Source organism: Chroicocephalus ridibundus, chromosome 3, assembly GCF_963924245.1.
Source record: "Chroicocephalus ridibundus chromosome 3, bChrRid1.1, whole genome shotgun sequence".
NCBI lineage: Eukaryota > Metazoa > Chordata > Aves > Charadriiformes > Laridae > Chroicocephalus > Chroicocephalus ridibundus.
The window spans coordinates 12645729-12698803 of NC_086286.1; the positions used below are offsets into that span (position 1 = coordinate 12645729).

At 51.8% G+C, this 53075-nt stretch overlaps 1 long non-coding RNA gene across 1 annotated transcript; it reads right to left on the bottom strand.

Annotated features, from left to right (window-relative positions):
• Positions 1-8914: 8914 nt before the first annotated feature.
• On the bottom strand, positions 8915-47840 carry LOC134512584 (uncharacterized). Its single transcript, XR_010070169.1, has 7 exons — positions 47735-47840; positions 30966-31260; positions 29705-29860; positions 19291-19473; positions 12427-19183; positions 11255-11433; positions 8915-9912 (listed from the first exon to the last, which is right to left on the bottom strand). It is a non-coding gene; the product is annotated as an uncharacterized LOC134512584 (long non-coding RNA).
• Between the last annotated feature and the right edge of the window lie 5235 nt (positions 47841-53075).

A 53075-nucleotide genomic window follows, 5' to 3' on the forward strand; every position in this document is an offset into this window, starting at 1 on the left:
GGGAGGAGATGGGTGGGAAACCTGGGGAGACCCCTGCAAGGGGTGGGGGTGCTGCTTTACCGTGAGGGTGGCGAGGCACTGGGACATGTTGCCCAGGGAAGCTGTGGCTGCCCCATCCCTGGAAGTGTTCAAGGCCAGGCTGGATGGGGCTTTGAGCAGCCTGGTCTAGTGGGAGGTGTCCCTGCCCAGGGCAGGGGGGTTGGAACTAGAAGATCTTTAAGGTCCCTTCCAAGCCGAACCATTCTATGATTCCATGCTGGCTCACACGCTGGACCCTCCTCAAGGGGTGGGTGCGGGTGCCACAAAGCAGATTGCACCCTAAAGATGCCCGACCCTGGTGGGGACCTTTCTTCACGGGTTTGCAAACACTGCGTGCTTAGACCATGCTGGGTTTTGTCCATCAGCCACCAGCTTCCCCAGGACAGGGAAAAAACCATGCCCAGAGCTGGCCACGATGGCCAGTGCCACCCAGCGTGGTGGCTGTCCTCCAGGCACATGCCCTCTGTGTGCCTCCTGGCCTGGCCATGACCTCCTATGGTGGGACAGAAGAAATGGGTGGTGTATTATTCAAGGTGCCCGTTTGCACCGGAGGGGGTTAGCTACCTGGAAGTGATTTGGGTGCCCCAGTACCTTGAAATGAAAAGGGAGGGGTGGGAAGGGACTCCCTTCACATGGGAAGGGACCAGCTATTAGGCTGAACCGTCCAGCCCCCTGCCATCTCCTTGCAGCCTGTCGTAGATGCTCTGGGCACCTGTGTGATTGCATTTCCATGGCCAGACCTTCTCGTAGGGCATCAGTTGGGGCTGCTTTCAGCAGTGTCCCTTGGACACCACTACCATCAGCTGCCACCGCATCGTCACCCCTCGTGCAGAGAACAAGCCGTGCTATTGAGGCCGGGCTGGGGACAGGTCCTGCCCGCAGCCTGGTACATCTCGACACAACGGCAAGGAGAATAAGTGACTGTTTCATGCAGGCTGATGTGATGGAAGAAGAGAAAAAATATGCTAATGGAGAAACGTTTCGGTTCTAATTATGATAATACGGCTTCTGCAGAGGGACCTGAAATAGGCACAAGCGCTTCTATTCTCAGCGCTCATGAGAACTTGGAGACTTTTTTGGGTTGTCTACAGGCTGCAGGCAAACCGGGCAGGGCAGGGCTCCCCACCACATGGACTGGGAAGACCTGTGAACACAAAGGATGGCTGTAGGCAGAGAGCGGTCCAACATTCAGCCCTCCGGGTAAAGGTACAAAGGTTTGGGATCCAGCCCTGCCCCTCACCAAGAACCGTCTCAAACTGAAATGCTCCGAAGCAGGAATGCGGGGTCTGAACAGCACTGATGTCCCAAGCCCCGTGGGTTCCCATGATGTCCCCACGGTGGCAGCTGGTGACCCTGCCCGACCACCCTGCCCAGCTACCCTGCTTTGCTGTGAGCATCCCGGGGAGCCGGAGGAGTTCTCTCATGCCTGCCGCACGTGGGAGACGCAGGGCTGGGCTCTCCCGAGCTCTTTTAGTGAAGCACCGAGGACTTCATTATTTGCTGGGGCAGGGACTGGCACACACTGCCCCAGCCGCGCACCCCAGGGCACAGGGAGGTGGGCTCACTCTTACCATCTCCACCCAAATGAATAATTGAGTGTCTGCTTCAGCGCGGAACAATGAGGGCAGAGCGAGGGACGCGTGTGGGGAAACGCACGGCGTGGGGTGAAACCCCGTGCAGGCGGAGCTGGGACATGAACCTGGGTGTCCTCTGCCACCGCGGTGCAGATGTGCTTCGGGGATGGCTCCCTCTGCTCCTTCCCCAGCTGCGTTTCAGGTCTGCAGCCAGATGTCTGAAACCCTCGCTTCCCCTCTGCTCACCGACACCTAGGTGGCTCAAAGCTGGTTCACCCCCACAGCGCTCCTCCCAAGCATCCACGGTCTCCAGTTGGTCTATTCTTGGGTCTTTCTCCCTGCTTTTTGAGACATCACGCCTATACCTCCCACCATGGTGTTTCCTCCGGAGTCTTGCACTACGTCGCTGATCCAGGCCACTATATTAAAGTATAATTTGCTTTGACCCCATTATCAAAGGAGTTGTCCCTAACTACTAGTTCTCCCAACTCCTGCCCAGAAGCAGCATCCAGCTCAAATCCAGAGGTCTGTGTACCCTGTTGTTAAAACAACCAAAGTGTTGGCGATTATCCATGGTTGTCCTCACCGCTAGAAAGTTTTTCTTGGGTTCAATTTGAAAATCCCGTGCTCCAGCTCGTGTTTTTCAGTTCCTAGTTATTTTTGCATCCACAAGTCTTTGGCTGTTGGTGAAGAAGCTGTTGTTTAGCCCTGGAACAGCTCCAAATCTTTCCACTGGATGTATTAGTTATCCTAAATTCATAACCATCGCTGGGGTATTTTTAGCTCTCCACAGCAGTCGTCAAACAAACCCTGCCGCAAGGTCTGCAGGACTCCCTGCGGTGCCTCGCAGCCCTGCTCCTTCTGAAGCACCAGGCTCAGTTGTGGAGACATGACCACGAAATCCTACCTGGGAAGCCAGCTGGGACTGCGACCAAACGCCTCGTCCCATCCCCAGGCCGCCGCTGAGCACGCAGACAGGCATGGCTTTTGTTTCCTTACAGGAGAGCCCTCAGTTCTGCCCGGGCTCAGTGGTGCGTTTCGTTCCTGAGCGCCTGAGGAGGTGGGGAGGTGTTTGCCACCCTCGCTCCCACCACGGGACACTTACTGCTACAGAAATACACCGAAAAGCTGGTAGGAGTGAGAGCAGAAGAGTCCTTTGCTCCAGATTTGGCTGCTGCCTGCACTATGGACACGACGCTGCATTGTCTACCAGCCGGCCTGATCCTCTAAGCGGCCCCACATCCACACTCGATCCCTTCGGAGACTCTGGAAGCAGCCTCCCCTTTTTTATAAAAGCAGGAATCGGTCTGTCTGGCCTCCCCTTGGCTCCCTGGCGGTCCCTCCCGGCCTGTGCACCTTGCCAAGCACTCGCTGGTCTGGGTTTAATAAGCAGCAGCTCCGCTCCAGCCATGGAAACTGGAGGTGGATGCTGCAGCGGAGCACGGTGGGACGGCGGGGAGGTGACGGCGAGAGCTTCTGGGTCGTTCCTCTCCCTCCTCGCCCATGTTGCTGCGGCGGCATGGCTGAGGTTTGGATTAGAAACTGCACCATGCCACAGCTGTGCCTGCTTCTGGTGCAGGGTAAGCCCTTTTTCAAGCCAACTTTGGAAAATACCGCCTGAATGTGAAATATGAACCTGCAGGAGACCCTCAATCAGTGGGCTGGCAGCCAGACACCAGGAGGCCAGCCCAGTTCCCGGAGGGCACTAAACCCCTGTGTCTCAGCATCTGGGCCTTGCCCTGGGTGTTTGTGAAATAACACTTTTCCAGGAGCGCTCACAGTGTCCACCCCTTAGATCCCTATTCCACTGCTTCCCCATCCCCATGGCTCTGCTCCGTGAGATGCCCTGAGTGCTGGCAGGAGCAGTGCTAGCTGGGCAGTCGTGGGGTGGGAGGGAGGAGTGTCCCTCTGGAGGTTTGCAGAGCTCCCCAAAGCCTCTGTCATTCCCCAGTGAGATGTTCACCACCATCCTCACAGCCTCTAGGCAGCTGGTAGCCACTTAGCCAAGGAGGTGCACCCACCCAGCCTGCCTTTCTGGTGGAAAAAACGCAGTTGCATTGCTGCTGAAGATGAGGATTGTGTTTCTCTAGGAGAGAGACACCCCAGAGTCAAGGATGGGTTTTGGTGGAAGCCAGGATCCTCAGGTGGCTCCCAGTTTGGGGATCTCTCGTGAGCTAGACGAAAGTGCTGATACAGCACACGTGAACTTTGGAGGTGAGGCCACAATAGTCGGCAGTAGCATCCTGTGACTTGGAACCCGTGACATGAGACATGAACCCAAGATGTGAACCCAAGACATGAACCCAAGCCCCTTCCTTCCGAGACAGGAGTGACAGCTGCACAGGAGGAGAATTGCTGCTGGTCATCTGGGGTGTCATGCAGAACCTGGGGATGGCCATCTTTCTCCTAAGTCAGAGAAGGGGTGGATATCTCACAAGCAGAGCAGGCAGACCCTGAGGACAAGATGAAATTCAGTGGTCCCAAGGGCAAAATAGTGTACCTGGAGACACTGTGAAGCTCAGGAGAATTCCTGCACAGGAAGGGGCTGCATTTCCCACTGGCCTCATCAAGAACTTCATATTCTTGCAGCACCTTCTCCCCTCCTGGCCGTAACAGGGCTCCCACTGGGCAAGTCCCTCTGAAATCTGGTGGCAGGTTGCTCCAGGCTGTTTCAAAGCATGATGACACAAGCTTTGGAATGGGGCAAGGTCAAGTATCCATGTGGTTCATCAGTTCCTCCATCCCTCCTTGGGGATGTCTTAAGCAGAACTTAAATTTGTTCTGGCGGAGAATTTACTTGAAGAGACCTATCTCCGCAGAGGGAGAGTTGTGAAGTTACACCACCTCCCGTGGCTCAGCCGGCAGTTAATCAGTGTTAACCATCTGATTTCAGACCCCTGGACACATTCTCTGGGGACAAGGCTTCACACCAAAGAGACATGCCAACCAGTAACTTCAGCTTCTCAGTTGCATGAAGCCACGCTGTGAGCAGTTTCTGCTCTCCACGGCGTTCAGGAGTCCCTGATTAATCACTCTGTGTGTGTCTGTCTTGTTGGCGCTTGGAAAATATTTCACATTCTACTCTTAATTTTCTTCCAGAACTTTGCGTTGTTTCAGTTCAGAACGATGCTTGGCAGGAGGAAAGAAGAAACAGGTGACTGTCTGGCAGAGGGATGTGACAGACGGGCTGAGAACCATCTAGCCAGGATGGCTTGAGATACCAGAGCTGTGCACCTCAGCCTGTGCCAGAAGTTGACGTTCTCCCTGCCATGGCGGCAGGGAAGGAGATGCATCGTTGTCCCAGCTGCTCCTGGTCTCGGGTCAGCACATGCCATGGTCCCCCAAGGCTTGGGCTCTTTGAAAGTTTCCACCCAGCTTTACCGCCATTGGAGAGCTGCAGGGCTGTAGGACCAGCTCTCCGTAGTCTCGGCATCAGCCTGAGGTCACTCAGGAAGGGCAGCTGGTAGACTGAGCGTGGCTGCATCCATCTCAACCTAAGCTGCGGGCTGCGATGCTGCTGCTCCTGGAAAGCTGTGTCACTGCGCCAGAGCAGGCTTGCAACAGGAAAAGCCAGCCTAAGGGCAAAGCCGGGAACACAAGCTAATTTGGGAACACAATGGTTATGCTAATCAAAACACCTTCCAGAGGAGAAGGGAAGGAAATTACCTAATCCTTCGCCCTGCAATGTGGCCTCCCAGTGCCCAGTCCGCAGGAGCAGGGCTATATAACAGCTTGGAAGAAAGGGCACTCCCATCTGGGCAAGGAGAAAAGCATAGGGAGCTCTTTTCCTCTGGGCCCACTTCATCCATATTGGATGCAGGAGAGCCCCTCTCTTCCCATCCACGAGCTGGCTTTAGGTCCGGATAACTTTATGCCTCTCTCGAATGTCTGGCTGGTCACAAACTCATGTGACTCCAGGAGCTGGAGCTTAACAAGAAAATTCTTCAGGATTTACAAAATCGGATGAGATGGGTTGCAGTGATTCAGGGATGTGAAGCTTGTCTTGCTCCACCACCATCAGATTGCGATGGGGCGATCACTGGTGATATCAAGGGAACTCTTCTCACTCTCCATGTATAACCTTAGCAGGGTTCATGCTCGTTGCCTGACTCAATGTCTGGAAATTGTAATCCAACTGAAAACAGCCCAGGAAGGACCTCCTAACATGCCAGGAACAAACACAGCTCCCAGCTTTGAGAAATCCCAGGACATGACCCCAGATGGAGAATTTAAGGTATTCTGGGGATGCTAGCTCTACAGAGCATACGAGGACACGAATGCACTTGGAGGATTAAATAAAAAGCCACAAAGTGCCCCTGGCTTAAAAGAAACATACCTTTTCCGGGGACAGGCTTCTCTGGTTGAAGCTCTCCCATGCTCACGAGCCTCCTCTGCCTATTGCCACGACACCTCAGACGTGAAACTGCTGCAACCCCTTTCCTCCCCTGGTTGAAGCATCCTTTGAGGTACCTTTTGCCTGGTGCAACCTGAATAAAGCCCAGGGCTAGGTGGAGACAGCCCGTCTCTTTGGCTCTGCACATGAGATAGCGTGTCCCCACTGGTACTGCGTGCGGATGGCAACAGCAGTTGGGGACAGAGGCGGACGGGTGACTGTCCGGCTGGTGACACCAGGAAATCGCAGGCATGGCCTGGAGGCCAAAGGGAAGAGGGAGCTCAAAGCGTGGCAGCCATCACTCTGCCACACAAGCTCCTCGTCTCTCCGGGCTCATTTTGTCGGGAACCAATGGGGGAAACGTGTGAACCGTGTCCATGGTCAGAGGTTTAGATGCACCCGGAGGGACTGCAAAATCTTGGCACAAGAGCCAGGAAGGGAAGGCAAAGACCTGAAGGAGTTTCTTCTGCTCCACGGCACAATCAAAACTGCAGACGGAGATAAGACCTTCCGCCCAGACGCTCCCCTCCGGACAGGTAATTTGTTTTTACATATTTATTTATAACCGCCACGTCGCCCCAGCACACAGCAATTATCACGCATGAGTCTCGCTCACCTCAGGTTCTGCCCGGTGATGAGAAGCAGGAAAAGCAAAGGGCACCTTTCTAAAGCCATCCTCCTGGGCTGCTCGGTGGCACTGGAGTACAACCCCACAGCGAAAAAATCTCCCCCTGGCTTTGTGTCAGGTCTTTACGGACATGCTGCTAATGGCACCTTCCAGTGTACGATGCCAAGGTGCTACAAAGCACTTTGGATCCGAAGGCAGTACCATCAGCCCCACTTTTCAGGAGGAGAACCGCAAGCAGACGGAGGATGCAGCTGCTTCTATGTCTCTCCCGGGTCAGCGGTGGAGGCATCTCCCAGGTCTTAGACGAATGTGCTGACTCCCCAGCGAGTACAGCCTCATCCCACCATTCATGTCTGTCCATCCACAGTGGTTCCTCTCAAAAAAATCATGGCATATTTTTGTAGAGGAGAAAAATTCCTGTTTTCCCCCTCACACACACCCTCCAAATTTTAAGGGGCTTTCTATGGAAAAAAAAAAATTATCTTGCAATTTTTTCATCTCTGATTTTCTCCTGTTTGAATGTTTCTCCAGCCAACGGACACCAAAGGGACACTCGTGGCGTGTAGAACTGATATGTGAGTCAGCAGTGCGAGGGGAGATGGGAAGTCAGTGGATGCCCTTTTTGGAGGAAAGACCATGGGAGGCAGGTGTCCCAGGACCCTCTCCTCCAGCACAGGACACAAGTGCTCTATCAGCTCCCATGACGCAGAAAGGGCCGTGGCCGGACCCCTCTTGGCCCAGGGCAGCCTGGTCAGTACAGACAGGTGTGCAGGTGTGCTGTGGGTGCAGGATCCAGGTTGTACCTGAGGCTGGATGAGCCTGGGAGAGGTCCTCTGTGGCACCCAGCCACCCTTTCTGCCCCTGCCATCCCTCTCGTCTGCGTGAGGGGATAGAATTCTTCACCCTCCGAGCTCAACACCACCTGAGTTTACCTTCCACACCACTGCATATTCCTCTGCTCCTCTGCACTGGCAAAAAGCCGACAACCCCTCCACCTGCATTTTGCTAAATCTCTTTATTTCCATGTCACTTGAAGCCCCCTCCCTTCCACACGCTCCTTATGATGAATTTGGATTTAGGATGATGAGAGGGCTGGAGCACCTCTCCTGTGAAGACAGGCTGAGAGAGTTGTGGTTGTTCAGCCTGAAGAAGAGAAGGCTCTGGGGAGACCTTATAGCGGCCTTCCAGTACCTAAAGGGCGCCTACAAGAAAGCTGGAAAGGGACTTTTTACAGGGCATGTAGTGACAGGACGAGGGGTAATGGCTTCTAACTGAAAGAGGGGAGATTTAGATTGGATATCAGGATGAAATTCTTTACTGTGAGGGTGGTGAGGCACTGGAACAGGTTGCCCGGGGCAGTTGTGGCTGCCCCATCCCTGGAAGTGTTCAAGGCCAGGCTGGATGGGGCTTTGGGCAGCCTGGTCTAGTGGGAGGTGTCCCTGCCCAGGGCAGGGGGGTTGGAACTAGAGGATCTTTAAGGTCCCTTCCAACCCGAACCATTGTACTGGGCACCAGCATTCAACACCTAGACACTATTGCAAGGGGGACTTTGCAAAGGGCCGGCAGCACCTCTCTGTCTCTGCTGGGAAAACCTTGCTTTAGACGTCCTGGGATCTGCCACATCAGCACTGAAATGTGTCAGAAGGTCTCGACACCAGATACACCTGGGGGTGGTTATGCACCCAGAGGAGCTGAACCGGTGTAAAGGGAGGGCTCTGAATGTACTGACTCTGTAACGGGACCAGTGAACTACATCCTGAGTAGAAGAAGAAGACGAAGAAGAAGACGAAGAAGAAAGAAGAAGAAGATGAAGACGAAGAAGACGAAGACGACAACGAAGCAGATGAAGATGACGAAGATGATGGAGAAGGAGAAGAAGGAGAAGGAGAAGGAGAAGGAGAAGGAGAAGGAGAAGGAGAAGGAGAAGGAGAAGGAGAAGGAGAAGGAGAAGGAGAAAAGAAAATTTTAAAAAAGAGAAATAATTTTTTAATCAGCTTTCCCTGAAAAAAATATAGCAGGAAACCTCAGCCTTGGGGAGAGGTTAAATCTGTGGGTGAGGTGGCACTGGATAATGCCAAGGTAAATCCTAACTCTGAATTACTCTTCTTAGGGCAGAGCTGTGTACCTGCACGCCACCGTCCCAGAACACGCTGTGCTTGCTGCCTGCAAAATACACTTTGTACTCAGGAGCCTCTTAGCAAAGCAGCGATTTTTATATTAGCAAATCAAAAAAAAAAAAAAAAAAGACCTCTCTGAGTACGTATACAATTACACCCAGGTGCCAGGCTGACATTTCAGCCAGGTGAGGGGCTTGAACCAACATGTGGGTCAGCAATCCCGGACCTCGCTGCAGCAGCAGAGGCTTATGGCTGGTGCTTGGGTGTCAAAACATTGGGAGTTTGGGGCTTGGGGAAGTTTTCAGGTCCGCGGGGGGGAGCTGGGAGCTGTGGGAGAAATTCAAAGTCCTGTTTCAGGTTTGCCAGAGGTATCTCACTTGTCCTCACACCCCAAGACAACAGGCTGGTACTGAATTAACACGCCAGGGTGGCTGCTTGTGCCAGCCTCTGTGATAGCGGGGTTGAACTCTGGCAGGGGGAAGGCACCCCAAAATCCTAAAATGCCCCGCTGGGCTTTGCCCTGTGTCTCCAAGGGGACCTCTAAGGGCTGCTTGCAAAACACCTCTCCCCTCGGACGCACCATCGCTCATCCCCTGCTGTGTGCCTGGCTCGCCTCCTCACACTTTTAAGTTCCTCGGCTATTCCTGCAGCACCTGACACACCAGTGACTTCCACCTGGCCTGACATCTCAGTGCCATCGCCTTGTCCACCAGGGGTGCTGAGACGAAAACCCCTCTGGAGGAGGAGGCAGGTCCTCAGCTCTCCCGGCGCGGCCACCGGCGCTTGAGAGCCGTCGCCTGCAGTTTGCACTAAAAGAGGACTTTTGGCCAGCGATCGCCTTGGCAAAGGGCGGCGTTATCCGGTGTTTGACAAGGGCCTTAAAAATAAAACCATAGCGAGAAGGGGTTGAATAGGAGGGAGCTGGGGAATAAGGTCACCGCGACACCGGTCGGTTTGAAGCGCTCTGACACAGCGGAGCCGTCCCCTGGGCAATGAATGGCCTTTGGCGTGCCGGGGGGAGCCGACGGCTCACGGAGCCTGCAGCCGCAGCACGGATCCCACCCAGCCAGCAGAAGCGGGTCCCGTTTCCGCTGCCGGGGGCGGTGAGTCTCCTGAAGTTAATGAATCTCTTCATATGTCATCGTTAACCTGTGGGAATCGCTTAGAAAGAACAACACGTTGTAAACCCCCAGTGTTAAGATGTGACATAAACGCCAAGATGATCTTTTTTAAAAAAAAAAAGAACATGGAATCCCTTCAAATAATACGCTTTTGGGTCTTTCTGACTCAGCGGCACATGCTTAAAACTTAACGGAGGGCAGGGTGTCACCCTCTCCGGACCTTTTCCCGGCTGTCTGGGTTAGAAATGAACACACAGGCGTGTTCTGACAGCAGCTGTAATTCCACGTGTCCGGGTGCTGCTGGAAGGGCAGATTCAAGCAGAGCTTCCCAGCAGCAGCCGAACGGCAAGAGGTCCCAGCAGCACGGCAGAAGAGGACGGGGCGAACATTCGCTGCCAGAAAGCAGTGGTTTGTCCCCTGCTTTATATAGATATAGATATATATATATATATGTAGCAAGCTGTACTTTGACTCTGTGTACTCAAGGGAAACATTTGCCTCAGGAGTGGCAATGTAAAGCTCGTCTGCATCGCTACCTCTGCTCCTAATGGTGTACTAGCTCATCAACCTTTGAAATGCAAACCACCGCGCTCACACACGAACGCCTTCTCCAGAAAATAAATGTCATATGCCAAAGGGCTGTCCCTCACGCAGGAGTCGAAGCCGGCTTGGAGGGCTCAGAAGGGCTCAAGGAGGAGCAGGGGGCTGGTTTAAAAGCTGCGCTTTTCTTCCATCCGGTTCCCACAATTGAAGGACTAGCTTGACTCCTGGATGAGCGGCATTTTCCTAAAAGAGTCCGATTTCCATCCAGACATAAAAAACTGCTAAGAGATACCTGTCAACCGGCCCTAGTTCAAGTGGAAGACCAAGGTACGCAAGTCTGTAGATATTACTTGTTCCACCTTGTTCCAAAGGGCAGACCAAAAGCTTTGGGATTAAATGCCCTTTGGTAGCAATTCAGGCAGGATCGTCAAAGCCTTGCTCAACCACCAGCACCTGCTCCCCTGGGTGAGAGGATGGAGATGACACAACCACCCGCCTCCTGGGAGATGCAGTGGGATGGACTGTCTCCACTGATGGCTCTCCATCGTCTGCTGGGGCTCCAAGGAGGAGGACCCACGGGCAACGCAGCGGCTCAGCCCTGCTCCTCCCCGGCCTCTGCTCTCCAAACCACCCCCGCACTTTGGGTTCCTCTATTCTTAAATGTCAGGCCACGTTGTTCTTCAGAAGGTGCTAAACACTTACAACCAGGGCTTTTACTAGAAAATTTTCTGCATTTATTAGTGTTATGGTAGTACAAGAAAAAGGAGGGAAGGGCTTGTAGTACACAGACTGTGCAAACTCAGATCCTTGTTGCTCATCAAACGGCTTTTCACCCTTACCTGATCAAAAAGCTGTCAGTCCAAGCAGGTAACAGACAGGTCTCCAAGCCCGCACAGCCGCTGCAAACCACCGTACCAAGCTGTACACAAGGTCACAGGAGGGGCCCAACATGAATTCCCCACCTCCCAGCCCAAAGGGCAGGTGTGTGACCGCAAGGCTGCGCTTCCTCCCCAGTCACCTAGAAAAAACACACTGTCACCCCAAAATTTATCTGCATCACCCTGCGGTAATTCAAATAAATCCTAGCCGAGCCAACCAGAACGTTTGATGTATCCACGCCCGTCTATTAATTGAGTGGATTGATGAAGCTGCCTTCATTAATCCAGTTAATTAAATGTTCTGCCCTACTCATGCCGCTGCTTGGGAACAAGGAGTTTTGTGCTCCGGCGTTCCCGTCTTCCCGGGAGAAAGGCTGCCCGTTATGCGGGGAGGGGCAAGGCTCACGTGGAGATCAAGGGGCAATTACAGGCACAGGCAGCGCCGGGGAGGCTCCGGCTGGTACCGAGCCTGACTGCTACCGAGCCATAAACAGGTAATAAACTCAGAACAACCGTGTCTTCTGGGGAGCCCGTGCCTTCGCGGAAGAGCGTCTGAGGCTCAAAAGTAATAATAAAATAAATAAATAATAATAATAATGACGTCTGACACTCCTGAATCTTCTCTAGCTGCTCCAAATGGTTTGCAAGAGGCAAGCTCATAGTGAATCTTGCGATGTTTTAAGAGTCACATGGCGACAGGCGGAGAAGGGGACACCCAGGGACGCGCACGGTCAATTTTGAGAAGGCAACGCCGCTGCTGTAACCAGCAACTGCCGGGAACTTTTTGCAATCAAACGGCGGGAGTTAAAGAAAAAAGCAGCCTGGCAGTAAATATACTTAGCAAATTCAAACAGTGAACGAGTTCCAGGAAATTGAGATAACCCCGTAGGCACAAAGATCCCGATCCAAAGCCCACGGAAGTCAGTGGAAAAGAAAATCACGTTAGCTTTTAGAAGGCTTTGGATGAAGCCCAAGGAAAGTCAAATAAGCGATCCTGTCTCAGTGACTCCGTAATTCTTCCCAATTAAATAGCCACCCAAATCTCACACACCTTCCCTGGCAGCTCCTCAGCTTGGCCCCCACACTGGGAGGTTCCACCGAGGGTTACCTACGCATACATTTTTTTTACTCACTATCAGCTACTGCTCTCCTGGCAGCTCTCCGGTGCGTCTGCGGCTTTGTCATGAGACGGAGCATTTGGCGTTTCTCCTCGAGCCTCCTGTAGTTACAAGGATATTTGAAGATTTCAAAAGGCAGCAAACTGAAACTGAGCAGCACCGAAAGCGACAAATTTCCACGTCACCTCACAGCGCTCAAACCCAGGGTGTGGGATCCACAGGTCACCCAGCGGGGACCGGCATCCCACGGCATGAAGAGTGCACAGGACAGGAGCAGCCAGTCACTTGCCAGGCTGAAGAAGACCCATCAACCTGCACATGGAGTGGAAGCCGCCAGCCTCCCGCAAAGCAAAGATGGGCCCAGAGGCATCTGGGAGAGGCAGCAAAAGCCAGCTCTTCGTAGACCCAACTGAGCCCCGGTTACACGCTCTGCCAACCGGCTTTGCCTCGTGCTTGCTGGGAAGAGCATCGCATGCAAGCTGGCCACCATCCAGAGGTCCACAATCCAGCAGGCAAAGGAGAAGACCCAACATCTCCCCTCTTCCAAAAACATTTAACCCATCCGCCACTTTTTAAGCCCGCTGGCCCTGACTCAACCCCGTCGAATGCCAGCGGTTGATGATGGTGAATCATTTCACATCATCCACCCTCCAAGACAACAACGTGGCCGTTGAGTCAGATCCTGAGCTGAGGTGGAAGCCCGGTGCCCCATCCACGTCTGCAGAGCTGCACCCCTCACTGCGCTGGATCCGGCCCTCTCTGTCAGGGGCAGAGAGCTTCAGCCCATCCCAAAATGCTGCATCTCTCGTCTCGCCTTGCCTGTTGCTAGCAGGCAGATATCAGCTCCTCCAAATACGAGCTGTTCATCTTTCGGGGGGATCTTATTGTCAGATTTTCCCCAGACGCGTGGCGAATGAGGTTCAGCTGAGGGCTCAGCCACCCCCTCTAATCAACCTGCAAAGCAGGAATTCGGGTCTGTCGGCGGAAACTCTCCTTTTGCCAGTTTCGCTGATCCAACCCTACATCGCCGGCAATTTGCTCCGCTGAACCTGGTCTCTGGGTGGCACGCACCAGCCGGCGTGCGCTGTGCACGGTGCAGAAACACCTCCGCTGGAGCAACTGCCTCTAGCAAAATTGAAATGATCTGAAAAAGTAGGAATAACTCACAACCCCCTCCTCCTCCCAGAATACTCCCAGTTGATAAACACAGGAATTTCTGTGACCCCCTGCCCTGTCTCGGAGGTGCAATCTCAGCTCCTGCTCACCGGTACGGACAGTGTGGGTTGTGCCGTGCTCTCCTTCCACGGGCTCAGGCAATGCTGGCATGGCCAGACCTTAGGGAGGTTCACCATCAGCTGGATGTACCACAGATTCCCGAGATGCTCACCATAAGGTCATTGGGTTTTTCTTTTTTTCTCCCTTCTCCTCACAAAGCCCTTCATTTGTTTCAAATGCAAAATCCAAAGAGAGAGAAAGTAAAATCTCTCTCTTAAAGAGGACAGCCTCAATTTTTCCCAGGAGTGAGCAATCCAGTACCTCTCACTGCTTTTGGGGGGTCTGGTGCAATACCCTGGTTTAAGCAGGATCCTTGTTTTGGCTGTGGGGTTTTCGTTTTGTTTTGTTTTTTGTTTTTTTTTTCTTTGCTCCCTTTAACTGCGATTGTCTGGATATAAAAAACCAGCAGCTACACCGCGCCTGCTCCAGCGACCACTGACATCAACGGCGAATCGCTCCTGCCTTCAGTGGGCTTTGAATCAGATCCTAAAAATGCAGCCCAGCCCATCCACATCAGCAATACCGCAGGCAGAAATGAGTTCAAGCATCCTAGAAATCCTGAGAGACGGCGGTGGTGGTGGTGGTGGGGGAAACCCCAAGGTGACATCTAGGAAAAGAAATGTGCCGCAAGCCAGCAGCTGTGTTAGAGCCTGGGAGGGGATCATGGGGAGCGGCTGCCGGCGGGGGGGGTCGCTTGGAACCGCCACCGTGGAGTTAGAGGGACAATCGCCCTGTTAGCAGGAGCGTTATCCCACTCCAGCCGGGCCACTCAGTTTCTCACTCGTGCTGACAAGTTTTACTGTCCCGGGGCTGTCAGCGCAAAAGCCAAGCAACCGTTTTCCAACAGAAAGACCCTTGTTAAAGAGGAAAGCGTCTTCCTCAGAACGGGGTATGTTTATACGAGAAAATACAGAGATTTTGTTTCTAAGCGCTCCCTTCCCACCCCCCACCCCCCGGCCCCGAATTTACACCATTAAAACGAATTGGAGAAAAAAATAAGACTGCTGGGTTTTTTTAATTACGATATTTATCAAAGAGCGGCTTTCATAATGCTGGAAAGGAAATCAAGTTGAAACTTTGGAAAACTTTTCCTGGAAACAACTCCCTTTTTTCTAGCATGGCTTCAGTATGGTTTCTTAAGGCCATAAAACTTAAGCACGAGTTGCATACGCTCATCATTCTCCCCTCTTTTAACATTTTAACCCACTGAGCCCTTCCAAACAGATTTGATAGAGGGTGAGAGCTTCTAAAGATAGTAAGTTCCCATGAATTTTCTGAGGACAGGAGAGAGCTGGAGAAGAAGCTCCTACGAAGCCCTCCCTCCCCAGCGGAGAGGCTGGAGCACAAGCTGAACCATCATTAGACACCAGAGAAGCCATCACAAGGCGCAGAACCATAGACCATCGGACTGGCATGACCGTTTGGGATGGGTCCTTGTTGCAAGGGAACTGAGCCTGGAGGGGTTCCGTGGATTATTTGCTGGAAGCAACCGGGAGGCAGCTCGGCTGAAAGGGCACCCAGTCTGGGGTTGCGCTGCCTTGCCACCCATGAGACCCGTGGCCGGCATCTGCCTGTGGGCAAGGGAAAAAGTTATGGCTGGATGACACAGACTGCTCCAAGGCAGAGATGTTTCAGGTTTTCCATGCCTACCATCCGCTCTCCAGAGGTCACATCCTTGGTGAATGAGGCAGGCAGTGGGTTGTGACCCGCGTGCTTCCCACCCACCATGCTGGCAACAGTGTGGCCCCAGAGCCGACACCAAAAATCAGCCCTGTTCAGGATTACTGTCGGTAGTGCGATGCACCCCACTGCTGTGGCATGACCTCTGTGGACATCTGACAAGGGACGGATCGAGTCCTGTTCTCTGCCCCCTGGAAGGGTCTGGGCTTAGGCCAGGTCTTTGTGTGACAGCATGAAGGTCTAGGCTGGGTTGTGCTGATGATGCAGACTCGGCCCTTGACTCTAGAGGAACATCCCTTCATCACGGTCCTCCCCAGGTGGCACACAGGAAAACCACAGAGCGGGTCAGAAGCACACGCTTGCACCTCACAGCAGAGCCGGTCTCTTCCTGCTTGCCCGCATTTGCCCATCCTGGAAACTATCACTTGGCAGGGAAAGCCCTGGCAGATGCACTGCCCCGGGTGGGGGCAGCCACTCTTGACTGTTTAATGTGGAAAGGATGTGGGTTACAGCTGTTTCAAGGGGACAATCCCTGCTGCAAATGCACATGCCTCTTTCCCCAGTATCTTTCCCCCACTACGGTTTACTTCTCACCAAATCAAAGACAGCAGATCAGATCTTCCTTAGTCTGGCCAGGTCCGCTTTGCAGAAGATGGTGGTTACGTGAAACTCCTCTGTGCCATCCTTCACCCCAGCACTCCGAGGGTAAGCCTGAAGGGCACAGCGCTGGCTTTCTTCTCATTTGAGCGCCTCTGGGGTGGTTTCTTTCTTCTTCCTTTACTGAGGTGCAGTATGATCTGGCATTCATCAACGCTGATCTTCCTATTGACTTCTCCATTCACAAGTGGAATTTGTGACTCTGCCAGGGAGGGTCGGGATACGCATGTCCGAGGGCCATCAGCGTTACGGGGGCATCTCCCATCCTGCCCAGTCCCAGAGTTAGAGATGCCCAGCTTTTGCTAGAGGAAGGGCTGGAAGGATTCATTTCCCAAGCTCTCCCTTGGGGTTTTTGTCCAAGGATTAGAGGCACGCTGGTCAAGGCACAGAGCTAGCCTAATACTCTGGCCAAAGCAAAGCGACTTCTCCTGATGTTTGATAGAAGCAAATTAAGTCCCAGCTACATTGATGCAGACAGAACCAAGCAGAGAAACGCAAGACACCCACCTAGAACTAAAGAAACTGTCCCAGAAGAAAGAGAGGACAGATGGACACCTGGTCAGAGCAGCCACTCCCAGGCTTGGGTCAGTATTGCCTAGTCAAAGACAACTCTCCATCGACGTAGACGGGTGTCAGAAAGGCTGCTGTGAGCCTCCCATCTCAGCAGTGGCACAGATCAGGTGCATGCCAGAACTTAACTTCTCTGGAGGCCAAGACCAAAGGACCCCATCCCCTTTTCCCCTGAAGAAGTTTACTACAACTGCTTGCCAGAAGAGCTGAGCATGGCATCTCCTCCAGCTTTTTGGGCTCATATTTGCTATTGTAACCAGCAGCTCAGATTTACAGGTTTTCAGCTTTGACTCTCCCTGTATCGGCATGGAAGAGTCTTGGGCTCCATCTGTGTGAAGATGGGGACCTGTGCAGCGCGCTTCTCATTGAGTGAAAGCTTCAGTACTCTGCAGCACATGATCCCAGTGAGTGCAAATGTCCTGCAGAGAAGGGAATGCTGTCACCTACAGTCTCAAAAGCATTTAAAAAGAAAAGCAAAAGAAGCCATCCCCTCACCAAAGCAACCTGACCCCAGAAGGTTAAAGCAACCCATACCTTGGGAAGTGAGTGGCCAGGATTCAAGTCTCAAGCCTGGCTCCATCAGGCCAGGCTTTTGAGCTCTTGCATTTATAAGCAAGAGCTGTAATCACCACTCTCTCAGCTCTCTCTGGTCAGAAATCCCATCCTTCATCAAATCAGACCCTGCATTCCCAGGAGAAGTTTGGCAACCAGCTAAAGCATCCACACACAAGAGTAAGGTTTTCCTGCAAAGCCTCTACATGTCTCCCCTTCCAGTGAGGGCCGGACGGCAAGTCTAACGGGAGAGGGAAGGAAGTATACCGTGCAGTTTCCAAGGCTGGCTTTCTGAGCACATTCCTGCTTGAGGAAAAAGCTCCTTGCAGCGTTTCAGGGAGCCACACCAGTAGCTGTGGAAAGGCCTTGGGCCCAACCACCTGCAGCTACCTCTCTGCCTCTCTGTAAGCTGACCTGCTTTTGCTCATCCGCCAGATCACCAGAGGAAGGCCTGGTCTGGTCTATTTTCTTATCACAGAATCGTAGGCTTGGAGGGGACCTCTGGAGATCATCTAGTCCAACCCCCTGCCAGAGCAGGGTCACCCAGAGCAGGTGGCACAGGAACGCGTCCAGGTGGGTTCTGAATGTCTCCAGAGAAGGAGACTCCACCACCTCTCTGGGCAGCCTGTGCCAGGGCTCTGCCACCCTTACAGCTTTTCTCATGTTGAGATGGAATTTCCCGTGTTCCAGTTTGTGCCCGTTGCCCCTTGTCCTGGCGCTGGGCACCACTGAGAAGAGTTTGACCCATCCTCTTGACATCCGCCCTTTAGATATTGATAAGCATTGATGAGATCCCCCTCCCAGTCTTCTCTTCACCAGGCCAAACAGACCCAGGTCTCTCTATAGTCATTTCTTCTTTCCCACAGCGTGTTGAAGTGTCAGGAGGTTTCTCCTATATACAAAATAATGCTTTTCCCCCTATCCTTGGGCAGCTCAACACCTAAGAATAATCCTTTTATAGAAGCCCAGCGGTTTAAATTACGTCATGTCTGTTCTGATTGTCATTAATAATATTGGATTAGCTGCTCTGCAGCCAGACATGTAACAAGGGAGAGGTCCCATTGTGCCCGCTGCTGTCCAGGTGCGCGGGCCTTCACATTTTTCTCCTTGGGAAGCTGACCTGAACCAAGGACCTGTCCCACAGCAGCTGAAAACTGCTGTTAGTAACCTGGGAAGCAGCAGAGGTCGCGTCCCCTCCAGCCCTGGCCAGGGAGGTTTGCTTCCTCCGGCAGCTGAGTTGTTATGGCTGAAGCTGCCGATCTTCAGACCAAGCACAGGCTTCCTTCACACCCCTGCTCCTTCCGGCGGTGTCGGGAGAGAATTGAGTAAATAGCACAAGATACGTCCCAGTGTGATCATCCTGGGAGAAGGGCAGTGTAGGAGCGCGCTGGAGACTGAATCACCACAGGAAGGTAGGCTCGTTTATTTTTCCGGCACAGACCACGCGATCTCGACATCTCCTGGGGCTTTCCCGGCCAGCCTGGAAGGTCTCCATGCTGACGTGTGTTAGCCAGCACACGCTCTCGGGTTCAACGCAGGGCAGCGTCTCATTGGGGTGTATTAACACGCGCCTGTCCCTCGGACGCTGCAGGCTCGTCTGGCTCCCACAGACATCAGGGTACCCAACAGCAGCCGTGCCGGCTCCGGGAGCCTCCGCTGCTTGGGCAGCATCAGTCAGTGTTTTTGGTGATGATTTTCCCAAGAGATTTTAGAGGTTCATGCTAGGGGTGAAAAACACCACCTCCTTCCCGCACGGACAGCTTGGGCCGGCTCCTGCTGCCTCCGCCGTGACAGCCAGAGCGGGACGGCTGTAACCGGGGCGGCCTCGGGATGCAGGAGGGGGCGCAATGACTCGTGGGGCCCAAATCTCATCCACCTTTTCCAGCCACAATTTGCCTCTCCCTGCCCGACTCCGGCAGTGCTTTTGGTAGTGAATTTACCGAGCCATCCCGTGCTGCCTGGTTTCCTGCAGCCATAGGCAGCACATCCCCGGCCACCCGCCACCTCTCACCCAGTCCCTGACTGGGAACGGATCCAGCTTAAAGAAAATAGTCAATGCTTGGGAGAGGGAAGGAGCAGGGATTACTTTTGGAGGCAGGACCTGCCCCAGGTCATGGGACTGCAGTGGCATTACTCCCAACCCACCTGCAGCGACGGGAGAGACGGTCTGGGTCGAGGGGAGGGGAAGGGATGTGGTGATGCCAAGTGCGTGGTGAGTACGTGCGTGTCCTGCCGTGGCCTCCAGCTTCGCACCCCGCCGCCAGCCACAGGCTGCTCCAGAGATTCCTCTTCCCCAGGGCTCTGCTTAACTCATGCGCTCACAATTTCCTATTGGGAAAAAAAAAAAAAAAAGAAGAGAGAGAGAGAGGGAGATGTAAAGTAGGTCTGAGGGAAACATCCTCTCCTCCTCGCTGACTAGCCAAGAAGAGCTGGCAATAAAAGGCCCGTCCTGCCTGCTCCCCGGTGCTCCGAATATTTGCCTTTCCTACACGTGGAGACTTTTGGCTGGCAGGGCGGTATTTTGAAAGGCTGAACTTACAGCCTTTCCCAGCTTTCCAGAGGGGAAAACGCTTCGCCCGCCCCTGCCATCAGCGTGTGCCTGCACCCCCATCTGTGTGGGGTCAGACTTGCACATAGTCCTTCTTTGCAGCTAGAAGTACTTACCCAAACATCTCTCTAAACACCACCAAGTTCATTTTTATCTCAGCTTTCAGCTCGCAAGCTGACACAATACCAGAAACTGCGATATTAGTCCTGAAAGTGAAGCCCCACACGGTGCGTCCTGAATGAAAACGGCTTTGGAACCGAATGAGAGCAGCACTGACCTGCAGATGTGGCAGGAGATGACAGCGCACGGCTTGGGATCAGCAGAGACCCCACCACGCTGGAGGAGCATTCCTGCCCCAGCCCGGCCACACTGCTCAGCCCGTACCACAAAGGTACCACAAAGGTACTCCTCCAGGCAGGAGATCTGAGGGGAATGGCAACGCAGCCATAAGGTACAAGATTTTGGGATGTCGCAGAGACATATTCATCCAACTGCTACCTCTGCAGCCAATCTGCATTACACCGACAGCACTGCCCAGTGGCTTTGGGGGGCAAGAGAAGAAAGCAACACCCTACATGATGGAGAACAGGAAGATGAAGCAAGTGCTGATGGTGGATCACCAGGATGGCGAGTGGCCCTGCTCCTCACAAATGCCGCCTGCCGGCAGCCCCGGGTGATCAGCACGTTGACATGGACATCTCTAAAAGCACAGGTTAAACATCCATCACGCAGATGGATGAACGCTGTTCAGACTTTAAAACCAAAAAAGATCGAGGGCCACACAGAGGACGCAAGAGTGAGAGTAACCCCCCGACCAGTGATGTTTCTGCACAGCTCTGTCTCCAAAGGGATGCAAGTACCGACAAGTAAGTTAAGACATTATCTCTTGGGGATTTTTAGCCACTTGAATAAAAGAGCATGGCATTTGAATCAGCACATTGCAACCAGAACCAGCACTGATAACCCGTTCTGCTGGACACAACAAGCACACATAGCAGAGACAGCGACCAAGCTGGAAGTCAAAACAGACATAGTGATGGAAGGGGCATGCAGGGAAATGGAGGTGAAGTGCCTCTGAGTGAACCTAGTGGCACAGAGAGGTTCCCTGGGCCCAAACCAGCACACCCAGCTTCCCTGGGAGGCTGCATCCCAACCACCTCAGGCTGCAGAAGGACAGACCCGCTGTTGGTGCCAGCTGTGCGAAAACCATGACGCTAATCCCGCTGTGGAACATCCCGGGACCGGGCATTTCTCCTGTCACAGTACATCACTCCCTGGAAGGCAGAGCCCGCCGGAGTCAGGCTGCTGGCCAGGTGGCTCCAAAGCACACCGGGGACCACCGCAGCCTGCGGTGCGACATGCCGACAGGCTGAAACCCACTCCACCATCTCCCCATGGGACGCATGATGCTCCTGTAGCAGCATGGCCACATCTGGAAGAAATTCGGGTGAGCTTGGTGACTGCGGACACAGGTCCACAGCCCCTCCCAGTGCATCTGGGGAACAATGGCCTAAGGCTGCCTCTTTTGAAACACAAAGGTTTCCAGGCTGCTGGAGGAAGGGAAGCAGAGGGGGAAGACTATGTTACTCCCCCAGACCTCCACATCCCACAGGGTAAAGGGACTCAGCTGTCCCCATCTAGGCTGTGGCCCTGAGGGGCATCCTCCCTCCAAGCTGGGGCTCGGGTCTCTACAGGCATTTGAGTGTGAATTCACCCTTGGGCTCCTTTCTCCTGGGCTCGAAACCAACCCTGGGCTTCCCAATGGAGAATGACCGAGAACTAGGGAAGATTCCCATTTGACCTGCTTGATTCATGCCACCACATTGTCCCCCTATGGTGGACCACCACGAAGCAAAAAGATGCAGAACTGATGTTTTAGCAGCCGCACCGGTCTTCAGAAGCTGGTGCAGTCTGACCTCCTCGCAGTGACCATGTATCAGGGCAGGGGTCTCCCAAATGCCCGATCTTTCACGGCGGTCACTGGCAGAGCCGAGATTTCTGGAGTCGCTTTTGGAGATATTTGTTTCCCTGCCTGCCTTCCTTCTCCTGTCTTTCGTGGTCGGAGATAGCTGATCCCTCAGCCCAGTGTGGTCTGGAGGATGCTAAGTTCACATTGACCTTTATCAGATAGAAGTTGCCGTGAGTGACTCCCAATGGGCTACAGTCTGTAACCCACAGGAACCACCGAAATCTGCTAGCAGGACTAGAAAAGGTGATTTTTACATCCAACTCACATTTTGCGTATGTTTTCATGAAAATCGTTACTTTGTAGAGAGTTTCAAGTAGGTTTTGATGGGAAAAGAAAATTCCCCAAACCTGATTTGGCTAATGCTCCAAAAGCAGGTGGATTCAAAACACACTGCAACAGTGACTTAAGGATATGTGGTCTGATGCTCACTATTTTCCACAGAGAGACCTCATCTCCCAGGATGAGGTCCTGTGAGCGACTTCATGGCAGTGTTGCACCTTCTCCGGACATAAAAGCAAAGCACCTCATGGAAGACGTGGTCACCCAGAGGAATTCAGCCACCTGGAAAGATGGGGAGAAGACGACACCTACCACGTAACTCCTGAAAGGCAGGAAAAGTTTGTCTCAAAAATAGTTTTGTAAATCTTCTGGTAGGATTCTAGTGCTAGCCAGGGAGATACCTTCAGTTGATGGCAGCAGCTTCCCTCAGGAAGAAACATGTTTCTCCCCCCTGCCCAGGAAGGGCAGACTGATGTCAGGCCGCAGCCCGCAGCTTAAGACGGGGAGTAAGAAAGGGAGAAGAGCTGCATTTTCAACTACAGAGAAACACTTGTCTGTGGCCTGTACGTTGCTGTGTCAAATTGTGTCATTTAAGCCATTGCCCAAAATAAAGGTCCTGTCGCAGGTTCTCCAGATTCACGTCCAGCCTGTGCCCAGCACGGATGCTTGTTCATGTGGGTGTACCACAAAACACTGCAGCGCGTCGCTGCCCATTTCTCTGCCCAGTTGCTACATTAAACATAAGCCCTAGGGGAAAGATACCCCCCCTCCAGGGCTGGGAAGGGTATTTATAGGAAAGCAGCACCTCAACAGCAGGGCACAAAACCCACTGAATTCTAGTCAACTCTGCCAGAAGTCTTGACTACCGGAGATTGGTAGCCTTGTTGCTGGTATTCCCACGAGGAACTGTCAACATAGAGCAAGAGCCTTCATATAATCACACAGCCAGCCCAAATCCTGGCCTCTGCCCATAGTCCCTGACAGCCCAGTTACAGCAGTTTGCCTTTCTGGAAAGGGGAAACGGGAGTTGAAACAAGAACCGCGTCACTGCCCGTGGCCGCAGCCATCACCGGCTGCTGAGCTCGTTCCCCTTCCGTACTACAAAGGAACAGGCAAGCCCAGAGTGGCCAAGAAAGATGTGACCGGGTTCAAACAAGCCTGCAAGCGAGCAGGCAATCAGCAAGGCCACCCTGCCAGAGGGCTGGGGCACCCTGCCCAGGAGCAAAAGCAAGCCCGGCTGGGGAAAGGAGTCCTGAGCTAGGAAGAAGTCTAGGATAAGGGGAAGCTTCCTCAGAAACACAGAAAAAAAAATATTAACGGGAAATAGTCTGGTTAGCGGTGCAGCATTTAGCTAGTGAAAAGCACAGGAATGGTTCTGCCTAAATATCTATAAGCGGCAGGGAATATTGCCATAATTAGTTAGAATTGCAGGTTACGCTTGGTAAACACAAAAGGGAGCAGGCACGCTCACACTGAGAATCAGTCAACTCCAAAGAGAAACCGCTGTTGAGAAAAGCCTGTCCTGTACCTCACCGCTACCTGTGCGTAGCGGGGCCGTATCCCCAGGGTGTGAAAGTCTGGAGCTCGGCTTCTAAAAGCACAAAAATCTGCGTGGTGAGAAGACACCTTTCAGGAGATAGGATGCCTTTTTCCTAGGCGCCAATGACAGGACCTTTACGGTAACAGCTCTGTCCCACTTACCCCAAATTCTCCCTCAGGGGCAAGCAAGACACCCGAAGGCAGCATAGGTGTTCACCCGCCCATAAAGCATCATGAGAGGGTTTGTGCTTTTGTTGCACTGAACTGCCAAAGAGGACTTTGGCTACCAGGTTCCACCAGTAAGGAGAGTCTGCCCTCTGCTTGCCTGGAGAAAGAGGGGGTCCCCCGCAAGGATAAATCACTGCTCCCCACTGATGGGAAGAGCAGCAGTGATTTCCACCAGCTGGCAACAGGGGTGGCCGAGACCGGATCACATCGGTGCGGAGGTTCCCCTACCACCACCCTTGCTCAGGAAAAACTTTCTGGAAAAAAGAATGCTGCTGAGAGCCTCGCCGAGAGCCTGGGGCAGGGGTGCGTTTTACCAGGGCCTGTTGCCGCGTACGGCTGGAATTAAACCCTCCGAGAGGAACATCGCCCGCAAGGAGCTCGCGCGTCCTGTCCTTCTCGCATGCCCATGCTGAAATTCCAAGTGGCTGCCAGCACATCAGCAGCCGAAATCACCCCCATGATGGGAAAGTCTGAAGGTCACAGATGCAAACAAATATTTGATGAGTCGATACGGGCAACCTTGAACACTGCACCCCCAGCGTCGGGGAGGACCCCCCTCCACCGTGCCTGCGTGTGAATGCCCTTCAGCATACCACCCACGCTGTGTTTGAGCTGCCCCGCTGTGTGCACACCGCTTGCTTTGTTAATGTTTAGACTTTCCCTCAAAGGCCTGTCTGGGCTCAGCGAGCGGGAATCGGCGACATAAATTAGCTGGAGACAAAGTGTTTTCCTCAGATACCGCTGTCGTCTCTCCTTCCTGGAAGCAGAGGAGCCACGTTCCTTCTGGGCTTCTCTAGGTGACCTTTTCTCCCCAGCCCACCTCCTCCTGGGATCGTCTCACCTACATCTCACCCACTCTTGGGATGGCCACCACAAACCTGCCTGGCCACGTTCCTTCCAACCCTCCTTCCGAGCCCAACGGGGCTCAGCCCAGCTCCTTAAAGCATCTGGAGGGCATTGAGGGGCAAAGGCATCTTCTGACTAGTGCTCTCACAGCGGAGCAGGGGACCAGCTGAGTGAGAGACTCAAGTCCAAGCCTTTGGGTGAAATCCCTTGTCTGTCTGGCAGCAGGACATGAGGCTGCCCATGGGACAACAGCCCCGCTTTGATGGACCTTCTCTGCTGATGCACATGTGACTTTGCCCTCAGGATGCATGAGGGGAGCATGAGGGACCAGAGCAGTCTCAGGGTTGTACTTAAACTGCTGTTGCTGATAAAACGTGGATATTGTCCCTGTAAAATCATGGGAGGTTTGTACAGGATGCCAGGAAACACGATTTTGACATGCTCGATAGCCTGTTCAATATCTCAAACGGCCTCTCCTGGTACCCAGCTCTCTGTCTCTCTCCACCTTCTCTTTGCTTCTGCTCTCCCTGTCTCTTTCCAAGTTCTGCGGGATTTCTTCCAGTCCAGCTCCAAGAAAAACCATCAGCCTCAGATCCAGATTGCAGGAATATCATCACTTTGGGTGTAGACCTTTTGCTCCATCAGCACGCGTGAAAAGGAGGGGATTTTCCTCCACTCTAAATTTTGTTGCAGGAGGCCTGCAAATCGCATGGCACAGCGCTCTCACTTGAGGGAAACGTCCTTCATGACATGAAGAAGAAGAAAACGTTCTACTGAAACCTGAGATTTGGTGGGATGGAGCTTACGTCTTGTCTCCTGACTCAGCAAACCTAGGTGGACCATATCCATATGCCTCAAGTGACTGCTTGCTCTGCTGGGAGTTTTGTGGAAAGCCGGGAGAGAGAAGAATTTTTAAGGTTGCTTCCCTCCCTCCCTGTAAATTTTCACATAGAAAAATAAGCCTGGCCATGCCACAGGCCCTCCCGTCAAATTTACTTCCCCGTCACAGCATGGCAGGAGAGCATGAGACCCACCAGCCTTTCCAGCTTTCCACCCAGCATCTCAGCGCAGCTCATCCAGCCAGCACGGATTCGGAGCTCTGCTGCTGCTATCCCAAAGAAAGTCCGGTTTAAAAGGCATTAAGAGGATATTGCAGCATTTTTACAGGATTAGTTTAACCGAGATCTGCGCCACAGACAGCGATGAGCCCCAACGCCACCCCTCAGAAAGAGGAACCTGTAAGACAGACCCGCTCACAAATCTCTCTCTTATCCAAAAGTCAGTTATTTCCCCCAAATAACTTAGCAAAGGCAAGCCTTTTCGCAGTGCCAGATTAAAACTCTCCTCTTTTCTCAAGGGTTCAGCTTTCATCACCCAGACTCTGTGCCTACATCGAGAGCCACAAGACAGTATTTGCCCTGGTGAGCTGTAATCCCCCGTGCTGCAGGAGCTGGGCATTTATCCTCACTAAATCCTCTCAAACCTTCTGCAACACAGAGGCGCAAGAGCAGCAAAATGCCCCATTAACCATTTTTTTCCCCAGCCTCGCCTCATCTTCCCAGCGAACAAGGTTTGCAGGGGGCTTTGTTTGAGTTCTGCAGCTACGTGGCTTTTTCTTTTTTAATGCCTGGCTGCCCAAGCAGGGCTTGGCAAAGCAGCCTTGACTTTCAGCCTTAGAGGTGGTTTCGGACCTAAAACACCTAAAATCCTGGTGCTAAAAATACACCCTGCCGCTTTCAAGAACTAAAAAAGTGGCTAGTAGTTAATTCTGTTAATTTACCTGTCGGCCTGGCTTTAGCATCCCCATACGTCTGCTAGTGAGCTATTTCCCGTTTTAAAGAGGAGTATTATCTTGTATCTTTTCTCAGTTTCAGTCTTAGCTTATAATCCCTGGTGGAGGGGCCATTAAAAATAGCCCCGTGCTCTTCTGCAGCAGTTTCAGGTACTCCAGTTCCTCCCAGCGCTACAGCTGCATGGGTTTCTGGGCAGAAGCCCACCTCTAATAGCTACTGCTCTTAAAAAAAATTACCTAGGGGTGGCCCAGCACCAGGATTTCCAGACCCACAGATGGATGTGTTCCCATCCTGCTGGCCTCAAGTGCTCTGGGGCTGGTGCCTCCCATCTGGGCTTGGGGAAAATCTTTTGGCTACAGATCCCATCTGGTCCAGAAACATCAGGACTAACCCAGGACAGAAGGAAGTCCCAGGATTTCCCGGGTACGTTATAGCCTGTATATACTGGGACGTCCAACAAAAGCTCAACAAGTTTGATGCTCTTGGTGCAGCTCCAGGGAAGGTTACCCAGGTGAGCCTTAAAGAAGGCGAGAGCCCCGTATGGTTTTGTTCCTGCATGCCTGAGCACTGCTTTGCCTATCCAGCCTTTCTCCTGACAAGGCTCGGGACACAGAAATTTGGTAACGCAGCAGCTGGGCAACAGCGTGGGTGCTGTGTCCAGCTGTGCAACTGTAAGCGTGCTTGCACATCACCTCCTGGATGGGCACCAGCTCCCACGCTGCTGTGAGTCCCGCAGCATGACGAGCTCTGTGCCCACTTCTCTTGGTGCAAGAGCTGGCCCTGCGAGTGAGGTGTTGTGATTTGGGGCCTGAAAATGCTCCCGAAGCTGCTGGTACATGTACAGACCCACCACCGGGGTCATCAAGCTGCTGCACTGAGGCCTGAGCAGCCACCTCTGCTGGCTGTCCTGATCCTTCTCTGCTGCTGGATGCCCCAACCATCCTAACACACCCACAACTTGCCCTTATCCAGGATGGGATACTTCAGTGGGAACTGAAGGACGGGGAAATATGCCTGTTCACACAGCTCTTCGTTACCTTCTCCAGGAGTCCTGCATACAGCTTTCTCTCTTAAGTCATATCAGGATTATCTCTATTATTCATACTTCCTCTGAGCAAAATACTTGATTTTTAAGGAAGGGACTCACAGACCAGGACACCACCTGCGCGGCTGGGAACTGGAGGCGTACGTGACCATCCCAGCCAGCCCATGAGCGCAGTCGTGAGCTCCCGTCCAAGCGTGCCTGTGAGGTTGGCAGAGCAGCTCACACTTGGAGCCGGGGATCTGGGATGCCACGCAGCCGCTGGCCGAGAGCGTTGTTGCAGATCCATCCCCAGGTCCATCCTACCATCACCGCTCTACCCGGCTGCAGGGAGGACGGGAAATCTGGCTCAAGCTGGGGATTTGTAAGGAGAGTTATTTCAACCTGCAGATCACCGGTGCTTCCCACTCCCACCTGGGCACCAGCCCGGCGCTGGCAGACCTCAGCATGGCTGCTATAAGCACGGCTATTATCACACAGGTATTGCCACAGCACCTGGCAGCCCTGTCTTCAGGCTCGGTGGCATACCTAGAAGGCAAATTACTCAATATCTTAGCTGTTTCTACTCGTGTTTAAGGCTGAGTTCATCTTGCGTCACTCCAGGCTTTCTGCCACGCAAATGCACTGCAGTTCCTGAGGTGACAAGGCAGAAGTGATGGAGCACTAAAACCGGGGTAACGCAGCAGGCCAGTTCCAAACACCGTTTAAAAATTCTTGCGTTTTAGCTCCTTGCCTGGGAGCTGTTGTGGAACTTAGCGGAATTCAAGCAAAATTAGACAAAAGCTGCAGAAGGCACGGCTCCAGCACGCACGTTGCAATAAGCCCCATCAACAGGCGGGTATCGGCCTGGCATGATGCCACCCAGCCCCCGAGGAAGGAGAGGAGTCCATCAACAATGGGGTGGAGTTAATCCCCCCCCTGGGGACCCTCTGGCACTGCGTAACATGGGCTGCACGGTGGGTCTCAGCGTTTGCTACCTCCGTAGCACCCCCGTGGTGGTGGGCTTAGGTCTTTGGTGGTCTTAAGGGGCAGCTTAGTTGTAAAGGCAGCCTCCGTGCTTTATCACCCTGGCATGACGCGGTCCGGAAAAACAGCAGCAGATGTCCGTCTAATGAGGCTGAGGGAGAGATTAACATGCTCACAGCCGACGGGGGAGGCAGCGAGGGGGACTGTTGGGTTTCCCAACCAGGCACCTTGCACAAACGCCTGAGCCGTGCCACCCGGGCAGAGGCATCAGGAGGAGAGACGGGAGAACACCTCCCACTCTCATTACCCACAGAAGTAAATGGATGAGAAAAAGAGTGAAAAACCATCTTCAGAAAGCGTGATCCAGAAACCGTTTTGTTCAGGCAAATGAGAAATTGATATTTCGGTTTGAGAGCCAAACTGAAAAAACAATTGTTCATACAGTTGTCCCTGCAACCGAGAGAGAAAGCAGCTGCAGAGGGTTTGGTGGTTTTTTTAACACGAAACTGAGCGGCGGAAGCGTGAACAAAACCCTTGCAGAGCCCGAGATTTCACATATTTACGTGTAATTAGGAGATTCCTGGTAAGGTGCACGTTACTAAGTGTTCCCCCATCATTTCTGGGACCTCTCACACCAGCTTGAAAAAGTTGGCGTCTTCGGAGCCTAACAATGCCTCCAATGACTCTGAAGTGCCGTTTGGGGACCACCATCAGCTCAGGGCTGGGCCAGACCCTCGGTGGCCCCTTAGGGCACCTACCTCCCCCTTGGACATGATGAGAATTAAGCACCCTGGGGACTTCTGGCTCTCACCCTCTCCCCGTTTTGGTCCCTTCGAGGGACACCGCCGGCTGCTCCCCACCTCTCGCCCGGCTTCGCCTCCACCCCAGGACCACGTCACACACACACCCCCCCCCAACAAAGAGGGGCCTGTGCAGGAGCCGGGGCTCCCGCCGTGCCGAGAGGAGTCATAAAGCTCCTTTTAAGCCGGCCAGCACAAAGCCGAGCCTGTTCGGCCGCAGGTTGGGGGCCGCCGCCGGCCCTCCCTGCCTCTGCCAGGCACTGAGTCATCCCCCCGCCGCGGCTGCCAGCCCAGCGCCGGTCGAGGGACGGGGCCGGCGGCCGAGAGAGGGGAAACCTGCCCCGCTAACCCCTGCAACAGCCAAAACCTGCGCCTCAAGGTATCGCTTTTTCCCCCCTCAGGGTCGCAAATAGGAAATATCGTGGAAAAGACCCGGGTCTGCCAGGGAAAGGGGCAGCCACGTGGAAGGGGTCATGTGCAGCCTTCCTCGGGCTTTTATCTTCTGCCACGGATCCCTTTTTGACATGAAGAAAAATCAAGGGTTTCTACCTGCTTCCTTTTACAAGACAAGGGAGGGAGGGGAGAAGATGTTTTCCATCTTTCAACGCTCACGGCTCTTGCGGTGGGGGCTTGTCCCTCAAAGACTCGGCAGAGAAATCCCCGCTGTTGTCTGAAGCGGCACAAATACAAGAGACACACAGCCTTCTGCCACAAGGAAAAAAAAAAAAAATGGTAAGAAGTAGGTCTCGGCACTTTTTCAAGTTTTTAAAGCGCTTTTCTGAATCCGAGCCCCTCTTTTTTTGACACTCTCAGCCGGCAGCAACGCGGTGCTCACAGGTCAGGAGCTTCACTGGTGCCCAAGGGATCAAAGTGTTGGTTCTCTTTAGCTCCCTTGAAAAGTACAGCCCCGTTCCCTAGGGGTAAACGCAGTGATCCGTATCATTAGCAGACAGGGAGGAGAGATACATATCATGATTTCAGTCTACCGTCTCTTAAGTAATAGCAATATAAAAATTAAGTAAAAGACAGGATACAGCTGGGAAAAGGGTCCTGCTCAGAGCCAGGGATATGAGGTGGGTTGGAGAAACATTCCCAACTCTTTTACCATGCCCACAATCCAGGTATATACTCCCTTAAAAAAAGGCCACTCAGCACCAGCAGGAAAGAGCAGCAGCCAATTTAAAATTGAGGGAAATAGGAGACTTGGAGCCAAAAAAATAAAGCCCTTGAGCACCTCACCTGCGCCCAGCTGTGCAAGTTCAACAGCTGGATGCCCTGGGCACTCGCTATTGCGAAGGCTGAGTCACACTCCTAAATACGTCCCAACTGGCTGGTTTCGCTTAGTAATTAATTGCCTTTTTAGATCGAAGAAGAAAAACCAGGGGGGTGAGGGGAAAGACAAGCCAAACAGCTTAGAAGCCTGCAAGTTGAGAGTAAAATAACTTCAGCACAGAAAAAAAGCCTCAACGCAGGCAGGAGATTCATCCTCTCCATTTATTTTCTGTCTTCCTGACTCTGCCTTTCCTCTGCCTTTCTCTTCCAGGTTATTCAAGGCATACGGGCAGCAGAGCCTCAGCCAGCATCACCCTGATGTCTTTCCGAGAGTCTAAACTCAGGGTAAGAGCCAAGGACCGATTTGAGAACTGGCATCAGCGCTGCACAGGCTGAAGGCTTCCCACACCTCCGCCCTGCGCTGATGCCAAATTCACCCCATTTCTGTCTCCGTAGACGTCATGGGCGTTCTCCAACAAAGAAACATTTTTTTGTCCGACACACTGGCTAATCATTCCGTGATCCCACCAGGACTCACCCACGGGTCCTGTTCTTCTTACAAGCATCACAGATTTTTAGTGTTGACCTCCCTCCCTGGTCAAAGCAGGCGGATCAGCTCCAGCTTTTACACATGCGCTGAGCCGAACAACGCGCGTTTGCTCTCCGAGGAAATCCTGTGGTCTTGACCGGCAAGCAGAAGGCTCCGAAGGGATGAGCAGACTTCATCACTGCTTGAAATGGCTTTCCGCTTGGCCTCTTGTGCCAGGGTAGGCCAGCACAGGACGCTCCAGCCACGCTGACCAAAAAGCTCCACAGCTAAAAGGGGAAGAATCCTTAAAAAAAAAAAAAAAAAAAAAAAAAAAAAAGACAGAGCCCTGAAGCTACTGCTGACAAGGGGTGAGAAGAGGAGTCTCCCCTCCCCTGCCAGGGCTGGACATTCCCTCTGCAAAGGGGTGGGTACCTCGGGCACGTTGGGGCATCCCGGAGACGCTCGCTGCTCTGAGCATCTGGCCAGCCTTGCACAGGGCAGCACGGGGCACTGCTTCCCACCGCCCGACCAGCGACCACAGGGTAGCCCTGTGCCTCTGCCCACCCTCAGGTCTGGAGAACCAGGCTTTCACCCCTACCTCCCTCTTTCTTTTTTTTTTTTTCTTAACTGAATTAGCTGATTTGGCAGGGATTCAGGCTGGAACAGGTCTCACCAATGAAGCTATTTTAAACCAGGCTTCCCTCGTAGTTTCCCTTGTAGGTTCCAAGGGCCAGCGATTCCCTCCTCCCAGTAGGATGCTCTGCCCACGCAGCCCACAATGCGCTTGAGGAGAGAGGCACAATGGGGAGGAAGCGCTGCGAAGCCGCTGGGACTCCCGGCGTGGCTCTTGGCTCAGCCACCCTTCCCCAGCCCCCCAGCTCCACTCTTCACTCTGGGGAACGCTGGCCCTGGCTGGGGATCGCCAGCGGCAGGCGTGCCAGCAAGCCTGCTTGAAGATCCCTTAGACCCTCCATCTCAGCCAGCCGGGAACGGTCTCCCCTGAAACACATCTGGCAAATCCAAGCTGGATAGTATCAGGCGGACCAAACCAGGATTTGCCGTTGAATAAACTCCTGCAACAGCACTGCAACATGTCCCAGGCACTCGAGAGCAGAACAGCCAGCCGAATCACCCCCTGACGCCCTCCCATCAGCCCTGAGCCCTTCATTTGCCCAAGGTCCAAATTAACCTCGCTGCAGTCCTTCCCTCTCTGCAGCTTCTGGAAGTCACCGCGTCCTGCTCCCCGAGTCCTGGCATCCATCTCTCCCAGGGCTCCTCTTGAAGGGCATTTCCTTGCAAGGAAAAGCCCGAGCAAACCATATCCTTTCCCTCCCTTTAAACGCACTCCTGTTTAACTTCATAACCCTGTCGGGGCTGGCTGCGCTCCACAGCAAAGCCGTGCGGGTATTCCCACCTCTGGGCAAGGCTTCACCTAATAGGAATGATCAAGGAGATTTTGTAGGGTGGTCTACGCTACTTAGAGCCAGGCACTTGCTAGGGGAGAGAGAGAGGGGGTGGTTTCTCAGTTGGTTTAAGCTTGCTCCGGGTGAGTACTTAGTAATCAAGTTCACATTAAAAAGTACTTTATTTGGGTGGCAATTCTTTCCTTTCCCCGGTAATAAAAAGTCAAGCCAACCCCAGCTGCTCAGGGGAGTAACTTTTAACACCTCTCCTTAGAAACGGGCTTGCATGTATATTAAATTCCAGGTGCACAATAAACACAGAAGTCAGATGGGAAATTGCTCAGGGAACCACCAGGCACCGATGCCCTGCAAGTCTTCACCCAGCTGAGCCCCCTGCAAGGACCTGACCTGCAGCTTTCAGGCCGTGCCGGCATGGAAGCGCCGCCAAGCATCAGTAACTGCTCCTGACAGCCTCACACGAAGTCCTTGTCAAGATGTCAGGACCGATTAGTGAGCATACAGGCACCAGGACAAAGAGCGCTCCCCATGTTGGGTGGATGCGGTCTGCTCCCAAGGCATCTGCAAGCCGTACACCAAGTGACTGAAGGACTGCGACCCTCGTGAGATGCCCCAGTAGGACCCTTCAGCAAGGAGACCCTGCTCCATCACACACCCCTAAAGTCTATACCTTGCCAGCAGGTAGTGGAGAAGAACCTGCAGCTTGGCAGCCCTGAGCTTGGCTTCCTGCCCAAGCGACCACGTTTTGCAGGGTAAAAGCCACCAGCAGACATAGGCTCAACACTGAGAAACTGCGACATTTCTGTCCAGGCACCGCAAGGGAGAATGAGCTGCCCGGGCTTGGCATTTGCAGAAGCCACCAAGGTGAAGAGCTTAATCCTTACCCCAGAAAGGAGGTTATCAGCTAAGGAGGAAGACACCACCACCCCCCGCTACCCCGCCTGGCCATCTCTCTTCAGGATACCCAGCTGGGAGCTCTCTCCCGGACATAAATATCCAAGCAAAGTCAGCCCTGGCCTCAGGGATGAACAAATCTGGTCTCCTGCATTCCACTCACCCAGAAAGTCATTCTACCCAAAGGGAATAAGAGACTCTCACCCAAAGTGACCGAAACTTTCTTCATGCCCCATAGCACCTCCTACAACCCTGATACCGAGTGTTTTCCTTCTTCCCCCACTTTCTCCCCTAGTCTTCTCATGCAGTCTCAATCATACTCACTAGGAATGCTCAGGCACTCCCATGGGAGTAGGAAACTCCACCTCAAGCAGAACTGGGATCTGAAAATAAGCCATTATATTCCCCACAGGGGTGCGGAGTCTGATGGAGCACGCATCCAATGCCTCTCCAACACCAAAGCCTGCTATGTGACAGACCTCACCCTACTCTTTTCCAGAGCAGCCTGACTGGGATCCTTGACCTACAGAGACCTTCCTGCTCATCCCCTAGGACATGAGTGACCCTGTTCATAGCCCAGCCTCTTTGAAATCCTCCTTTTGGGCAATGAGCAGAGCCGGGTGGACCTCTCTCCAGCTCTGGTCCAGACACGACGGGGAGGCAGCAATTCACCAGCTGTGAAGACGTACCCCATGCTGTTCTCATCTCCAGCTGGCTGGAGGTAGGAAGGAAGGTCCCATCAGCCAGAGATCCTATCCTTCCACATCACGTTGACATTGGCAATCATCTTCAGCCTCCCTTCCTCCTTCTTCCTTAATTTTCCTTTCTCTTTTACAGATTTTCTTACACACACACACCCCTCATCATTCAGGCCTCAGATCGCCTCTGTGACTCCTTGCTGGGTGGCAGAGGGGTCTCGGGGGGGGTTGTTGAAGGTGATAGGGGAGAAGCAGCTTTACTCTGCACGGAGGTGTTTTTGCAGACCAGCCCTCACATGTGTTTCACAACAGGCAGACTGCCACCGGCAAACGGTGTAGTAAGTGCCTGCAATCCTAGCCTGGAGAAGACAACGCAGTCTGTTTGGCTGCAGAAGGATCACAGGATATATTAAAAGAGCTTTGGTCGCGCTCCAAAGCGCGTTGAAGGCTGGGGGAGAGGCTCCCGTTGACATGAACGGGTTTTGGGTGAGGGTCGGCACAATTAACCTGTGTGCTTGGGAGCTGCTGCAAACCCGGCCGAGTCCTGTGGCTATCACTGTGCGTGTAAGCCCTCCCTAATAAAATAAAGACGACAAACCGCCCTCCTGTATTTAATCATCTGTGATGACTAATGGATCGTCTGTGTTTGTTAATATCCATCTCTTACACAGCCTCCTCTTTCTCTAGCGAGCGCCCAGCTCGTCCTTCATTGCCGAAACCACAGTCAGCTTTCCTGCAGAAGGTGAATTCCTTTCAGAGTCACATTTAATTTGCTGCAAGCTACCCCTTTAAATCCCGGCTTTTACATCCAGTTACTCCCGAGAATATGAGGAATGCCTCCGCTGGTTTTTCACTGAGCCCATTTAGCCTTTTTTGGACAGAAGGAAGCATCGGAGAGGGAGGGCACATTTTTCCCTCTTTGAATCACGGAAGGAACACCACAGCTCGTTCCTCATGTCCAGGCTGCTTAACCCTTCCCACATCCAAGCAGCCCTCGGCCGCTCCTCCGGTGGCATCGGAGCCTCTCACTATCACATTGCCTGCTGGGCCGAAAGCCCAGGGCACGTCTTAAGTACCCTGGGAAACAAAGGCGTGGGGTTTTTCTACCCTTTCAGGGCTATAGCCAAGCCAGTCGCTCCCACCTTGATCCTGCAATACAAACCACAGCCCGACACGCAGCTCCTCGCACGCAGAAAACCCAGAGACGGTCTTCTCTCTCCAAAACGAAGAAAGAGTGGGGTTTTTCGTTGGTCAAGGTTTGGGGGGTTTTTTTGGTTGGTTTTTTGTTTTGGGGTGGTTTTTTTTGGTTTTTGTTTTTTTTTTTTTTTTTTTTTTTGCTTCCCACTCATTTATCCGCTGCCACAACAGCTGGTCTCCACGGGCTTACGGCACAGCCCTCCGGCTTAGCTCGCTTTTCAAGCGCACTAAATTTGCATCCACAGCACATGACCCAGGCATTAAGCCTGCCCACAGGGCTGGCAAAGAGCTTGCTGGTAGAAAATGGGCTGCAGGGACTGACTTTCTGATGATCACAACGCTGCGAAGAGATGCCCCTGCCCTCTCCTCCTCCTCACGTTCCCATGGGATGATGTGGCATGCCAGCTCATCGAGCTGGAGAGCACAGGGAAGGTCAGAGCACAAGCTGTGGGACTCCGGTTTTATGTATACACAAAAGGTGGCCTAAAACGCGGGGTTTTTTGGTTTGTTTGTTTGTTGTTTTTTTTTTCCCTAGTGTCTAAAAGCAGGTTGAACTGTCCATGTGGGCAGAGCCAACGATGAAAGCGAAGCAGATCACAGCTTCTCTCTGCCACCACCGGGAGAGTGACAAAAGCTGGTCGCATTTTTACAGTCACAGATGCTGAGAGTTTTTTTTTTATACGCCATCCTTAAGTTAAAACATTCCCCAAGATGACTTCAGGCAAGCTGACTTTTAGATGCACTTTTTTTTTTTAAACAGATGGTGATTGAGAAGCTTGTTTGGTAAAAGCCCTGCTCTTGATAAAAAGAAAATCCCACGTAACGAAACACTGAAAACACCAAAATCTGACAGATGTACCTGTTTGGAAGGCTGCAAAGTAAAAATTCGTAGTAACAATTTTACAGTGAAAGAAACAATTGATTTCAGATACTACAAACTGTGGGGACTTAGGGAAATATCACATCTCAGCTGAGCCACGTCCGTATCTGCACCTGCGCTCCCAGCAGTGGGAGAAGACACAGTGGAGGAGCAGCGCTGCCCACCCCCAGACAGGATTAGACCCGCTCTCCCGTCCCGGCAGGCTGCGCCAAGACCTGGGGAGCATCTGAGTTGCTCGGGCTACACATCCACCGCCAGTAATACAGCATCTGTGCACCAGACCACTCCACAGCACGCGTTTTCGGAACAGCAGAACATCTAATTCCTACCCAATTAGCCACGGCGATGGAGTTTACACTGTCTCTGTGGGGGAGAACAGGCGGTACGTGGTCCAACACACAGTTAGCCAGGGCACAGAGACAGGCAGCTCCTGATGTGGGACAAGGCTCTCCGGCTCAGCCTGCCAAAAATATTTAACAAATCTGAACCAGAAAAATGAGTTCGCATCGGTCATTAGTGCCTTGCGTCACGGGCTGGGATATTTTTTGATGTGGTTACCAGGAGCCCTGAAACCACAGCCCTGAAAGCCCAGGGCACGAACGTGGCAAAGGACAGGAGGCAGCACAGGATGCGCCATGTGACGAGCAGGACCGCTACCCTCGCTTCGTCCTGGAGAGCAGAGCCTCGAAATCTGGTTATGCGAGGACCACGCAGATGAACAGACAAACCTGGGCTCTTCCAACACGCTTCCAGAAAAGCGGAAGAGCCTAGGAAACTTAAAATGTGACAGTAAAAAAAAAAAAAACACCAAACAAACAAACAAAAAAAACCAGCATGAAAAAAAGACCTACATGGTTTAACGGTACCCAAGAAGCTATGACGGCAGCTGCGCAAGGGGACAGCAAAACATTTCTGAATCAAGCAGATGCACTTCTGCAGTTGTGATGGTTTCTGCACGTGGTCGAAAGGACAGGAATATTCCATTTCCCTTGACAGCTTCCTCAGCCTCCGGGTGTGCCAGGACGCACAGCCACTTCACCAGAAGTTTAATGTTCTCCTTGTCATCGAGGAGGAGGCCAGGACCCCTTTCTGCAGCACCGTTCAAGCACACACGGCAAAGACAACCCCCATCTCAAGCAGCTTACAGGCCGGGAACAGATGGATCGCGTTGTAAGGAATTAATTGGTAGCCTTCGGAGGAGAGCAGAGCGTGGCAGCTGTTAACACAAGATTTCTTTGCCCAGAACTGAAATGCTTTTGCTTCTGGGGAGGAGTGTGGCAGCTGCTCCTGTGGGGATCTCGGGCGCAGCCACGGCTGGAGCAGGTGGTAGCAGCTCACTGCAAGATGCCACAACATCCCAAGAAACGGAGGACAACTCAGCCCAGGCACCAGCCATGTTTGGCGTTTGCCAAGAAGCACGAGTTCACCTGTTTGCCAAACATCTACCGTGGCAGAAAACGCACAGCAGTTTACTCCTTACCTGTAACCGAGGCAGGGAACACATTTCTAGTGGGTCGCTGGCCACGTGCGAAGCCCATAGAGCTCAGAGGTGAATTTCCACCCATGCTACAAGCCTGGTTCTCCAAATATATCGCAGACTGAATGGGTGAGCTACTGAAAACAGCCAAAGGGAGACAGACACTCTGTCCCCATCAGTGAGGCTCAGGCGCCCAGTTACCTTGCGTTCCTTGGGAAAACCCAGCTCCCTTCTCCAAAGACATGCAGAGACACTAATGTGTCGTGCGCTGAGGGAAGGGGCTTTCCCAGCACTTTCCCCTTTGGGAGTAAAACAAGGTCTCCCATGAATGTTTAGATGCAAATAGCCAAGAGATTCATACCTCCCCAGTCCTCACCACTTTCCAAGGATGGGCGCAGAGCAACCAAGCTGAGAAAGAAACAAGGAAAATAAAAGCAACAAACAGGCACAGTCCTTCTCCACATCAAACTGCGGCATCCCTCGGTGGGTTTGGCTGCACCGGACAGCAGATATACATGGTCTCGGGAGGGGCAATGGATTAACTCAGCTCAGTTGTACTAACAGATGCTGCCCAGCATGGGTGGAAAATATCATTTTTTTTTCCTACTGGAGAACAAGAGGAGGAAAGTTTGCCACCGCCGGTATACTCTGGGATCTCTTCTGGAAGAGAAGAGCCTGCTAGAGAATAGCAATAGCACTTCCAGCTCTATCCAGGGGCTTCCATGCTTCCTTTGATCCTAAATAAAGCGAGGCTGGGGCTCAGCCTCTGGTCAAGGCAGAGAAGTGGCTTACCTGTGCCATGCTACAGCAGGCAGGAGTCCCTCTGAGCCCCACACAGTGCTGTGGTGGCCCTAATTGCCATTTCCTTGAGTCATAGGAAGGCTACAGCCCTTCTTGCAAGCAGGTTTTATTGCCCTGGTGTGGGGGTGGTTGAGGGAGCCAAACCTGAGGCAGGCACACACGTACCATCCCCCTGAGCAGCCTCCCGCGCGCTGCGACCTACAGCCGTGCCTCAGCTGTGTCTGGGGGAGTTTTGCTCAGCTTCACTGGACTACAAACCAAGCCACAAAAGAGGCAACCAGGCTGGAGACAAACTGGCCTTGTTTCCTTCAGCAGGGCCTGCAGACCGGACCTTTCGCACACAGGCCAGTCTGTCCTTCACCACATTCAGGCAATGGAGAAGGGCCAGTTCTCCACCCAGGTCCTCCCACGTTGAACCTACAAGGAAGGTGAGAAATGGGGAGAATAAAGAAAAAATAAAAAAAAGTCTTCCTTCCAGTACCCTGAGGCAGGCAGGAGATGTGGGCAGAGTGTGGCCATCTGAGGTGAGGCCACACTTGCCAGGACAGAGTTGCCAGCTGTCCTGTACTGAGCCAGAGGAGTGAGAGCCCACTTCTGAAGAACCAGTACCCCTCTTTTCAACCCAGCAAAGCCATTAATAAAACGGCTATTACAATCAAAAGAACAAGCACTTCCTGAGGAAGTGGGAATACACAGCGTGAAAACACGCGAGTGGAGGAGGTAGGGACTTACCAGTAAAAACAGCAACTGCCTCCTGCCTCTTTGGGGGCTAACACTGGCTAATCCTCTTCTGCTGCTCCCTTCCCTTTCACTAGGTCAAAACAAAGAGTTTCCGACTCCACGCCAGTGTCACACCCCTCTAACAAGGACAAACACCTCCCCAACAAGTTAATCAGAAAATGGAACAACATCAGACTCAGGCTGGTGCATCGTTCACTCTTATTTTAGCCAATTCTGACTGCAATTGAGGGTTTGGGGCTTTCTTGCCATGAAATATGCTGTTATTACCTCTAAGAGCTGGCATGCCAGGAGAAGCAGCAGCATATTTATCATAGAATGGTTTGGGTTAGAAAGGACCTTAAAGATCATGTAGTTCCAACCCCCCTGCCCTGGGCAGGGACACCTCCCACTAGACCAGGCTGCTCAAAGCCCCATCCAGCCTGGCCTTGAACACCTCCAGGGATGGGGCATCCACAGCTTCCCTGGGCAACCTGTTCCAGTGCCTCACCACCCTCACAGTAAAGAATTTCTTCCTAATATCTTATCTAAATCTCCCCTCTTCCAGTTCAAAACCATTACCCCTCATCCTATCATTACACTCCCTGATAAAAGAGTCCCTCCCCATCTTTCCTGTAGGTGCCCTTTAGGTACTGGAACATGCCTGCACCCAATAACCTACAGCAGTTTTCAGAAAGTCCACCTAACTTCTCTGACCACAGCCACAGTTTCACAAGGGATGTCAGCAACAACACCTAAGCCATCGTTTTTACCAGGTTATTTTTAGCCTGGGTCAGTTCCCTGCTCTGTTTTACTCCCAGCCCCACAAACTGATGTTGTGGATAAACAGGGAAGCAGGAACATCACTTAAGCCTGTATTGCTGCAAAGAGAGACATTTGGCAAATGTTTCCCCAAAAAGCTTCTTTTGTTTGAGCAGGGAGAGGGCGGATATTCCTGAACAGCATCAGGAAAAAGGCTGGGAAGGAAAGCTTGCCTAGCAGAGCCTGGCAGAAGTTAGCGGTACATTAACAGCCAGGGACATAAGCAGGGATGCTTCCCTTTGCTTCAGAGGCACGCGGCAACAGAGTGCTCCCTGCAACATCAGCACCGGAGCCGCCGTCCCACTTGGCCACGAGCTCTGTGGCTGACAACGTGCTCTGGGCTGCTGCATTAGCAGTAGCAGCCCAAGGACCAGTCTGTTTCAAATCAGCTTTGTCCAAAGACTGCAACATAGATGTGCCCTTAAGGTGCATGTTACAACTTCTACCGTGATTGCAGCATTTTAGAGATGAAGAAATTACCCTAATTACTTTCTCTGTGCCTGGCTCATCTCCTTATCTTTCTCCTTTTTAACGTCTCACAGTGGCATCAGGAGACCACCACAGTTTAAAATCCATGAGATATTCTTTGGTATGGTGGAGCAAGATTTGTCTGGGTTTTTTGGGAGGTGGTAGAGGGTGCATCGGGAGGGAAGAGGACCCTAAGCCAGAACAGATCCCTGGTCTAGACCATCGCACAGCCACTGAAATCACACGGGTGACGTCCCTCGTACTACAGAACCAAAGCGGTGTTGATGAATCCACACACATGATGGAGGGGAGGGCGATATTCAGGCAGGGACTACCAAGTGAGGTCCCCAAGGAGCTGAAGGTTGCTGAGACCCCAGAGGAAACCTCAAATCAGAGCCCCACCACCTCCCTTTGCTCCACGCAGCAGCAGAAACCTGCCCGTTGCAGATCCCAGAGGAGCCATGGCTCTGCAGGAGTGCCCACGAGGGATCCCTGCCCACCCACCTCTCCTGCCGCCAGGCAATCGGCCCAACACAGACCCCTGGCGAGTCTCAGGAAAAAGAAACAGTAAATCTGTAACCACTGGAACTAGTTGACTCAGGAAAGCATTAATAGATGAGAGATTAGACACGTCCTTAGTTTACCAAGAGCCCTGGTCTTCGTAGCAGCCTACAAGTACCAGTGCTTCAAGCCGTAAGCGCCTCTTGTTTTGCGGGCAGTTGCTAGATAAGCTCAGTGACCCATAAATCCCCAGATAAACATTGCCTAGACCATGCCCCTTGGCAGCGTTACACAGCAGAAGCGCCGTCGCTTCCTCCGCCTTACTACACCGCAGACCCACCAAGAAGCCTTCCTCCACAGCTCCCGCGAACGGGCTGCACAGAAAATTAATTCTTCAAACATCTGTTACCTTCTCCCCGCGCAAACACCAGGCTGCTGATGGACGAGGGAAGGATACAAATATTTACAGACAAGGCGATGGCGGGAGCTCTGCCAGACATTGTACTTGTGGGTGCTGCTGAGCAAACGGAGCTGCCAGGGTTGCTTGTGGTGGGTGCCTGCTGCAGAGGCAGACCCAGCAAATCCTGGATTCAGCAGCAAAGCCTTTTTTTCTTGGGCTGATTTCTAGGCCTTTGGTTTAAAGCCAAGATGCTGATCCGGACACAGCTGAGGGTGGGGGAAGCAATCCCATTAACCTGCTCAGCAATCACAGGCCCTGGTTAGATACACAAGGTTCTCCAGCACACCAGCCTCACCACAGGCCAGCTGGGTCACCGCACCGCACCAGGCACTGGGTGCTACGATGAGCCCGGCAGGGAAGGCTGGCACCGCTGCACGGGAGACAAGCAGCCAGAGGAACCCCCCCACCACCACCTCATTCCCAAAGCACCCTCCTTCAGATACGTTCAGTCTCTTCCTTGTCCAGCAAGTCCCGGAGCTGGAACATGCTCCTACCCCTCACATGGACCCGTGAGGACAAACCAGCTTCCCGCTAGATCAACGGAATGGGAGACAGTTTCTACATCCTAGGAATAATATAAACACACCAGGGAACGTTGCTGGGAATTGGAACCATGACTGTTAGGATGGTCCTTGGTGTGGTTTCAGCCCCCGCCAAGTAGCTTCGTTCTACAGATATTCCGGATTTGGGAGATAGCATGGGCCAGACAGCACTTCCAGCAGGCAGCATGGACGTGGCTACCCTGCTCTGGAGGTTATTTAATAACATACAGACTTGGCCAAACCCAGCCACAGAACGCTCCTGCATACCTTTAACTTATTTGCAGCAATGTAGCCCCCCCCGCATGCTCATTTCCCCATCTGGAGACCTAAGGACAAGCACCCTGGGTCGGGTGGACTCCCTTTCATTCGAGTTTTTGCCAGCTCGTTTGTGAATTCCTCTTTGATCTGACCTTTCCAGCCATCCAAAGCCTCAGGCCAGTTTCCTGGGGTTTCTTCTTTTTCCAAGGCTGGAAAGCAAGTGGTGGTGATGATGGGAACATTGGCCAGGGAAGCAGAGCCTGCCTTTGATGCTTAACAGGGAGAATTTCACCCAGCCTTGCCTCAACAAAGGACCATATTCCTCCCAAATTTATTGCAGGATCTCGTAGTATCGAAACAGACACATTAGAAAAAAACTCCACCTGCTGCAGCGTCCTTGTCACAGGTGATCACCCTCCACTTTCTGCTTTTCATTCTCCAGCCTAGCGCTATGCTACAAGCGCCACCTCCCTGAAACACGCCAAGTTATTTTTCCAATTCCTGTCCTTACCAGCCCCAGGAAATCAGCCGTGATATTGCTTTCCCATATCAGATTTCTGGCCTCGCTCATTCATGGCAACAAAAACCACATGGCGAGAACACATCCTGCACAGCCCAACAGGGAGGCACAGGAGGTCCAACCGAGCAGCCAGGCAGGGATGGATACAGGAGCCCACGGGGAGGTTTGGGGCAGAGCAAAGGTTTTCTTTACCCTCTCCTCCCACCAAGCAACACAAACATGTGCTCCATATAGGCACCGAGCAGCTTGCACACGTACACTTCTCATCAGCAAACACAAAGGTCACAGGCAGGGAGACATCCACCTTCACATGCTTTGAGGGAAGGGCTTAAGACACGTTATTCCTGCAGCCAGGGGATCCTCGATTTATTCCAACATTGTGGGCAGCACTAGCTGTCTCTCTCCCCTCCGTTTCTCCCCCTTCAATCTATACTCATTCACTGTAGCACTGCAACTCTTCTCCTTTAAGCATCCCTGCAATTCCAGGCCAAGGGGATAAACCTGTTTTCTCTGGCCCGGCTCTGCAGAAGTCTCTCCCATAACTAGCGCGGAGACTGTCTGCAGGCAGCTGGAACCCTGGCGGAGCCTCCTCCTTTCTCTACCACTCGGCACGTATCTGGCTACCGAGCCCTGCAGAGCAGAGAGCCCCAAAGGTTCATAGGGCTTGAAAAACACCCACTCTGGGGGCAAACGCTTCGAGTTGGGATCAAGACTCCTCCAGGCAAGATGTTACACAAACACTAGTAAAAGCCATTGCCTGTCTTAAGCAACTTGCAGCAGAGATGGCCAAGAGGGACAGAGCTTTTTGTAAAGCCTGTGCTACACAATACATCCAGGCTGAGGTTACAGGGACAGAAAATGCCTCCTCCACAGAGCTCAGCAGGCTTCAGCCTGCTCCCAAACCCACTGATCCGCCCAGGGCATTGACTCACTGCCCAATTCCTCACTGCACACACCGGGCAGAGTAGCTCGGGCAACCTTTGCCTGCACATCAGTGTGTCCATCCATCACAGCACTCTTCTGACCTCCTTGGGACAACGAGGCAAACCACCTCTCCGCATTGGAAAGTCACATTACCATGCTGCTGGGGAGTGCTGAAACTGGGAGGTACTGCCACAGCTCTGGCCAAAATTGTGAGGAACCAGCACCCCAATGTCACACGCTGGCATGTGGCCCCCCCCGCACCCATCTGGTGGGCAGACACCTGCCCACCTTGTTACACTTCTGCAGAGCCGCTTAAACAGCCGCTTAAACACAGATTGTGTAGTTTCAGCACAGAGCGCAAGAGTCAGTCGCTCAGCAAACACATCTCCTTGCAGGACTGCCTTATCTTGCAGTTTTGGTAGGCACAGGGTATGCACACACCAGCATATCAGGGCAGACAGAGGGCACGGGGTGCCCTCAAGGCTCTTGTTTCCTTCTCTCTGTTGCAGTTTTGAAAGAATTGGTCCCTTTTCATACCTCCTACAGCGTCCCAAAACTGATCTACCTGTCCAGCCCATGGGCGAGCTGTCAGAAGACCCCAGACCCATTGCTCCATCTTGCCTCTTACAGAGCATAAGAGGGACAAGGAGATGGGCTACCCATTTTGCCTACTCCCCAAGCCCACGCTGCAGGGAGACCTCTTATCTGCACAACCCACCTTACAGCAGGTTACCAAACACCAAGCAGGAATATTCAATAGCACAATGCTAACGTGTGATAGCATAATTCCTACATCCTTCCTGCCATGGGCGAAGCCAGGGGACAAAAGAGGGGAGGAAGCTGTCACCACCCCTGTCTTTCACCAAAGCAATCCATCTCTCACCAGCTATCATTCAGGGCGCCTGTCCTCCCAGTGTCCTTGCTCCCTTTTTAGCTCCTCTGTAACCAAACAGAGCCAGGTGGTTTATTTACAAAGGTTTCTCCACTAAGACACAGGGATGTTTGTCTCCCACAGAGGACTCCCTGTTTGCACTGTACCTCCCTCTGGTTGTTGTGTGCACCGAGGAAGCTTTGGCAGTTGAAGGCTTGCGTACTCGCCCACCACACATCTTCTGTGATTAACCAGTTTCTGTAGACTAAGTTACCCTGCCCGAGGAAAGTTTTACAGCCAAGCATCATCTTTCTTCCTTCGGCGCACATCCTCCAGCTTGCAACTTCACTCAAGCAGGCAAACATTACGTGCACAGTTACAAGGACAGCAAACAAATGTTGCACTTTCCTTCTTCCCCTCTACTCAAGGCTGAGCCACGTGCAGCATCGGTGCCACGTTACATTTTGCACTCGGTTTGATACGGTTCAAAGGATTTTCTAGTTCACCCTCTCCAGAACCCCTCAAAGGGTCTGACAAAGGAGGGCTCATAGGTGTGTGCATCCATAATGCAAAAGATGGGCAGACACACCCCCCCCCATCAGTCCTTTTCTTGGAGCATTGGCTCCGTTGGCATCGCCTCCCTCCTTCCTCCTGCAGAAGACGAGACTCTGGCTGTCCTTCTTGCCAATCCCTGCCACAGAGGAAGGAGACACTGTCCTGGGGTATACCACGAGAGATGATTCACTCGCTCTCCCCTGAGCCTTAGCCTCTTCTTTTAACAAAAGGATGGCCTGGTCCCTCTAGAAAATAAAAGACAGACTCCCTGCTGCACACAGTTGCCAGAATTGGTTGTCACTGACAACCAAACTGAAGATCAGCAAGATCATCTCTGTTTTCATTTATTGCCTTAAAAGCAATATTCCTCCTTTTTGTTTCTCCCTTTGCACACACATAAGGGACAGATAAGTCTCTTTCACATCGCCTTGTTGAGATCAGTGACTGGTTTCCATGTCACCTTGCAAGTTTTACAGGCCATAGGACTAGAAACAGTGTGAGGACCAGGCAGCCTTAAAGAAACCCAACCAGGTTCCACACCAAAGTGCCAAATGGTGCCAGCCCAGACCCAGAACGCCAGCCCCAGGGCTGTAGCAGGCTTTCTGCAATAAATGAATGCAAAGCTTAGAAAGCCCGGTCTCACATCAGGGCAGAGGAACCACGTCATGTCAAGGCGAAGACATCTAACACACACACACACACACACACCCTGTCAGCTATCAAAGGGAAAATAAAGCAGCAGAGAGGGTGGGACTTGACTTGTGCAAATATACCTAGGGAGGGCTGGTACAGAGAGAAGGAGGTGGCACTCTGTGGTCAGTCATAAAAGGAAGACATGAATCGGGTCGCTGCACGTTGACTCCAGACAGACGTCATAACCCACCATACTCAGGGCTAGGCAAACACAGCCAGAGAGCCCTATCGGTGTAAATCAGCCTTGCATTCATGCAAGTCAACACAACGATGCCAGGTTACATCAGAAGACACTCTTCCAACATGAGAAGAAACAGTGCAAGAGGGTTGTTTGAACTAAGATTGCATCACTGCACAAAAGCTGGGCTCTGGCAAGTCCGGGAACAGCTGCCAAGGAAATCCTGGAGTAGCTTCAGGGAGGATACAGGAGTTTAACCCCCACAACCAGAGCCCTGGGATTTTGATGCTGTTCCCATCACACTGGATGCCAAAGGTGCCTTAAATCCACCCACACCATCCCTATGGGCAACTCCCAAGAGGTATCGCCCAGAGGCCTCACTGCTGATTTAACAGCATACAGCATTAGGAACAACGCAGCTCAGTTAAACATAGAAGAAGTACCACCACACCATGTTAAAAGCAAAAACAACTGGAATATGATGAGAAGTTGAAGAGCACAGCTCTCTCTCCTCTCCAGCCAAGACACCTCCCATAACCTCATGGTCTACATGCAGGAGTATCCTCTGGAGTGTCATCACAAAAACTTGGCCCATAAAACATTGCCAAACAGAGGTTAAAGCTCACCGAGTCAGACAATGCTTTCTCTGTTTCTGTTCAGCACCTCACACAACTCAGGACTGCGACAGTGGGGACAGACAGGACGGCAATAGAACAGAACCAGACCTGAACTAGACAACTGACAAATCTGCCTCTGGAAGAAGGGAAAGTCCTGATGCAGCGGTCCATCTACAGGTGTGCATCAGTGGTAATCTGCTCATCTGGCCTCTGAAGCAGACCATAGGGAAGGACAAGCACTGGTGATGAGTTAGGTATTCATGCCTGCAGCAACCAAGCAGTTCAACTTTCATACAACTTGACGACGTTAACAGCGATAGCTTGACAAAGCTCGTTAACCCACAACAGGCTTCTCTGGTCTCAGCTCCTGAGGGAACTGGGTCCTCTTGCAGACCCTGCATGAGAAAGATGACACCAACATGCCCCAGAAGATCTTCAAATCTCACCTCTTCCCCATCTCATAAGGGTAGGCCAGCTCTAAGCATCTAGGTAATCACAGGAGCAGCCAGGATATCTCTCAGATTGCCAGGTGGGAAACACGCACCCAGCACAGCAGAGATGCCTCCTACTCTAAGAGGTCCAAGGGAAGAAAAGGCAGAGACCTTCCTCTGCAAACAGTAGAGGGAAACAGGAATAAGAGGAGCTGCAGAGTTAAAAGGAGAGGCAGATACTGTAAACTTGCTAATCTTACTCCCAAGCGAAAATCCCTCCTGCTTCTCACATTAATCAGGGCACTTAAAACTAGTCCTAACCAGCTGCTCCCACTTCCTTTGTCCAGCTCTTCTTCAAACACACAAGCAGCCCACCAAGAAACGGAGCAAATATGTGCAAAGATTTGCAGACAAAAAAATGAGACCTCTGGAAAACACCCCGTAGAAGCAAGCACCCCTCTCCCAGCACAGAGGCAGCTGTGCTTTACAGTAGGACAGTTTCCAATGTTTTCCTTCTCTGTGCAGACGAGGGATTTCCTGTCCTCCATGGCAACAACCTTGCATTTACTGAAGGAGGCTGTGCCAATAATCTCCACAGCAGAATGAAAAATTTTAAAGTGGCACTGCCTGGTAGCTCAGGCCTTCAACTTGCTGATGTTTTCCACACCCATGGTCCACAACCACTGTGCCGCCGTCCTAAAACTCCCGTACCCCCGTTTGCGAGTGGGGGTAAATCTCCAGCGTTATACTGCCCACGCAAGGGGAGTTATTAGTTTCTCAAGCGCTAGTGATGGAAATCTTTCTGAAGAAGTCACCAACCACCACCACCTCCCAGCAAGAGCCATCTATGTACCTTCCAAAGTACAAGCTTTTCTAACAAGTAACTTTCCCGGTTCAAAGGTGGTCCCCATCATGCAGACAGCGCCGGATTTAGATGGCCCAGGTCTTCCCACTACAGGTTTAGAAGCAATGATTGCCACTCTCCCCTGAAGGGGAAGCACTTATTGGACCAGTGCTAGTCCAACAGTTTCAAAACACAGCTGAGCTAAGCAAAGCTTCCCCTCTCCCTCCCCTCTAAGTAAGTTGCCCTTGCACAGGCCTGCGTGCTCCTCTGCACCAGGAACACAGACTCAGCACGCTGGCTTGGCAAAAAGCCCGTCTTCATTTTGGCCCATCTCCATTTTGGCCCATCTCATGCCATTTTAGTGAGTTACATCAGCTTGGCACGAGGCCACGCAAACATCAGGACCAGCCCAAGGGATGCAACAGGAACAAAACAGGAGGGGAAGTGAGGCCATCCCCTTTCAGTGGCAGCAAGCTCGTGATGAAACTACATCCGTTACCACCTCAAATTTAACGAGACAAGTTAACTTCACTAGAACATTTCTACTAACCAGCTCATTAACCTCTTATGCCTAAAGAGGTTTTGTTTAGCAAGGCCTTCAAGGAGGAGCAGTTCAAGAAACAGCTGGAAGCCCCTGACTAAACTATACCAAACCTGAGGTATGATTTTGGGCTGAGCCACAGGTGCAATCTAAACTTGGGCTGTTTTACAGAACCAGGCTTCCTTTTTTCTTTTTTTTTTTTTAAATTTTTTTCCTTCCCCCCCACCTTTTAAAATCTCTGAGAGGGAGCAGAACAAACCTGATCTAAACTAAACCAGACACTATAAAGCAGTATGTTGTTTTTAAAGCAGGTAGTAGGTTAGCATTAAACAGGAACCTTAAACCTCTTTTTTCACATGTATTTTATAAGGGTCAATCAGACTCTCAGGGGCGTTTTCCCTACATAGAACAGACTTAGGAAAGCTTTTAAGTAACAGCAAAGCAACATTAAACACAAGAAACATGAAGGGAATGAGAATTCCTTAACTGATGGGGAAGAATTCTACATCATTACCTAAAAGAAGTTAAGGTGCTGCAAGCAGTAAGGGCACACGATCCAGCCACTACACTCGACCTTTGAGTGCTGACGAGAAGCTAAAGCGTCAGCAGAGCAGTGCTCACAACACATTTCCACCTGCCCAGGACTCCACCACCCTCTCTTGCAGAAAGTGACCTTGCAATTCCACTGCCAAGTAAAACAGACCCACAGAAGAGAGCACTAAAAGGCATTTGAACCGACACGTTTCACTGCATTGGAGTGGAGGCAGAACAGTCAAACTAGCAGTTACCACGTCTGCACAGAAGAGCAGTAAACCGCAGCCAAGGGACGGCCAAACTCAAATCACAAGCGCTCATTTGACCGCTTCCAACAGCAGCGGATTGAGACAGCAGGAGCCCTGGAGTGGAATTTCAGATCCCAGTTAATTTTCTGGCTCTGACAAAAACTCCCTGTGGAACAACAGGCAAGTCACCTTTTCCACACTCTACCTGAATCCCCTCCCCTGCAAAATAGGCACCGTTCTTGCTTGCCTGTTCAAGTTATAGAGCAGTCCTAGCAGGGATTATTTTTAGCACGCAAGCACGAAAACCCAGCTGAGCTGGACTCTGATCTCAGCTGGGCCTTCTCATTGGCTTTGTAATATAAAAAGTAAACAAAAAGCAAGGCTGAGCCCACACCAGAGCTCAGCCACTGGACAGCATTTTGATAGCAGAGGAACCACAATTTTCAAAAAACAGTGAGCTGCCGTCCAAAATTGGAGCCAGGCAACAATCTGAGGCATTAAAATGGATCACCAGTGCCTGTGTTCATTCATTGGTGACTGGTGAGCTGCAAACAGACAGATTTCAAATCCACTTCGGATATTCCACTGTCACCAAGCGATGACGCAGGTGTTTCTTAAGATCACAAGTTGAAATAGCTCATAACTGCGCTCACAGACACAGCAGCAAGGGCTGGGATAGCAGCAAAGTACTGAAAGCTACACCCAAGAATGGGAACTCTGCAGAACTCTTTGCTTCACAGCATAAACAAGCAGCTCCTCCCCATCTTTTGAGAGGGACCGCAAGCGCCAGAAACTATTAATACCTGACAAGAAAACCTTCACAGCTCCACGGTTTGAGAAATTCACATTTGTTGCTATTCGAAGCATAGCAGAAGGCTACAAAACTGCTAGAGGTCAGGACCTCAGATCAGAGCTCCCCTACAGAGCTTGCAGTCAAGAAGAAACAGGATAGAACGGAGAGGAGCTGAATAAATTGGGAGCACATTAAAAAAAAAAAAACTAGTCATGATGAATCTCTAACTAAAGCATCAGCAATCATCCCAAAATAAGTCAGACTGCAGCTGAATTCTGCCCCCAGTCAGGCCAGGATGTTTAGCAGAGTTTCTCAGGCTTGTGAAGCTGGTCACAGCCGGAGAACCACTGTGGGAAGCACAGACCCAGCAACAACTAGCATAAGGAGTCCATGCTAACAGCTCTTCCAGGGCTTTCTGTATCCCAGAGGCACATTCTCTGCTTGGCTTACCAGCCCTATCGTCAGTGATGTGTCTTCCTAGAACAATGAGTACTTCATAAACCAGGGAAAACCAGTCCTTTCTTGGAGTACATCTGACCCTCAATCATTCCCCTTCTATGGCTACAAAATCCTGTTTTATTGCACCACCTGGAATCACTATCTTGTGCAACAGGACACATTTATGAGCCTCTCTTACGTGACCAGGTTGGTTCCCATCTGCAGTTTTCCAATATCCAGATACTGCCAACTCCCTAAGTACAATCACCACCTGTTCCACCCACCCCAAAGTGCTCTCAGTTTAGCATGCCTGACCCGACCCACTGCAAATACCGTACCAAGAAGGCAGCCTTCTGCATCCAGCTGCCCTGCTGCTAGTTTCTCCTCAGTTTGTACTGTCATCCAGATCCATTGCTTTGTGCCCATCTTAACTTTAGCTCTGCTCCACTAGAACCAGCCAGATACCTGCAGCACCCAAGGACTTGGTTCTAGCACACCTTGCCTGCACCATCCCACCTGTAATCATCGCTTCTCTGTAGCGGCATCTATCTTCATCAACAACACTACACCTGGATGTCTAACAAACCTTAGTAAACTTGACCAAACATGAGTTCTCCCTCTGACCTCATTCAAATAGACAGAGGAGAACTGACATCTGATGCGAAGTGCCACGCGCCTCAGTTACCATCGCAGTGATGAGGTTTCTGCCTGTTCTCAAAAGCCCATTTGCAACCCATAAACCAGATCAACAAGCTTGTAAAGGTAAACTGCTTTACAGCTACAATCAGTAAGTGTACACTAGACTCAATCCTTGTTTGGGAGGTCTATGAAACTCTGCTCTTATCCCTGCCCCGCCCAACCAGACTTTTAAAACAAGTCTCAGCGACATTTCTTTAAAAAAAAAAAAACAAACACAAAACTTATTTTCATAGCAATGATAGCCTGCCTTATCATACTGACTTGCCTATGCTAATCTTTGTTCTGCTGAGGCTTTATTCAAGGCCCTGCTAAAAGGGAAGTCATGTCCAGTCATATTACGTTAGTTACTAAAGAAGTATTCTGTCCTTCCGTATAAGCAGGCTGCTCACATATGCAGCTAATTTCTCATCTATATCAACCCACATCCAGCTGCCAGGTAAGAAACTGGGGTATGCAGCAGCCTTTCCAGTACCTCATTAGAACTCAGACTGAGGGTAAACGTGTACAATTAGTTAGCAGCAGCTGTCCCAGCCTGCCACCCACTGGCCTCCAGGAATGTGACCTGTGCTGTGACTAGTGTTTTCCAAGTCAACACGTTTCAGACGCTGAAGCTGACTGCAATGCACTCTACTGGCACAGCTGACACAAAACAACTTCCTTCAGAGCAAGTGTTATTGGCAGAAACTGCTTTACAGCTACCGTATCTTGCAGTTATTGTGACTGCAACATCAGTATAAAGCGATAATTACATCCACCCAAAGTTTTTTGCATACTTTTAATCTGATCAGATTAATAATTTGACTGAGATTAAAGTATGTCAAGAATTCAGAGTGCAAACATCTCATGAAAAAAAGCTCTCAAAGAATATTAAAAAAAAAAAAAGGTGTCTCGCTTAACTTCAAACACACTGTTACTAGCAGTGCATGACGCCCACTATAGTCTAGGCTGCTTCTGGAGCAGGGACATAAAGTATCAACACCAGCTTCAGCCTTTCTCTGGGGAAAGTAAGAAAGGCCTTTGAACCAAGTTGAAGTAGTTTAGGATAAACAAGAGTCAGAGCTCAACTCCTTCAGATTCAGCCCAAAGGCACTTAGGTATAGGCTGCAAGTTCCTTGCTACTGACTTCGATTCACAAAGACCACCCAGCTACTGGAGCTAGGTTCAGAAAAAACACAGCATATAACAAAATTTTAGTGTAAAACAGCACAAGCAAGATGTTACTTCTCCTATGCCATAGATAAGTGCAAAAAGCATATGGAAGCAACCATGGGTTCTGAGAGCCACAGCACGCTAGGAAAAGCTCATCCTGGCACAGCTGGCACACCAGCAGAGCCTAGAATCCTCAGCCTCCTCTTCTTGAAATGAAGCAGCCATAAGTGAGGGCAAGAGGCACAGTACGCATTTTATGAAAAGCCAAAGCTTTGCCAACACCAATTGTCCAGCTTGGGACCACTAGTTGCCCCAGTGGCTCTATATTATATATGACATTGTCATAGGTGACAGCAATGCTACCTACCAGCTCTCTTCTATATAGGAGCCATATATCCACATGCAATATACTTATGTGGCTGCTGCTGGAACCAAGCTATTTGGGCATAAGCAAGCATGAACTCCAGAAGTCTTGGAGAACTACAAGTTGAAACTGTTCCTATCAAACAAAGTTAAAAGACAACAGAATTCAGATGTTTTTCAGCTGAACCGCTGCAGCGTGGCTGGTAGAGCTGCTTCGTTTTCACAAAGTGCCAAGAAGAAAAAGCAATAGGTCACAGAAAAGTACAGGCTTGAACAGCCCTTAGATACTGCCACTGAGCTGCCCATTCTCAGGGCTTCTCTGGTTGAAGCTGCTTCAGGCAGTCTGCCCAGAGCATACCCCCACAGCCTACTTCAACCATGATTAGGAGTTTAGTCACAAGAAGTTAAGCTCAAATACTCTTCTTACTCAAAGTTGCTTTTAGAAGAATATGGCTCCCTGACCTATATCCACACATGCCAGATGATAGCCAACCTGTAGAAAAGTGACCTTGGGGTTTATAGGCTGAGCTGCCTCAGCTATGGCAGTGCACACTCAGTTGGCCACACTGAGTTCAAAGAGGTTTA